At 34.3% G+C, this 72,089-nt stretch overlaps 1 pseudogene across 1 annotated transcript; it reads left to right on the forward strand.

The window, feature by feature from the left end:
* The first annotated feature begins 22,016 nt into the window (after window positions 1–22,016).
* Window positions 22,017–23,335, forward strand: LOC309844838 (keratin, type I cytoskeletal 18 pseudogene; annotated as a pseudogene). Its single transcript has one exon. The product of its transcript is annotated as a keratin, type I cytoskeletal 18 pseudogene (transcript).
* Window positions 23,336–72,089: the final 48,754 nt, after the last annotated feature.

Below are 72,089 nucleotides of genomic sequence, written 5' to 3' on the forward strand. Positions count from 1 at the left end.
TGTGTAAGTTCCACTGCTGGCAAAATTTACATGTTCTTTTGTGGCAGAACATTCTAAAAAATATCAGGTCTAATATACAATGTCATTTTAAGGGAAAATGCAGTCAATTTGGGAAAAAAATGCCTGACGTATAGGACTAGAGTACGAGTGTGCTAGAACGCATATGTGAAAGTGGATAACAGAGAACATGCCTCACAGTCAAAAGGAATTAGATAAATGGGAACACTGTGAATACAGCCACTGTCTCTTCTGAGCAAATCTAAAATTCACAAATCCTATCACTGAAATTTTCCCCTGATGTTTAGCATAGAGGTGACATGCCCAAGTAGTTTTAGATATAAATTCTTATAATAATATTCACTACTAATACTGATGATTATGCTATTTTTAACTCTTTATACAGGATTGTAAAACAATTTCTATGTATCCTTTCTAATATAAAACTTTTGTTATGAAAATTATTATCTGTTAATCTTCATACTTAATTGCAATCTATGTTTTTTTTAAATAATCATAAAATAACAAGTATTTTTAATTATTGTTATAAAATTTGCAACCCATTAATCACAGTAAATGCTACAACTTGGCAAGGCAGAGTTCATATCTTCTATGTGACCATTTATAGCAGTTTTATAAGCTAGGCATGCTGTGCATATTATACAATGAGATACACAATAGATTTTTCAAAAAAAACCCTTAAAAATTAAAAAAAATTAAAAAATTAAAAATGCCAAGCTTGAATTACAGTTTGAAGAAAATTCAATTTATACAGGTAGCATGACCAATTAACAAAGTAAATTTAAATATGAATAATTTATTCCTTAAAAGTGAGTTAAAGTATACTTGTAACCATGTTACAGCATTTGATTGATTTCTATCTTTAAAAGATTTTCTAATAGAAAAAAATATCTCATAATGAACCAATTTTAAATAAGTCCACTAGAAATAAACAATGACTGTGGAAAAAAGGAGATTTTTATGGTCTTCAAAATCAAGCCCATTAAGACAAATTAGGGATTGTCTACTCATTTAAATGCTATGAAAAAAAATTTTCAATTCTATTTATTTATTTGTTTGTTTGTTTGTTTATTTATTTATTTATTTATTTTTAAGATTTTATTTACTTATTTAACAAAGAGATAGCACAAGTAGGCAGAACAGCAGGCAGCCAGAGAGAGAGAAACAGGCTTTTCACTGAGCAGGGAGCCTGATGTGCGGCTCAACCCCAGGACTCTGGGATCCTGACCTGAGTGGAAGGCAGCCGCCTAACTGACTGAGCCACCCAGGAGCCCCTGAATATTTGACCTGAAAATTCAACCTAAACTCAGAAACACAAATGATATTCTAATATATCTGTTAACTTAACCTGAAATATTTTGATAAACTAGTTTAGTTTAGAGAATTCATACAGCTTTCTCAATTTGCTGATTTAATAAGTACATACATAACTTTCATGAAAAGACACAGCAGGCTCTTCTTCTCTTTTGGATTGCTTTTGTTTTTAATTACTTACATACACTCCTAATTCTTATAGCAACAAAATATCTACTGGATATTTTTTCAGTTGTAATTTTGCCTTTGCTAATGAGCAAAAACTTTCATTCTAGAATTATTCATAATTGTATTACAACATGTATATGTAGTATAGTCAAATACATTAGTACAATGTATTATAGTCTATAATGTAGTCAACATACATTAATAGAGGAGATAAAGCTATTTCAATGTGCTGGGGGAAATGATTGAACTAAAGGAGAAGAAATAAAGTGAAGTGGGAAATGAGGAATCATAAATTTGCACCAACATGAATAGAAAGACCATGCAGTGGTAAAGATGGAAGATAATTTGTAAAGTAATCATTCAAAAGAAGAGCTGCTTATCAAAAGACTTTATGAGACATAAAAATGGATCATAGAAAAAGGAAGAAAGAAAAGATGCAGGGAGGTAAACAGTGTTTTTTGGACCTTCTAGGGTCCACTTTGACCTGCTTCTTCTTTTTTTTTAATTTTTAATTTTTTATAAACATATATTTTTATCCCCAGGGGTACAGGTCTGTGAATCACCAGGTTTACACACTTCACAGCACTCACCAAAGCACACACCCTCCCCAATGTCCATAATCCCACCCCCTTCTCCCAAACCCCCTCCACCCAGCAACCCTCAGTTTGTTTTGTGAGATTAAGAGTCACTTATGGTTTGTCTCCCTCCCAATCCAATCTTGTTTTTAATCTTAACCCAATGTCAATATATGCTACCTGAGTGTAAATCATATTTTTTTCCTCTTTCAATTTTTATCTGAACTTTTTTGGTTCTTTTTACTTTCTCTTCTTTATTGGGCAAATCTAAAACAAATATCCCAATGTGAAGTAAGTGATTTCCTGTAGCTTCCAGTGTTCTTTATAGAGATTCATGGAAATTTAGCAGTGGATATTCTTGGGTACTAACACTTGGGTACTTTTACTCAACTATGGCTCTCTATAAATTCTGCTTAATCTATTTAAAATGGGTCCTCAGTCTTTGTGAGAACATATCTCATGAACATGATAGGGCAAATAGAATATACTCCTTATTATTATCTCTTCCTGATCATGGCATTTTTTTTTTAATTTTTTATTTTTTATAAACATATATTTTTATCCCCAGTGGTACAGGTCTGTGAATCACCAGGTTTACACACTTCACAGCACTCACCAAAGCACATACCCTCCCCAATGTCCATAATCCCACCCCCTTCTCCCAAACCCCCTCCCCCCAGCAACCCTCAGTTTGTTTTGTGTGATCATGGCGTTTTTTTAAAAGATACAACTCCTTATCTAGCATCTTCCATATAAATCTCCATTTCTTTTATATATTATGGTTTGGCCTACTAGAGGGAATTTGGTTTTTCTATATCAAAAACAAGAAATTAGCTCAATTATTTCTCGAAAATTATTTCTGAACTGAGATATCACTCATGTTTTTTAAAGATTTATTTATTTGAGACACAGAGAGAGAAAGAGAGTGAGTGTGAGAGAGTACGGTGGGGTGGCAGGGTAGAGGGAAAGGAAGAGAGAATTCTTAGCTGACCCTGTGCTGAGCACACAGCCCATTCGTTGCAGAGCTCAATCTCACAACCCAGAGATCATGACCTGAGCTGAAACCGAGAGTCAGACACTAACCAACTGTGCTGACCAGAGGCTCCCTTTTCTTTTCTTTCTTTTTTTTTTTTAAAGATTTGCTTATTTTTGAGATAGAAAAGGAAGAGATAATGCTCAATTTTTAAACAATAAATTGCTTCAAATTAAGCTTAAATTTTATCAATATAGTTTTCAAGATTAATTCTTCATAAGCTTCAGTTGGTTTGGTTTTTATCTTTTTATTGGTTTGTAAATTATCTAATATAAACAATTTAATTTAAATCAGTGTTCAATATCAGAACTAAAATAGCTGAATATAGTTCAATCAAAATAGTTTATTTCTGACTGGCATTTTGAATTAACTTTATTAGTTTTCTCAAAAAGAATATCCTAAGAGAATGAAACACTACATTAATCAAAAATACATGTAACTCACAATATAACAACCTAGTCATCAAAATTGGGTATGCTCATGGGAATTACTCTTCTGAATAGGTGAGAAAAAATAACTATTAATCTAACTCATTCACAGAAAATTCTATAAGACTGTTGTATACCTGGTTTTGTGTATGTGTTACCCACCAGAACTTTGCCTAGACAAAAAATGATTAGTATTCTATAGTTCTTCTAACAAATTGTCAAAGACTTAGTCAATGAAAACAGGAAACATTTATGATCTCATTGTTCTGTAGGTCACATATTCAAAACAGACCACATTGGGCTAAAATCACTACAGTGACAAGATCACAGTCCATCTTGGCAGTTCTAGGGAAGAATCTATTTCCTTGCCTTTTCAGTTTAGAGACTGCCTACATTCCTTGGTTTTTCACCACTTCCTCTATCTTCAAAGATAGCAGCATCACAATTTTTGACTGTACTGTATGATGTCTGTCTGTCTCTGACTGAAACTGGGAAAGGCTTTTAAGGATTCATAATTAGATGGTACGCTCCTTGATAATGTTGGATTATGTTCCTATTTCAAGGTTCTTAACCTAAGTCACTTTTGTCATGTAAGGTAACATATTCATGAATTTTGGGGGATTCAGACACAAATGTTTTTAGGTGGCCATTATTCTCTCTATTCCAGTAAAACACATTAATATCCCAGTATGTTTATTTGGCAGGATTTGAAGTGATTTGACACAATTTTGTTTCTGAAACAAAGATTTATTAAAATAGCATAATTTCCATTATTCAACAAAGGAATATGCTATTTTGTCCACAATGCATACACATTACTTTAGCAGTACAAAAGCCATGGACCATGTGGCAATGTGGTGTAATCTTATAGTGCTGTCAGGTTTTTAAAAATGAAATAGAATAGGAAAAATGTTTGCTGTTAAAGGTTCTTTGCTGAGAATGAAAAGATCAGTCATTGCTAGGTATTAGGGGTAGGGAGAGATAAATAGCCAGAGCATGGAGGATTTTTAGGACACTGAAACTATTCTGTTATGATACTTTAGTGGTGGATACATGTTATTCTACATTTGTCAAAACCCATAAAATGTGTAAGACCAAAAGTGAACTCTAATGTATACTATGTATGTTCATGGACTGTAACAAATTTATAGTGGAGAAGACTGAACCTAAGTGAGAGCAAGAGGTATATGGGAAATCTTTATTCTATTATTTTTGCTTTTCTTCAAATTTTTATTAAAATTCTAGTTAATATATAGTGCAATATTGGTTTCAGGAGTAGAATTTAGTGATTCATTACCTGTATATATCATCCAGTACTCAACACAACCCATCACCCTTTCAGCCCATCCCTCAACAACTTCCCCTAAATCAACCCTCAGTGTCTTCTCTATAGTTAAGAGCCTTTTATGTTCTGCTTCCCCCTCTTTTTTTCCTTCCTCGTTCATCCCTTTTGTTAAATTTGACATGAGTGGAAATCATATGGTATTTGTCTTTCTCTAACAGACTTATTTCTCTTAGCATAACACACTAAGCTCCATCCACATTATTATAAAAGGCAAGATTTCATTCTTTTTGATGGAAGAGTAATATTCATATATATATATATGAATTGTAGTAAACATACATTAATAGAGGAGATAAAGCTATTTCAATGTGCTGGGGGAAATGATTGAACTAAGGGAGAAGAAATAAAGTGAAGTGGGAAAATGAGGAATCATAAATATGCACCAACATGAATAGAAAGACCATGCAGTGGTAAAGATGGAAGATAATTTGTAAAGTAATCATTCAAAAGAAGAGCTTCATATATATACACACACACATATATATATATATATGCCATCTTCTTTATCCATTCATAAGTCAATGGACACTTGGGCTCCTTCCATAACTTGGCCATTGTTGATAATGCTGCTATAAACATCAGAATGCATGTGTTCCTTCAAATCAGTATTTGTCAAATCAGTATCCTTTGAGTAAATGCCTAGTAGTGTAATTGCTGAATCATAGGGTAGTTCTAGTTATAACTTTTTGAGGAACCACCATACTATTTTTTACAGTGGCTGCCCAGTTTGCACTCCTACCAACAGTGTAAGAGGGTTCCCCTTTCTCTACATCTTCACCAACATCTGTTGTTTCTGTACTATTAATTTTAGACATTCTGGCAGGTGTGATGTGGTATCAACATCATTGTTTTGATTTGTACTTCCTTGATGATGAGAGATATTGAACATCTTTTCATGGTCCTGTTGGCCATCTGGATGCCTTCTTTTGGAAATATCCATTCATGTCTTCTGCTCATTTCTTAACTGGATTATTTATTTTTTGGGTATTGAGTTTAAGTTCTTTTTGGATTTTGGATACTAACTCTTCATCAGATATGTCCTTTGAAAATATCTTTTCTCATTCTGTAGCTGCCTTTTAGAGTTCTTGATTGTTTCCTTTGCTGTGCAAAAGATTTTTATCTTGATGAAGTCCAAAATGGTTGATTTTTGCTTTTGTTTCCCTTGCCTCCAGAGACAGATATAGTAAAAAGTTGCTAGAGCCAATGTAAAGAGCTGGCTGCCTGTGTTCTCCTCTATGATTTTAAAGGTTTCCTGTCTCACATTTAGGTCTTTCATCCATTTTCAATTTATTTTTGTGGGTTCTGTAAGAACGTGGTCCAGTTTCATTCCTCTGCATGTTGCTGTCCAGTTTTCTCAAAATTATGTTTTGAAGATACTGTTTTTTTACCATTGGATATTCATTACTGCTTTGTCAAAGTTTAGTTGGCCATAGAGTTGTGGATCCATTTCTCGGTGTTCTATTCTGCTCCATTGATCTATGTGTCTGTTTTTGTGCCAGCGCCATACTGTCTTGATCACTACAGCTTCACAGTATAGCTTGAAGACTGGTTTTGTGATGCCTCCAGCTTTGCTTTGCTTTTTCAAGATTGCTTTGGCTATTTATGGTCTCCTTGGTCCCATATAAAATTTTGGATTGTTTGTTCTAGCTCTGTGAAAAATAGCTCTGTGAAAATCTAGCTGTTGGTATTTTGATAAGAATTGCATTAAATGTGTAGATTGCTTTGGGAAGTATAGATATTTTAATATTTGTTCTTCTAATCCATAAGCATGGAGTGTTTTTCCTGTGTGTGTGTTTGTGTGTGTGTTCTCTTCCATTTCTTTCATAAGTGTTCTATAGTTTTCAGAGTACAGATCTTTCACCTCATTCTTAGGTATCTATGGTTTTTGGTGCAATTGTAAGTGGATCAACTCCTAAATTTCTCTTTCCGCTGCTTCATTATGGGTGTATAGAAATGCAACAGATTTCTATTCATTGATTTTATATCCTGCAACTTTATTGAATTCAAGTGTCAGTTCTAGCAACTTTTTGATGGAGTCTTTCAGGTTTTCTACATAGAGTATCCTGTTATCTGCAAATAGTCAAAGTTTTGCTTCTCCCTTGCTGACTTGGATCCTTTTATTTCTTTTTACAGTTTGATTGCTGAGGCTAAGACTTCTAGTACTATGTTAAATAACAATGGTCAGAGTGGATATCCCTTTCTTCTTCCTTATCATAGAGGAAAAGCTCTTAGGTTTTCCCCACTGAGGATGATAGTAGTTGTGGCTCTTTCATATAAGACCTTTATGATGTTGAGATATGTGCCCTTTATCCCTACTTCATTGAGGGTTTTTATCAAGAACAGATGCTGGATTTTGTCAATTTTTTTTTTCTTACATCCACTGAGAGGATCATATGGTTCTCATCCTTTCTTTTACTAATGTGATTTATTATGTTGATTGATTTGCAAATATTGAACCACCCTGCAGCCCAGGAATAAATCCCACTTGATTGTGGTGAATGATTCTTTTAATGTACTGTTTTATCAAATTTGCTAGTATATTGTTGAGAAATTTTGCATCCATGTTCATCAAGGATACTGGCTTATAATTCTCCTTTTTCAGCAGGGCCTTTGTCTGGTTTTTGAATTAAGGTAATATTGGCCTCAGAGAATGAATTAGGAAGTTTTCCTTCCATTTCTATTCTTTGCAACAGTTTGAGAAGAACAGTACTAACTCCTCTTTAGATGTCACTAGAATTCTCCTAGGAAGCCATCTGTCATTAGACTTTTGTTTGTTGCCAGGTTTTTGATTACTGGTTCAGTTTCCTTGCTGGTTATGAGTCTGTTCAGATTTTCTATTTCTTCCTATTTCAGTTTTGGTAGCTTGCATGTTTCTAGGGATTTTTCCATTTATTCCAGATTGCCCTGTTTGTTGGCATACACATTTTAATAATATTCTCTTATAGTTATTTGTATTTCTGTGATATTTGCTGTGATAGTTCCATTTTCATTCATTATTTTATTTATTTCTGTCCTTTCTGTTTTCATTTTGATAAGTCTGGCTTCGGGTTTATCAATTTTATTAAAATCTTTCAAAGAATCATGTCATAGTTTTTTTTTTTTTTTAATCTGTTCTACTGGGTTGGTTTATTTGTTTGTTTCTATTTATTTCTGTTCTACTCTTTATTATTTCCCCTCTTCTGCTGGCTTAAGGCTTTGCTTTTCCTCTTCTAGATCCTTTAGGTTTAATTTAGGTTGTATATTTGAGACTTGCTTCTTGGAACAGGCCTGTATTGCTATATATTTTCCTCTTAATTCAGCCTTTGATGCATACCCAAAATTGTGGACTATCACATTTTCATTTTCATGTGCTTCTGTTCTTAATTTTTAAAATAATTTTTTTTTTAATTTATTCTTTAATTTCTTAGTTAAGCCATTCATTCTTTAGTAAGATGTTCTTTAAGCTCCATGTATTTGTTGCCTTTCCAAATTTTTCTTCAGGTTGACTTCAAGTTTCATAGTGTTGTGGTCTGAAAATACGCATGGTTTGATCTTGATCTTTTTATATTTATTGAGGGCTGTTTTATGACCCAGTATGTGATCTATTCTGGAAAGTGTTCCACCTGCATTGAAAAAGAATATGTATTCTGCTGCTTTGGGGATGAACTGTTCTGAATATACCTGTTAAGTCTATCTGTTCCAGTCTGTCATTCAAAGCCATTTTTTTTCCTTGTTGATTTTCTGCTTAGATGATCTGTCCATTGCTGTATGTGGGGTGTTAAAGACTCCTATTATTATTGCATGTAATGTAAAATGGTTTCTTCCATGCTCTTTTCAAGCCCAGATAGTATCATTATGATTGTTCTTTTAAAATTTTGGTTCAGACATAGGACTTATGTCTATATTGATTAGCTATCTGGCTGTGACTTCTTCTTTTTTCTTTTGGGATGAATTCCTTTGTCTTGGCATTTTATTAAGGACTCTCTTAATAAAGAATAAAGGGAAGCCTGTGCCTGGTCATATTTCCACTAGAGCTGAAGATTTGCAGTACTCTCTAATCAATAGACCTGGTGCATGGAGGGGGTGATGTTTTTCTGGGAGGGGTCCACTGTTGTTCTGGCTCTCAAACACACTTGCCCTACTAAAAAAGACACCTGCAGAGCCCAGAGGGGGAGGGCTTGGTGTAAGCATTTCAACTTCTCCACTCTGCTGATGGGTGGGGGTGAAATGGCATAGGCCTGCTCTTCCCCAGAGAAGGGAATTTGTGTTCCTTCCTGCCCAGGAAACCCTCACAGAAGAGCAATGCATCTCTCATCTTGTGCCCCAGGTTTTCATAAGATACCTGCCTTCACCCTGTTCATGACTGAGCTGCCTGCTCCTGTGCTTTATCTGAGGTGCACAGCTGAGTTTCAATACTCCAAATTTTAGGGACCTATCATGGGACAAACTTGTACTTATCCTTGCGGGGGGATGTCACTGTGCTGAGGCTGTTGTCTATTTGTTTCAGAAGGGCAGTCACATGAGTGCACAGGTGACAACACTGAAAAATTTGGCACCAGGTTAGACACCCTCAATAGGCATCTGTGCTCATATGCTAATGAATGGGGCAACTTAATGATGCCCACCAGCTCTTTTTCCTCTGAGAGGTGGTTCTACCTCTCTCAAATGCACTCCAACAAGGGGAACTCTCTCTTTCAGTGTGACCCAAGGGATCCTCAGAGCACGCTGCTGCTTCTGAGTCTCCGCCCTCCTTCTTCACAGGAGAAACACTACACTCATCAGGCTCCACCTGGTGATGGCACTGATGTCTAAAACTTCAGATTTTAGCTCTGCTGCTTATTAAAACTTTTATAATCGTCCCTCTTGTTTTCACAGTCAGTGGTCTTGGGGAATTGTTTTTCTTTGAAATCCCTTGTGTGCTGTTTTATCTCTCTCTCATTCTCTCTCTCTCTCTCTCTCTCTAACTGTACCACCACAATTCTTTCTCCCCCACATCACATCTTTGCACCTCCTATCATTCACAGTGGACCACTTTCCTTTCTCTAGTTATTCAGTTTGTTCTTTCACTCTTCAGATCAATTTCATAGTTTCCTTGGCTATTGGATGATGCCATTGAGGCCATGTTTTTATCTGAAAGTGGTGCCCAAAGGTAACTAATATGAGGATGTAGATGTAAACTTGAATCTGTTTCCCAATTTCATATACAGTGATTTTTTTTTTAAATTAGACTTTAAAAATGTGGGTAATGAAATCCCTGCTAGCTACTTCTGAGAAACACTCCTGGGAGGGAGCCCCTGCCCCCTCCAATCTGTCTGCTTTGAAGAAAATGGGTGGGGGGAAGTGGACAGGACCTGGGTAGGAGTAACTAGGTCCATCCATTCTGAGAAAAGTGCATAGGCTTCCCTACTCTTTCCATTCAATTTTGCTATGAACCTAAAACTACTCTACAAAGTAAAATCTATTTAAAAAGTAACCATAAATTGTATACATCTATATGTTATCTTTTGTTAAAGAAAATCCAATTAAGTATTCCTGACTAACCAAGAATATCTTCTATTCTCCATTCTATTCTGTTTAACTTGTTTCCATTCTATGCTGTGTCTCTCACTCACCAACTCACCCCTGAAACAAAACAAATAAAACTCCCTTGCACCAGCCTGTTAAGTTTTACTTTCTCCTTCACATGTTTATTATGCAGATTAAGCATCTCTTCTTAGGAGAACATTTGTTCTTTCTTCTAAACCTATATGAGAAGGGAATAGAAATGGTTGAGTTTTTCAGGTAGATTGGTAATTACATTCTCTTTGGACCACCAGTGAAGACTGGTAGAGAGAAGGAATCTGTGGCTATTTTTATGTTAATGTATTTATATATTTTTATCTCAATATATAATGAGCTAGATTCAGTTGTTAACTAAGAAAATGGTGACATTCCTTTCTTGAAGTAGCAAAAATAATAGTCCCAACTAGCCAATTCTTTCTTCTCCAGGTCTCATATTGAAATTTCTTCCATCTTTCTGTATCAGGGTAAGACTTTTGAAGAAAATATAACAAGATTAATTTAAAGTCTTCTGAGTCTTTTAGCAAATAAGCTTTTTTTTCTCTTTATTTTTTTTTCTTTCTTTGGACAGTGAAGCTATAATGCTGTGTCTCTTATTCTAAACTGAATAGTTATAATCCAATTCTGCCCTTTTTAGTGACTATTTTTTCCCCCTTACTGGAACAGCAGCTTCTTTTGTTGTTTTCTATATTCTATGGATTGAAAAACTGCTTTAAAGCATTTATTTTGAAGGAAAAGCCCTTACTACTCAGAGTCTAATGGAGAAAAATGGTCCTTCCAATCCAAAGAAACAGACACTGTGGTATTTTTGTTAATGAAACATCATTAAATATTGCCCAAGTAGCAGTTCTTAATGAAAAGTTCAAATTCCTTCATCTTCCATACCCTATTCAATATTGTAAAAGAGGAGACCATGAGATTGCAGCAAGTATTTTGGAAGAATAATAAAAAATGTTAGAGTGTATTGAAGATCTTTAAAATGAAGAACAGGGGGGATGTTTGCAACAAGGAAGAGAAGTAGAATATAGGAAAACATCCTAGACTGTAGACATGATAAAGGGTTTCACATCAAATAAATAGCTGGCCCCACCCTAAAGTTTCTGATACACTCTAATTAGCCAAATAAGTGACAAAATTATGCATTTATTTGGGAGAAAATCAGTGAGGAGCTCTTGAGTAACTGCATGAAGCAGTCATTTTGTCAGCATTTCTAGGGTGAGAGTAAATTGGTTACAGATCCTCCTCTAAGATATACTGTATCTTTATCTCTATATCTCTCTATATTAGATTTATGTGAATGTAGATAGATATCTATATATCTTACACTACTAGTTATCTCTCTATATATGGTACTAGATATCTATATACTATATACTATACGCTAGAGGAGGATGAGTACACATAATAGTTTTGGCCCTGAAATATTATAGGAGTCTAGAGAAGGGAAGAATTCTACTTGGGAGATCAAGAAAAGCAACCTTTAGCTTTAAACAAATAGGACTGAGACATTTTGAAGTAGAGAGAGAACAATTTAGGGGGATGAAAAAACTGGAGAAAAGGCAGTAATACATGAAACAGTTTACCTGCAAATATGGATAAGGGGTGTGTATGAGGGTGCCTCAGGCTGCAGTAACAGAAAACTATACTCAACCTGACTGAACCATAATAGAATTTACTGTTTCACATAACAAAGAATCCAGGGGTAAGCAGACTCCAGCCAGAGGAATTTAGTGTTTCAGCTATATTTCCAAATAGTTTCTCAGGTTTGCTCTTTTCAAGAAACTGGTCTTTCCTGAAGTGGATGTCCTTCGTGGCTACAAAATGGTGGCAATCAGCCCCTGGGGCATTACGCCTGTTCGCTACTTATCTCAATAAGTTGGTGAGAAACTCCACATCCAATCATGAAATACAAACTCTTCCGTGTAGTTGTCTTGGCTCAACTTATATCCCTTGACTTCCCAGGGCTAGTAACTGTTGATCAGGTATTTATTCCCACACTTATATGCTTAGACACTAAGGTGAACATGTTCTGGAGACAGCAAAGTTAGGCACTAATTTAAAAAATTTTAAAAAAAAAGAAAGAAATTTTGTAAGAAAGGTGTCCATATTTATAGGACATAAACAGTGCCCTCATCTAAAATAGTCTGAAGCCATGTTATGACCAATCTGAAATACCAAGATAAAGAGTTTGTGTGCATTTTTAAGTATTATGTTGCAGATTATTGGGAATGGAGTGGCATCTCAAAATGTCATTTACTTTTAAAATACTAACACGGCTATAAGGTATAAGATGAATTAGAATTGGTACAAGGAGGTGAGCTTGGGGCAGATAAAGCAAAAAAATGAACCAAGAATGAAGGAAACAGTTTTAGTTGAGTCGCTATGAAAATGGAGAAGGTAAGGCAGATGCAAGACATTTTATGGAAAACAAACAAACAACAAGAGGATTTTCAAACTGATTCAATTTGGAAGCAAGGAAAAGTAAAAGAATATATTTTACTGGCAGGATGGTGAGGCAGTTATCCGAGACAGATGCCATAGAAAGGGAGGGCCTGTGGCAGAGAGGACATGATGAGTTGGTTTTGGCTCACTGAACTGGAATGAAAGGGGACTCTTTTGGCATTCCCTTGGGGTGAGTCAACAGACTCTTGGAAAATGAGGAACAATGACAACAAAAATTAAAGGGGAAAAGACCATCAGAACATGGTGATTTTGAGTGAAACTCTGAACGAAAGTCTGAAATTTGGAGAAGGAAAATAAGAAAGAGTTTTCTTACTGGGAAATAGCTCATTACAGATTTATTAAATGTTCTTTAATACTCTTCTTATCAGGGACATAAGTTGTATATGCCACACAAACACATACGAGCTTTTTTAAATAAAGATAAATACAAAAAATAAGACAGAAAATTGTGTGTATATTCTGATTACCAAATGAAAATGAAGATTGAGGGTTTTTTACTCAGCTTAAATTTATGGTTTTTATCCCTGCTTTTATGGAATATCTTTATTCTAATTACAATAACATAACTACCTATTTCTTTTATGCTCAACATGAATGTAATAATTTCAAATAGCAATATCAATTTTACCACCAAAAAAAAAAGAGGCTAATAAATGCAGTTCAAGCAGTACTCATCATTAGGATTTATTTAAAAACATGTGTATAGTTTTTAATTTATATATATAGGATTTATTTAAAAACATGTGTATAGTTTACAGATCGTTGCTTCTCCTCGTGATTATGGCACCAACTTAATACACAATTAGGGTCATCTATTTCTTTCTTTCTTTTTCTTTTTTTTTTTTTTTTCTTAACTCTTTTGTCAGAGAGAGAGAGAGAACAAGCAGGGGGAGAAGCAGGAAGAGGGAAAAGCCGGTTCCCCGTGGAGCTACCCAGGTTTCCCAGAGTCACTATTTCTATTTGAATTCTGTTCATTTTAGAGGAGGCTTTTTTCTTTATTTATTAATTTCTCATATAAAAATATAAAATTTAAGTAAATATAAAAATAATTGTGAAGCCTACATTCAGAGATATCTAGCTTACATTCAGAGATATCTAGCTTCTGTACATGTCCACTTTGGTGTGTTACTTTCATCCTCTGATATACAAACACTTTTATTAGTTTTTGGCTTATCTTTTAATTTCTTCTTTTGAAAATATAAGCAAATGAATATCTTCACATAGAGAAACACATACATATATATACATATATTTTATAACTTCTTATGCATACTTAGTATACTGTTAAAATATTCTGCAGGGGTGCCTGGGTGGCTCAGTTGGCTGAGTCTCTGCCTTTTGATTTTGGCTCAGATCACGATCTCAAGGTGGTGGGATTGAGTCCTGTGTTGGGCTCCAGACTCAGTGGGGAGTCTGCTTGAGATTCTCTCCCTCTCCCCCAACCTGTTCCCCCCAAATCAATCAATCTTTAAAGAAATATTCTGCAGACTGTTAACACTATGTATTCATATGAACATATATATTCATAATACTGATGTGGGAAACAAAGGCCAAAGGAATGTAGCTTAAATTAAAATCTTACAGCTTGTAGCCCATTGATGGATACCTAAATGCAGAGCATGACCTTTCTTGAGGAACTCATGGCTGCCTTAGTGACTTAAGGCCCTTAAGGTCCTGAAATTCAACCTTGCTTCCAGATTCCTTGGAGACTTACACAATCCCTAACCCCACTAATTAAAAAGTATACAATCAGTCACTGCTCACAATCCCAGTATAGCTCTTTCTGCCACAGGTCCTGTCCTGTGAATAGAGAAGGAGTGAATGTAAAGGCTGGAGAGATAGGAGGCCCCTGACCTCCCTGACTAGGCTTCAGAACTGTTCTGGCAAGTGGAGATGCTGATATAGAGCAGAACAAGAGATAAGGGAATAAACCAAGACAGCACAATAATCTCAAGGCCACAAACTTTCTACTAAGTTCTCAATAAAAGACTGCCACTACAGCCTTCAGTTGGCAACCCTTTAGGGATGCTTCTCTAGAGAGCTTTTTCTTTCCTCTCTGCTCTCACCTTCACTTAGTAAACTTTCACTTCACTTTACCCTTTTGTGTCCATGAGATTCATTCTTCCACTGTGTGAGACAAGAGCCCTGCAACCCTGCAACAATATTATACTATTTACTATGGTATGATTTCTTCCTCATTCATTTTTCAGTGACATTGCTAAAGATAGACCATAATTTATTAAGCCACACCTTTCTTTTCTTTTCTTTTCTTTTCTTTTTTTAAGATTTTTTTAATTTATTTGACAGACAGAGATCACAAGTAGGCAGAGAGGCAGGCAGAAAGAGAGGGAGAAGTAGGCTCCCTGTGAGCAGAGAGCCCAATGCGGGGCTCAGTCCCAGGACCCTGGGATTATAACCTGAGCCGAAGGCAGAGGCTTTAACCCACTGAGCCACCCAGGCACCCAAGCCACTCCGTTCTTAAGGGGCTGTTGAGTTACTTCCAGTCTTCTGCCATTAAAAGTAGTGTACCATATAATATTTTTACATATGGTTATTCCTTACTTTGAGCTGGGATAGGTTCCTAAACTAGTTATTCTGAGTCAAAGAAAATTCATACAAAATATTGCTAGATAGCACCAAATGTGCAGTTTCTATTGGACTGTATGCCAATAGGGTAAGTTGTCAATCTTTTGGAGTTTTGCCATATAGATACATAAAAATAGTTTAGTTTAGTTTAGTTTAGTTTAGGGGCACCTGGGTGGTTCAGTGGGTTAAAGCCTCTGCCTTCAGCTCAGGTCATGATTCCAGGGTTTTGGGATGGAGCCCCACATCGGGCTCTCTGCTCAGTGGGGAGCCTGCTTCCCTTCCTCTTTCTTTGCCTGCTACTCTGCCTACTTGTTATCCCTGTCTGTCATATAAATAAATAAAATCTTTAAAAATAATAGTTTAGTTTAAATTTAAATTTATCTTGAGTGAACTTGACCATCTTTGCATGTTTAAAGATTTTTTTGTTTGTTTGCAGTTCAGGTTGTCCATTTTTTTTTTTTTTTTAATTTGACAGAGAGAAATCACAAGTAGATGGAGAGGCAGGCAGAGAGAGAGAGAGGGAAGCAGGCTCTCTGCAGAGAGCCTGATGCGGGACTCGATCCTAGGACTCCGAGATCACGACCCGAGCCGAAGGCAGCGGCTTAACCCACTGAGCCACCCAGGCGCCCCCAGGTTGTCCATTTTTATCACCGTTTGATGGGCTTTTTCTTCTCAAGGTTTTTATATATTATGCATAATAACCCTTTTTTGTGATGTATTTTGCAGGTTTTTTTCTTTGGCTTGATAGCACTAATCCTTTCATCATTGTACTCTCTTTCTCCCTCTCTTGTACCCCCACCCCATCGTCCTCAATGTAAGAACTCGTCTTCCAAAGTACTTGGCTCTGAGCAAAATGAACAAACAAAAAACAACAAATAAACTGATGACCCTCTTTTATTGGAATTTTGTGATCTTTACAAGTCAGAGGATATGATGAGCAGAATATGTGTTACATCTGGTCCAGTTTATGTCTGTTTCTTGAAAAAAATATTTCATACACCGACCTCACTCAATTCATTTTGAAAGTTTTTTATTTTATTTACAAAATGAGTACTTCATTTATATTTTATCAGGTTATTATTATTTTTTTTAATGTAGAGGCCCATGATTTCACTACTTTGACATACTCAACTAAATTTTCATATTGCTTATGGTAGTTTTTTCATTGATTCTATTCATGTTTTCAAAATATTTACAAATAATATCCATCAATAGAGATAATTTTACCTTTTTCATTTTATTTTTTTTTCCATCTGATTGCATTGTCTACTGCCTCAAAATCAATATTATGTATTAGTAAAGAAAAAGACATCCTTGATGTAGTCCTGAGATGATTCTGATATTTCTCCATTATGGAATCATTACTTGAGCAATTTAATTTCATAGGGTCATATTGAATAAATTCACCTATGAATGGTGTCAGCTTACAGGTAGTTAAATCTAACCAGATAGTTACTTTGGGGGACATGTACATGTAACAGAGGTAAAGAGCTTGGCTATATTCTCTATCATCACTTGCAACCTCCCTCCCCCACACCATGTTTTCTCCTTTCATGAGCTCTTACACCAACTACTTCTGGATGAACATTCAGGACCAGGGACACTGAAACAGTCTGTCTATGTGGCTTTCTCTCACTACCTATGTTTCAAATACCAGGAATATGGTGTAATAGTGTAACCAGTGTAACAGTGTTGTTTCAGAGAAAAGAAGTAGTCCCTAGGGACCAGAGATGTCATGGAGTTGAGAGCAGAGCACTTGCCCATCTGTTAAGAAAGTTTTGTTTCCCATTTGTGTGTATACATGCCTCAGAATCCTTACACAGAGATTAGGTGACCGAAGTAAAAAATGGAATTATTATTCCAAGATTTCCTTGCTCAAAACATATCTTAACACTCACAAATCCTCCTGAAACCAGAGAATTGTATGCAGATACATGTAATAATCAATCATGAGTTGAACTTAACAGCTATTAAATCACTAATTTAATATAGATCCCCAAATTCCTTATGCTACTCAATGTCATTCTTCGGATGCACTTAACATCACCTAATCTACTGGAGGGAACATCATTCCATGTTTTTGGCTGTGGCAGCATCTCTAGATTCACAAAATATATGATGATCAAATAGTATATTGTCATTAGTACCATCTCTGTTTATGTTTAGCTTGGAGGGTTAGTTTAAATTGGCTCATACATATGTCCTTCGTTCATTCACCCTTTGGTGATTAAAATGGAAAACCAGAAAGCTGATTCTTGTTTCTGTTCTATTTATCTATGTCATATGTCGTATGTATATATATACATATACATATGTGTGTATGTGTGTGTGTGTGTATATATATATATATGAGAGAGAAAAAGAGAGAGATAGAGAGAGAGAGAGAGAGAGAGTGTGTGTGTGTGTGTGTGTGCAAGTGGAGAAGGGTAGAAGGAGAGAAAAAATCTTAAGCAGGTTCTACATCCAGCCCAGAGCCCAAGGAGGGGCTTGATCTCACAACCCTGAGATCATGACCTGAGCTGAAATAAAGAGTCAGATGCTGATCTGACTGAGCCACCCAGTTGACCCAGCATATAACTTTTTAAGTTAACCTCTATGCTCCTAACTTCTGGGAATTCCTCTAGTAGTTCTCTTTCTCCAAGAATGTTACAGAGTAACAATTCCGTTATACTTAAATAAGGTTGTTCACTTGTAATATTTTTAGGCAGAATGCTAAAAATACTACAAAAATACTTTATTCATTTTTATTTTATCAGGCATAGTCATTTTTCCATGTATTTATCACTTTCTATGGGAACAATATTAATACAATTAGTGTGAATATGGGGAACTACCAAGGCATTTAGAGGAAATAAGCAGAGAAACAAACAAACAAACACTGCTCTAACCACTAGAAAAGAAAAATACAGTAGTGTTATTATTTGAAAGGTATACCAACATACATGAAGTAAGAGTGTCAAAGTATATATATTAACATAGTCATATATGTAAATGTATATGTATAAAATATATCAATTGTATAGTTATAAACATATATTTATTTATATGTATAAAATATATCAGTTGTATATATGTTTATAAAATATATATTATATATTTATGTTTTATATTTATAAATATATATTTATAAAATACATCAACTGTATAATTATATACTATATTAAACTATAAACAAAACATAATTTTGTGTGTGTCCATATATATTGTATATGCAATATATATATAATATATATAGCAGAGCCTTTACTTCTTAGGCCAACACAAGCAGAAATTCCTGTATTTAAAACTGTTTCTCATTTCTTGTCTTTGACAATATTACTAACTTCACCAACCTGAGTCAGCTATTTTCCATAATTACAAAGCCTATGTCTTGATATCTAAAACTTTCCCTTAGAGTTTCCTCTCAAATCTATATATTCCTTTCAAATATATTCTTTTCAAATAAATATATTTTCTTCAAATAGATCCTTTAACATAGCTAATACATATAATATTTATTACCTATAAACAATATATTTATAAAATACATGAACTGTATTTACAATATGTAACTGTAAACTACATAAAATTGTAAGTATAATGTGTGTGTGTGTGTGTGTGTTTAGCAAGACCTTTATTTCTTAGACTAACACAAGCAACAATTCTGTATTTAACAATGTTTCAAACTACCCTAAATCAGTGATTTTTCATAATTACAAATCCTATGTCTTGATATCTAAACGTTTCTGTCAGAGTTTCCTTTCAAGTACATCAGTTCATTTACCATCTAGATGGAAGTCTAAAGGCCTTCTAAGAAAATGGATCCAGGTGTTTACATTTCTTTTTTCTTTTCTTCCTCCATTTTTTTAACTGCATAGAACTGTAACATATTATGATGCTGAATATCAACATGAGTTAAGGTGGTATGGTTTGCTTCCCATTTTTTCTGTAATCCATAGTTGAAATTGTGAAAGCATTGGAGAATATAAAAAATGTGTTTTTAAAGTAAAAGAAATGGGGTGCCTGGGTGGCTTAGTGGGTTAAACCGCTGCCTTCGGCTCAGGTCATGGTCTCAGGGTCCTGGGACTGAGCCCCGCGTCAGGCAGTCTGCTCAGCAGGGAGCCTGCTTCCTCCTCTCTCTCTGCCTGCCTCTCTGCCTGCCTGTGATTTCTCTGTGTCAAATAAATAAATAAATAACCTTTTAAAAAAATAAAGTAAAAGAAATAATCATTAAAGGAACAACATGTCAATATAAAAATGCCTGTCATCCTCTATTTTTTTGAACCAAAATAGAACATTTAGGTGGGAAAATGAGACACTAAGGCATTGCTATCATGATTAACTGTTAACTTTTCATTATAATTCATAATTCTCTTCATAAGAACTGAAGCCTGGAAATGGGAAACAGAAACAATCATCTCTTTTGGGTTGCTATCATTGTCAATCTAACTCTTTCTCTGCTCCAGTGAACCTAAATTACTGAAAGTAATATAACGGGATGGGTAATTCAATGGTGTGAACAAATGTATCCCAATGCAAATGACCTCACATTATAAGGTGGCTTTTTCTTGCCCCTCAAAGTACCCTTCAATTACTACTTGGCCTGTGTTTGATTGCCGCCACTGTAATCTTCTACTTGTTGCAATCTGAAGTTAGTTCTAACCTAAACAATACAAAATTTAATTCCTTTCTATCATGCTATTTTGGAAATTTACTCAAACTGTTTGACTCACCAGTAATATTCAATTGAGCAGATAAAAATATGAAGATACAGTTGTTTGTTTTATAGAAAGTGTACCTTTTCTATTCAACACTAGGCATTCTTGGCAATACCTTGTGAAACTCAAAGCTGAGGTGAACAGAACTTGCCTTTCAAAAACTGGAGACAATCTGTCTCCTATAATCTCCACCTCTCTCTCTTAACTTTACTCTCCTACTCTTTCTTTTTCTTCTCCCTTCTCCACTCATTATCTTTCTTTTTCATCTTCTCTTGCCTTCTTTTTTCTTCTTTTATTTTATTTTTTTTTTTGCAATTTATTTTCAAATTCCTCTAGTAATTAATTTTGAAATACAAGGTTGGATTGTATGACTTAAGGTTCACTGAGGGATGAATCAACAGTTACTGGGAGGAGCTCCTGGGTGGCTCAGTGGGTTCAGCATCTGCCTTGGGCTCAGGTCATGATCCTGAGGTCCTGGGATGGAGCCCCATATCTGGCTCCTTGTTCAGTGGGGAGCCTGCTTCTCCCTCTACCTCTGTCCCTTACCACTGCTCATGCTCTCTCTCTCTCTCAGACAAATAAATAAAATCTTAAAGAAGAAAAAGTTACTGGGAAGTTTGGTATGTGAAAGAGAAAGGAAAGGGAAGCAAGTAAATTCTTGTTATAAAGCTGAAGGGCTAGGACATAGACAAATGTGAAATTAAACGATGAGGGGGTTTGCCAAGAACTTTAAGAGTTTTGGCTTAAATCAGTGAAAATTTAATGGATTTGGAGTATACTATACATGTATATGTAAAGACAAAAACTGCATCTGTTACATTGTTAAAGAAAGGGAAGCATATGTTTTATACAAAGGATGTAGCAGTGCTACCAACAGGTAGTATATTGATACTCAAATTAACCTGCTCATACAATGCAAGTGCTGGTACTTCCTGTATTTCTATAATAAAGAGAAATAAAAGATCACTAAAGAGAGATCAGTAATGTTAATATAAACAAATGAATAAATGGAAAAATAAATCTGAAAATTCTTTCTCAATAATAAGAAATTTCATATATTTGCAAATGGCACAAAGTAAGACAAGAGCAGTTTGATATGAGGATGGATAGTTAGGAGGAACTGGGCTTAAACAATATGGAATGTGGTTATTATGAATTAACTTTTGATAACAGACCACTGAATTAAATGAATATCTCAAATAGAATATATATAAACTATAAATGTTTCATATTTTTTATTTTAATTCTATAATCCTATTTATTAAACTACTTTACCTCAGATATTATATAACTGGGATATGAATTAAAGTTTTAGGGAATTTTTAAAATATGAAAACAATATTTGGAGACTTTATGACTTAAGTAATGTTATACAAATTTTAAACTACTGAAGATTTCAAGGAAGTAGAGAAACAACAAAATATAGTGGAAATTAAGCACTTAGAGAAAAAATATTTTAAAAAATTAAAGATTGTTCATGATAGTAATCTAATCTTTTTTTTTCTTTTATATAGAGAGAAATAGCATGCATGAGAGCTGGGGAGGGGAAGATGGGGTAGAAGGAGAGGGGGGAGAGAGAGAATCCCAAGCAAGCTCCATGCCAGAGTACAGCCCCAAACCATGTTGATCCTACAACCATGAGATCATGTCCTGAGGCAAAATCAAGATTTGGATGCTTAATGAACTGAGCCACACAGATGTCCCAAATCATCGTGTTTTGTTTTGTTTTGTTTTAACCAAAAAAATAAACTCTATGGGGAACAAATTGTTAGTTACCAGAGGGCAAGTGGGTGGCAGATTGGGTGAGATGGTGGTAGGGATTAAGAGCACACTTATCTCAGTCGCGGACCCGGCACGCGTCCTGGCCTCTCATCTTACTCTCCGAACAGCATGAGCTTTACCACCCACTCCACCTTCTCTTCCAACTATCGGTCCCTGGGCTCCATGCAGTCGCCCAGCCACCGGGTCCCGCCTGTCAGCAGCGCGGCCAGCGTCTATGCAGGCGCTGGAGGCTCAGGCTCCCGGATCTCCGTATCCCACTCCACCAGCTTCCGGGGCGGCTGGGGGTCCGGGGTCCTGGCCACGGGGTTGGCTGCCAGGGTGGCCAGGGGTCTGGCCGGCATAGGGGGCATGCAGGGCGAGAAGGAGACCATGCAAGACCTGAATGACTGCCTGGCCTCCTACCTGGAGAGGGTGAGGAGCCTGGAGGCAGATAATCAGAGACTGGAGGTGAGAATCTGGGAACACCTGGAGAAGAAGGGACCCCAGGTCAGAGACTGGGGGCATTACTTCAAGACCATCGAGGAGCTGAGGTCTCAGATTTTTGCAAGTTCTGTGGACAATGCCGCATCGTTCTGCAGATTGACAATGCCCGTCTTGCTGCTGATGACTTCAGAGTCAAGTATGAGACGGAACTGGCCATGCGCCAGTCCGTGGAGAGTGACATCCACGGGCTCTGCAAGGTCATCGATGACACCAATGTCACTAGGCTGCAGCTGGAGACAGAGATTGAGGCTCTCAAGAAGGAGTTGCTCTTTATGAAGAAGAACCATGAGGAGGAAATAAAGGGTCTACAGAACCAAATTGCCAACTCCGGGTTGACCGTGGAGTTGGATGCCCCCAAGTCTCAGGACCTCAGCAAGATCATGGCAGACATCCGGGCCCAGTATGATAGGAGAGGCTGTGATGACCCTCACGGAGCTGAGACGTACCGCCCAGTCCTTGGAGATCAACCTGGATTCGATGAGAAACCTGAAGGCCAGCTTAGAGAACAGCCTCAGGGAGGTCGAAACCCGCTACGCCATGCAGATGGAGCAGCTCAACGGGGTCCTGCTGCACCTGGAGTCTGAACTGTCCCAGACCCGGGCAGAGGGGCAGCGCCAGGCCCAGGAGTAGGAAGCCCTGTTGAATGTCAAGGTCAAGCTGGAGGCTGAGATCGCTACCTACCGTCGCCTACTGGAAGATGGGGAGGACTTCAATCTCAGTGTCGCCCTGGACAGCAGCAGCTCCATGCAAACCATCCAGAAAACCACTACCCGCAAGATTGTGGACGGCAAGGTCGTGTCTGAGACCAATGACACCAAAGTTCTGAGGCGTTGAGGGAGCAGAAGCAGGGTACACTTTGGGGAGCAGGAGGCCAATAAAAAGTTCGAAGGTCAAAAAAAAAAAAAAAAAAAGAGCACACTTATCTTGATGAACACTGATGAATGTATAAAACTGTTGAATGCTTATATTTTACATCTGAAACTAATAGAACAGTGTATGTTCATGACACTGGATTTGAAATAAAACAAATAAATAAATAAACACTAAAATAAAATACATTTAGTTATGTTGTTAAATATTTACCATTACTCTTTAGATTTTCCTATGAAATAATCATGTAAGCCAAGTTTTTAAATGTGCTAAGGCAAACTAAAATACTATTTTGTGTAATTTTTTGTTTGTTTTCCTTTAAATGTCATATTTTCTTTCTTTCTTTTTTTTTAAAGATTTTATTTATTTATTTGACAGAGAGAAATCACAAGTAGGCAGAGAGGCAGGCAGAGAGAGAGGAAGGGAAGCAGGCCCCCCGCTGAGCAGAGAGCCTGATGCGGAACTCGATCCCAGGACCCTGAGATCATGACCTGAGCCGAAGGCAGCGGCCCAACCCACTGAGCCACCCAGGTGCCCTAAATGTCATATTTTCTGTTGTTTTTGGAAACATTTTTGGAAACTTAGACAACTAAATCCATGTCTAGTAAAGCTTAACACACTTTAAATCCAAAATGATGGATGATAAAACTAGAATAATATGTGCCCAGAGTAAATCCTAGTCATATATTATATACTGATGGAATGCTAACAACAGTAAGTACTATTTGCTATATTGATCACTGTTGCACAGCAATGATTCAAAATGTTTAGAAATGTTTTTGATATAAATAAATATCTTAGCCTACATTTTCCTATTTTCAGTCTCATGCTAGCTAATCTGTCATATTAAAATTTGTTGCTTTTATTTTTTAAGAGGTTATTTCAAAACTCCATGTAAAATATTACATTTTGTTTATTGATTCATCAACCACAGAAATTACCCATTTACTCTTCAATATGAAAACCATGTTTTAATTAATCCTTTCTTAGTCAACATCTGCTAGTATACATTTTAGGTTTTCTATTATTTTCTTATTATCCATTGTCATTATTTTCATCAATTTTGTAATATCTTATGATATCCTATTTTTAAGAGCATAATTCTATTAGTAGAAACAAACAAAAAATCTTCTAAGCTCTGACCATAAAATGACTGATAGCCTTAGAGCTATTAATTTATGATAATGTGTGAGGATTACATTTTATTTGCTTAAAAGTTTCTTCTGGATTGAATTTAATTCTTCTTAAAATACATGTATTGAAATCTGAACCCAGTTCCTCAGAATGTGATTGTATTTAAAGATATTCTTTTAAAGAGGTTAATTATTTTAAAACAAAGCCATGAAGGTGGGCCCTAATCCAATCTGATTGATGTGCCTATCATAAGAAATTTGGACACCCAAGGAGACATGAGGGATGTGCATGCACACAGGAAAAACCAGTGAAGACACAGCAAATAAATAAAAACAAAAGCAAAACAAAACAAAACATCAACTGTAAGCCAAGGAGATAGGCATTAGAAGATACTCATACAACATCTAAATATTGGACTGCAGCATCAAGAACTGTGAGAAAATAGATTTCAGTTGTTTAATTCACCCAGGCTGTGGCATTTTGTTATGAGCCCCAGCAAAATAATACATGTTCTACATTCATGCCACTAAATAGAGCATTTTACTAGAGTCACAAAAAATCACTAAGACATGATCTCTAGTAATTGTTTTTCATAGATTTTCTTATAGAGTTTTCAAATCTTTTCTTTTCTTTCTTTCTTTTCTTTTTTTTTTTTTTTTTGGCATTACTTGCCATTGTCACACCCTTAAATTTTAAATCTCTTAGACATACATAAGATAGTTTTGTTGTTGTTGTTGTTGTTGTTGTTGTTTTCTTTTCCATTTCTCAAGATGCTTTTCCTACATCTATCACACCTTCCTGTACTGTGTAGGTTACTCTTCAGGTCTGTTCCAGAGCTCTCATCTGGAATACTATATCTGGACCACACTGCATTATAGACATCATTCCCAAGACCCATGTCTTCTTATTTCTTGATTTCCAAATTTATTTCCCTGAAGTACATCTTCAAAGAATTTCCAAATATGGAACATGGTAGGTAAATTTTTCCATCTTTGTACAATTGTAAACTTTTTCCTCGACATTTACTTATGCCTTGGGATAAGTAATTCTAGGTTAAAATATATATTTTTGATGTTTGAAGTTGTTTTTTTTTTTAATTTTCTTACATCCTGTTAAATTGCCATGCTGCAGACACTACTGATATCACTTGAATAAAAGAAAGTTTAATTATTTCCAGAAAATGTCAACACAAGAAGCATTGTATTTGGATATGTACAAATCTTATTCAACTTCTTCAGAGAAAAAGACTAGTGTTTTTCTGGGTCCATAATCTAGAAAACAATTCATGTGTTTTAGGTACTGACTGGGGATAGAGGGAAGAGGTATAGTATAAGGTATAGTATAAGTATGAGTATCTTCTAATGCCTATCTCCTTGGCTTACAGTTGATGTTTTGTTTTGTTTTGCTTTTGTTTTTATTTATTTGCGGTGTCTTCACTGGTTTTTCCTGTGTGCATGCACATCCCTCATGTCTCCTTATACTGAAATAATATAGATGCAATGTGAGGAAAACATGATGGAAGTGCCATATAAGAATCTGTTATCCCATGTATATATATAAACCTTCATCTAATCCTGTTCTCCACTGCTCACCTCCACCAACCATGGATCCTGGGGCTTAGCAGTCAGAGCTTTTCCAGTGTCCTGCTTGGTGGATTAGTTTCCAATAATTCTACAAGTTCCCCAGATGGTTAATTTAGTTCATATGTTCTCCTTTCCTTCCAAATTAGCTTTATTATGAAATCTGAAATCTCACTTACAGAGTTCCCAAAACTATTTGGGTGGGTCATGTGGAATATATATGCATATATATGAATATATATTTGAAATATAAATATATATACTTGGAATTTAAATATAAATATGTGTGTGAGGTGTGTGTGTGTATATAGCAACCTACACAGAGCATATTTATATATAGAAAGAGATTTATATATATATATATGCACATTATAAATTTATCTATAACATATATTTAAATATATATGTATATGGCATGTATATGCAAATAGTAACTCATCATTATTGTTGGCATGAGTCTATCCTTAAACTAGATCCATTTAATTCTAATTCAAAATTGTTTCTATGGCATAGTGTCACTGGGATCTCATGGAATTTTAGAACTGAAAAGAACCCAGAGGACAGGGATGGTTGAAAAACCAGCAATCTAGAGACTGAAAGCATAGCTCACCGAAGTCTCACACATTAGACAAATAATGTCATTGTAAAATATATCTGAGTTTTAACCAAAGAATCATAACTTGTATAGTGAAAAATGTGAGCGATAGAGGGAATTATAAGAGAACCAGAAATATCATGATGTAAACAAGTTATGGAGGTGATAACATATTTTCCCCTCTTTTTATGTTGTTTTGAATTTTATTTATGACAACAAAAGATAACCTTTTTTTCAAACCAGAATTTCTATAGCTGCCTTTAGAATGGTAATTAATTGTTTCTGTGGCTCATAAAAGCTATACAGGTTAAAATTTAACACAACTAAGGATAAAAGGCTATATTCTGAAATTATATCTTGATCACATTTACTTCATTTGTAATAATTAAAACAAAGAATACCCCAACTGAATTCCTTAACCTAATGTGAAATTTTCCCAATAAAACATTAGCTAGTATGAAATGATAGATTAAAAAATCATGCCAGCTGCTTACATATCCAGAATCAAGTATTCATTTGAATTCATCTATTTTCATGTCTTAAGTGTTCCACAAGTTTTCAACATTGTTTATATTAAGTAAGAGGTTTTTTTTTTCCATTAAGAATATTAAAATATCTTATAGTGGGAAATACCTTGAATCATTAGCAATATTGCTGCTTTGGAAGATTTGCAGGCTTGATTGCACTGTAGTAGTTTAGCAAGCTAAGTGCTATAACTATTAGTGTAGTGTGTATAACTATTAGTATTATTATCTCTTAAATTTTTTGTTGGACCAGATTATTTTTATTGTTCTCCTCCCTAAATCTATATTTTATAATTTTCTTTAGACAATTTCTTACTGTTGACAAGTCCAAACTAGAACAAAAATAATATAAAATCCATTATGAGAGGTTTTCAGTCTCTTTGAACTCAGGAAACAATAAATGCTATGTTATTAAATCCTATTAAAATGGGCTCCTAGCCCAAAATCTTACTCTACAACTGAAAATATGTAATGTTGCTTAATGATCAGGGTGTTTGAGCTTCGATTTTGACTGTAAAAAATAATGATCTTTCATTATAATAAAATATTCCACTATTGCACCGTCTGTATTTTATGAATTACTCTACACACACTTTGTGTCAATTAGAGGCTGTGTCAATTAGAGGCTGTAGAATAAAAGGTAACACTTCAGCCTTCAGGCTGAGTCATTTATTTGGAGTTCACTGATGTGTTCTTAATTCAATTTGAAGTCTCTCCCCACCCATAGTTTGTGGAGAAAGAGATACAAACATTTTTCTTCATTGACAATGACTGGAGAATGCATCAACATGACAAATATTTTCCAGGAGGAAAAAATAAAAAAGGTATACTGTGTGAATAACAGTCTCTCTCTCAAAGAAAAAATAAAAAAGATAATCATAACAATATTTATAATATTTCTTTTATCTCAAAGGAACCTCCAAGCACTTTAGAAATGTTAACAATGATCTGGTTCTGTGGGATTCACATCTCCTGTCACTGAAGAGGATTCATATTTAACAGTGCATGGGGATGACAGACCCTGCAGAAAGCTCAGTTGGATTTATTATCACATCCGTAAGGCTGAAGGGGAAGTACTGCTAATTTCAAACTGCCCATGTTAGAACGTGTATCCATCACAGAATCAAAGGCATGCGCTCCCTGCATATGTAAAATGTGATGGATAGCATAACATTCACCTGCTCTCAGATAAAAGTATTGATGAGGCATCTGCCCGACACCATATGGTAAGGTAGACAACATTATGACTGTTAATAAGACATTAGTAATCATTTAAAACCATATAATGTATTCATGTGAATTAATATTATTTTTGTTTCTTCCACCTATTTAAAAAAAATCAGTGTTCAGAATCCTATATTAATACACCTATAGAATAGTACAAGCATAACCATTTTTCCAATACAGAAATATTTATGTGTCACTGCTGAATTCCCTCATGTAGATTATATGGCTGACTTGAAAAATGATGATATATTGCAAATTCTACAACAGTGAGTGACATTGCTTGCACAATAATTAACAGGTGTTAAAATTTTCTAAATGCACATGTGTAGTCATGTACATGTATATACTTAACATACATCAGAGAGTTTTATCATGTACTATTATTTGGTTTATACTGTGTACTATTGTTCACTTTAAAACTACTATTTAAAAACAGGAAGAGGAAGGAGTCAAGATGGCGTAGAAGTAGCAAGCTGAGACTACTTCAGGTAGCAGGAGATAGATAGCTTATCTAAAGATTGCAAACACCTACAGATCCAACGGGAAATCGAAGAGAAGAACAGCAATTCTAGAAACAGAAAATCATCCACTTTCTGAAAGGTAGGACTGGCAGAGTAGTGAATCCAAAGCAATGGGAAGATAGACCCCAGGGGGAGGGGCCAGCTCCCGGCAAGCAGATGAGCAATGGAGCACAAAATCAGGACTTTTAAAAGACTGTTCCACTGAGGGACATCGCTCCAGAGGCTAAACTGGGGTGAAGCCCACACGGGGTCAGCGTGGCCTCAGCTCCCACAGGGTCACAAAAGGATTGGGGCTGTCTGAATGTTGCAGAGCGTACAGATATTAGAACGGGAAGCCGGCTACAGAGACAGAGCCGAGGAGTGAGCTCACAGCTCAGGGTTACCTTGAACCGGTTGCAGGCTCAGTGAGCTCGGAGTGTGGCCAGCGGCCAGGGAGACAGGAGTAATTGGGCGCTCTTCTCTGAGGGTGCACTGAGAAGTGGTACCCCGGGCTCTCAGCTCCTCCAGGCCAGAGACCGGGAGGCCTCCATTTTCATTCCTGTCCTCCGGAACTCTATGGAAAGCGCTCAGGGAACAAAAGCTCCCGAAAGCAAACCCGAGTGGATTACTCAGCCCGGCCCCTGGTAAGGGCGGTGCAATTCTGCCTGGGGCAAAGACCCTTGAGAATCACTACAACAGGCCCCTCCCCCAGAAGATCAGCAAGAGATCCAGCCAGGACCAAGTTCACCTGCCAAGGAGTGCAGTTTCAATACCAAAGAGATCAGCGGAATTCCAGAGGAGGAGAAAGCAAAGCACGGAACTCGTGGATTTCTCCCCATGATTCTTTAGTCTTGCAGTTAATTTAATTTTTGTTTCTTTTACAATTTTTTTTCTCTTCTTCTGCTATTTTTTTAACTTTTATGCTTTTCTTTTTTAACTTTTTAAACTAGTTTATGTAATATAAATTTTTTATACTTTTTCTTTATTCATTTTCTCTTTTTCATTGTTTCTTTTCTTTGCTTTTTTTTTTTTCTTTATGAACCTCTTTTTATCCCTTTTCTCCCCCCTCATGATTTGGGATCTCTTCTGATTTGGTTAAAGCATATTTTTCTGCAGTTGTTGCCACACGTTTAGTATTTTACTTGCTCCTTCATATACTCTTATCTGGACAAAATGACAAGGTGGAAAAATTCACCACAAAAAAAAAAAAAGAACAAGAGGCAGTACCGAAGGCTAGGGCCCTGATCAATACAGACATTGGTAATATGTCAGATCTAGAGTTCAGAATGACGATTCTCAAGGTTCTAGCTGGGCTCAAAAAAGGCATAGAAGATATTAGAGAAACCCTCTCGGGAGATATAAAAGCCCTTTCTGGAGAAATAAAAGAATAAAATCTAATCAACTTGAAATAAAAAAAGCTATTAATGAGGTGCAATCAAAAATGGAGGCTCTCACTGCTAGGATAAATGAGGCAGAAGAAAGAATTAGCGATGTAGAAGACCAAATGACAGAGAACAAAGAAGCTGAGCAAAATAAAGACAAACAGCTACTGGACCACAAGGGGAGAATTCGAGAGAAAAGTGACAACATAAGACGAAACAACACTAGAATAATTGGGATGCCAGAAGAAGAAGAAAGAGAGAGGGGAGCAGAAGGTATACTGGAGGGAATTGTTGGAGAGAATTTCCCCAGTATGGCAAAGGGAACAAGCATCAAAATCCAGGAGGCACAGAGAAACCCCTCAAAATCAACAAGAATAGGTCAAAACCCCATGACCTAATAGTAAAATTTACAAGTCTTAGTGTCAAAGAGAAAATACAGAAAGCAGCCCGGGAAAAGAATCTGTAACATACAATGGTAGAAATATTAGATTGGCAGCAGACTTATCCACAGAGACCTGGCAGGCCAGAAAGAGCTGGCATGATATATTCAGAACACTTAAGGAGAAAAACATGCAGCCAAGAATACTATATCCAGCTAGGCTATCATAGAAAAATAGAAGGAGAGATTAAAAGCTTCCAAGGACAAACAAAAACTGAAAGAATTTGCAAACACCAAAACAACTCTACAGGAAATATTAAATGGGGTTCTCTAAGCAAAGGGAGAGCCTAAAAATAGTAGATCAGAAAGGAAAAGAGACAATATACAGTAACAGTCACCTTACAGGCAATACAATGACACTAAATTCATATCTCTCAATAGTTACCCTGAATGTAAATGGGCTAAATGCCCCAATCAAAAGACACAGGGTACAGAATGGATAAAAAAACAAAACCCATCTATATGTTGCTTACAAGAAACTCATTTTAAACCCGAAGACACCTCCAGATTTAAAGTGAGGGTGTGGAAAAGAATTTACCATGCTAATGGATATCAGAAGAAAGCAGGGGTGGCAATCCTTATATCAGATCAATTAGATTTTAAGCCAAAGACTAATAAGAGATGAGGAAGGACACTATATCATACTCAAAGGGTCTGTCCAACAAGAAGATCTAACAATTTTAAATATCTATGCCCCCAACGTGGGAGCAGCCAACTATAAACCAATTAATAACAAAATCAAAGAAACACACCAACAATAATACAATAATAGTAGGGGACTTTAACACTACCCTCACTGAAATGGGCAGATCATCCAAGCAAAAGATCAACAAGAAAATAAAGGCCTTAAATGACACACTGGACCAGATGGACATCACAGATATATTCAGAACATTTCATCCCAAAGCAACAGAATACACATTCTTCTCTAGTGCACATGGAACATTATCCAGAATAGATCACATCCTCAGTCCTATATCAGGTCTCAACCGGTATCAAAAGATTGGGAACATTCCCTGCATATTTTCAGACCACAATGCTCTGAAGTTAGAACTCAATCACAAGAGGAAATTTGGAAAGAACGCAATTACATGGAGACTAAACAGCATCCTTCTAAAGAATGAATGTGTCAACCAGGAAATTAAAGAAGAATTTAAAAAATTCATGGAAATAAATGATAATGAAACCACAAGGGTTCAAAATCTGTGGGACACAACAAAGGCAGTCCTGAGAGGAAAATATATAGTGGTACAAGCCTTTCTCAGGAAACAAGAAAGGTCTCAGGTACACAACGTAACCCTACACTTAAAGGAGCTGGAGAAAGTACAAAAAAGAAACCCTAAACCCAGCAGGAGAAGAGAAATCATAAAGGTCAGAGCAGAAATCAATGAAATAGAAACCAAAAAAACAATAGAACAAATCAAGGAAACTAGGAGCGGGTTCTTTGAAAGAATTAATAAGATTGGTAAACCCCGGGCCAGACTTATCAAAAAGAAAAGAGAAAGGACCCAAATAAATAAAATCATGAAATAATTAATATATAAATTAATATAAATAATATGTAAAATGAAATAATAAATAAAATGAGGAGAGATCACAACTAACACCAAAGAAATACAGACAATTATAAGAACATACTATGAGCAACTCTACGCAAACAAATGTGACAATCTGGAAGAAATGGATGCATTCCTAGAGACATATAAACTACCACCACTGAACCAGGAAGAAACAGAAGACCTGAACAGACCCATAACCAGTAAGGATGTTGAAACAGTCTTAAAAATCTCCAAACAAACAAAAGCCCAGGGCCAGATGGTTTCCCAGGGGAATTCTACAAAACATTTAAAGAAGAACTAATTCCTATTCTCCTGAAACTGTTCCAGAAAATAGAAATGGAAGGAAAAATTCCAAACTCATTTTATGAGGCCAGCATCACCTTGATCCCAAAACCAGACAAGGATCCCATCAAAAAAGAGAACTACAGACCAATATCATTGAACATAGATGTGAAAATTCTCACCAAAATACTAGCCAATAGGATTCAACAGTACATTAAAAATTATTCACCACGACCAAGTGGGATTTATTCCAGGGCTGCAAGTTGGTTCAACATGCACAAATCAATCAATGTGATACAACACATCAATAAAAGAAAGAATAAGAACCATATGATACTCTCAATAGATGCTGAAAAAGCATTTGACAAAGTACAGCATCCCTTCCTGATCAAAACTCTTCAAAGTGTAGGGATAGAGGGCACATACCTCAATATTATCAAAGCCATTTATGTAAAACCCACTGCAAATATCATTCTCAACGGAGAAAAACTGAAAGCTTTTCCGCTAAGGTCAGGAACACAGCAGAGATGTCCATTATCACCACTGCTATTCAACCTGGTAATAAAAGTCCTAGCCTCAGCAATCATACAACTAAAGGAAATTAAAGGCATCCAAATCAGCAAAGAAGAAGTCAAACTATTACTCTTTCCAGATGATATGATACTATATGTGGAAAACCCAAAAGACTCCTCTCCAAAATTGCTATAACTTGTATGGAATTCAGTAAAGTGTCAGGATATAAAATCAATGCACAGAAAGTCAGTTACATTTCTCTACACCAACATCAGAACAGAAGAAAGAGAAATTAAAGAGTCAATCCCATTTACAATTGCACCCAAAACTATAACATACCTAGGAATAAACCTAACCAAAGAGGCAAAGAATCTAAACTCAGAAAATTATAAAGTATTCATGAAAGAAACTGAGAAAGACACAAAGAAATGGAAAAATGTTCCATGCTCCTGGATTGGAAGAATAAATATTGTGAAAATGTCTTTGCTACCTAAAGCAATCTACACATTTAATGCAATTCCTATCAAAATACCATCCATTTTTTTCAAAGAAATGGAACAAATAATCCTAAAATTTATATGGAAACAGAAAAGACCTCGAATCGCCAAAGGAATATTGAAAAAGAAAGCCAGAATTGGTTGCATCACAATTCTGGACTTCAAGCTCTATTACAAAGCTGTCATCATCAAGACAGCATGGTACTGGCACAAAAACAGACACATAGATCAATGCAACACAATAGAGAGCCCAGAAACAGACCCTCAACTCTATGGTCAACCAATCTTCAACAAAGCAGGAAAGAATGTTCAATGGAAAAAAGCCTCTTCAATAAATGGTGTTGGGAAAATTGGACAGCCACATGCAGAAAAATGAAATTGGACCATTTCCTTACACCATACATGAAAATAGACTCAAAATGGATGAAGGACCTCAATGTGAGAAAGGAATTCATCAAAGTCTTTGAGGACAACACAGGCAGCAACCTCTTTGACTTCAGCCACAGCAACATCTTCCTAGGAACATCGCCAAAGGCAAGGGAAGCAAAGGCAAAAATGAACTATTGGGATTTCATAAAAATCAAAACCTTTTGCACAGCAAAGGAAACAGTTAACAAAACCAAAAGACAACTGACAGAATGGGAGAAGATATTTGCAAACGACATATCAGATAAAGGACTGGTGTCCAGAAACTATAAAGAACTTAGCAAACTCAACACCCAAAGAACAAATAATCCAATCAAGAAATGGGCAGAAGACATGAACAGACACTTCTGCAAAGAAGACATCCAGATGGCCAAAAGACACATGAAAAAGTGCTCCATATCACTTGGCATCAGGGAAATACAAATCAAAACCACGATGAGATATCACACCAGTCAGAATGACTAAAATTAACAAATCAAGAAATGACAGATGCTGGCGAGGATGCAGAGAAAGGGGAACCGTCCTACACTGTTGGTGGGAATGCCAGGTGGTGCAACCACTCTGGTAAACAGCATGGAGGTTCCTCAAAAAGTTGAAAATAGAACTACCCTATGACCCAGCAATTGCACTATTTGGTATTTACCCTAAAGATACAAACGTAGTGATCTGAAGGAACACGTGCACCCAAATGTTTATAGCAACAATGTCTACAATAGCCAAACTATGGAAAGAACCTAGATGTCCATCAACAGGTGAATGGATAAAGAAGAGTGGTAGATATATACAATGGAATACTATACATCCATCAAAAGAAATGAAATCTTGCCATTTGCAATGACGTGGATGGAACTAGAAGGTATCATGCTTAGCGAAAAAAGTCAAGCAGAGAAAGACAACTATCATATGATCTCACTGACATGAGGAAGTGGAGATGCAACATGGGAGGTTAAGGGGGTAGGTGAATAATAAATGAAACAAGATGGGATTGGGAGGGAGACAAACCATAAGTGACTCTTAATCTCACAAAACAAACTGAGGGTTGCTGGGGGGAGGGGGATTTGGAGGGAGGGTGGGGTTATGGATATTGGATAGGGTATGTGCTATGGTGAGTGCTGTGAAGTGTGTAAACCTGGCAATTTGCAGACCTGTACCCCTGGGGATAAAAACATATTATATGTTTATAATAAATAAAAAATTAAATAAAAAATAAAAACAGAAAGAAAAGAATAAATCGAGATATATTGCAAGGTTTTTTTCTTATTCCAACATTATCTCTGTTATTTTGTGGCAAAATTTATTCATTTATGTCTTTATTCACTCAGCAAATATTTATTCAGTATTTATTAGCCCCTATACTAGGCACTAGGTATTTAAAGAGACATTTGAAACATTCTTTATCTTCAGCAAGATAATACTCTGATGGGAGAGATAAATAAAAAACAAAACAAAATAAAACCAAAAAGAAAAACAACCCACATAAATAGAGTGCCCTAAGACCAAATATGTAGCGCATAGTTTTGTTAAAGAAGAGGCAGGGACAATTTTATAAGGAAGGCAGCATTTGAATTGGGCCTTGGAAACCGAGTAGTAGAAGTCAGCCAAAATAAATATTCTTGTCAAGGTCCTAATTATAAAATTAAAGCACATTTCTAGCACTGACTGCAAAAAAGAGATAGTCCCAGTAATATCAAGTTTGAGTGAATGAAACATAACCTGAGTTTCAAAATGTAAGCAAAGCAATCTATTGATGCACAACATACCTTATTTTATTTTATTTCATTTTTTTTGCACTTTGCAAATATTGCCTTTTTTTTTTTTTTTTAAACAAATTGAAGGTCTGTGGTAGCTCTGCATCAAGTATATCTTTTGGTGGTATTTTCCCAACAGTATTTCATACTCCATGTCTCTGTCACATTTTGGTAATTCTTGCAACATTTCAACCTTTCACTATTACTATATGTGTTATGGTGATCTCTGATTAGTGATCTTTGATGTTACTCTTGTAATTGACTTGAGACACCACAAACTGTGCCCATAAAGGATGATGAACTTAATAAATGTTGCATACATTTGACTGTTCCACCATCTGGCTATTCCCCCGTCTCTTTCTCTCTCCTCAGGTCTCCCTACTCCCTGAGATACAATATTGTAATTGGGTCAGTTAATAACCCTACGATGGCCTCTACGTGTTCAAGTGAAAGGAAGTGTGCACATCTTTCAGTTTAAATCAAAAGCTAAAAAAGATAAAGCTTAGTAAGAAAGGCATGTCAAAAGCTGATAGGCCAAACACCAGGCCTTTTGTGCTAGTTAACCAAGTTTTAAAGACAAAAGAAAAGTTCTTGAAGGAAATTCTGTGAACATACAAATGATAAGAAAGTGAGATAGTTTTTTGCTCATATAGAGAAAAGTTTTAGTGGTTTGGATAGAAGATCAAATCAGGGGTGCCTGGGTGGCTCAGTGGGTTAAGCCGCTGCCTTCGGCTCAGTTCATGATCTCAGGGTCCTGGGATCGAGTCCCGCATCGGGATCTCTGCTCAGCAGGGAGCCTGCTTCCCTCTCTCTCTCTCTCTGCCTGCCTCTCTGTCTACTGTGATCTCTCTCTGTCAAATAAATAAATAAAATCTTTAAAAAAAAAAAAAAAAGAAGATCAAATCAGCCACAACATTCCCTTAAACCAGAGCCTAATCTGTAATCCAGTTCAAGGCTCTGGAACCCCCTTCAAATCCATGAAGGCTGAAAGAGGTGAGGAAGCTACAGAAGAAAAGTTGAAAGCCATCCCAGGTTGGTTCATGAGGTTTACATAAAGACATAGACTCTGAATTATAAAGAAAAATTATAAAGAAAAATCTGATGTGTACCAGAGGGGAGATGGAGTGGGCAATGGGTTAAATAGGTGATGGAGATTAAAGAGGGCACTTATGATGAGTACCAGGTTATTGTATGGAAGAATTGAATACTATATTGTCCACCTAAAACTGATATTACACTGTATATTAACTAACTAGAATTAATTAATTAAAAATATATATTATATATACACACACATATAAGATTTTATTTGACAGAGAGAGACACAGCAAGAGAAGGAACAGAGGCAAGGGGTGTGGGAGAGGGAGAAGCAGGCTTCCAGCCAAGCAGCGAGCCTGATGTGGGGCTTAATCTCAGGCCTCTGGCAGACACTTTATGGCTGAGCCACCCAGGTGCCCAACTAACTGGAATTTAAATAAAGACTTAAGAGAAGTAAGGAAAGAAGCAAACTCCATAACATAAGAGTGCAAGGTGAAGCAGCAAGTGGTGACAAAGCTGTAACAAATTATCTGAAAGATTTATCTTAGATAATAAATGAAGGTGACTACACTGAACAACAGATTTTCCGTGGTTATTAAACAGTTTTCTCTTTGAAGAAGATGCCATTTAGGACCTTGATAGAGAGTAGAAATCAATGCCTGGGTTCAAAGCTTCAAAAGGCTGACTTTCTTGTTAGGGTCTTATGTAGCTGGTGATGTTAGGTGGAAGCCAATGCTCATTTACTATTCTGAAAATTCTAGGGCTCTTCAGCATTAAGTTGAATCTACTTTGCCTGCACTCTTCAAATGCAGCAACAAAGCCTGGATGACAGCATACCTTTTAACAGTATGGTTTACTGAGTATTTTAACCCCATTGTTGAGACCTACTGCTAAAATAAATAAATAAACAAATAAATAAATAAGTTCCTTTCAAAATACTACTGGTCATTGATAATGCACCTAGTCACCCAAGAGCTCTGATGGAGATATACAATGAGATAAATGTGGTTTGCATTCCAACACAACATATATTCTGCAGCCCATGGATCATGAAGTAACTTTGACTTTCAAGTCTTATTACTTAAGAAATACATTTCATAAGTCTATAGGTGCCATAGACAGTGATTCATCTAATGCATCTGGTCAGAGTAAAATGAAAATCTCAAAAGGATTCACCATTCTAGATGCCATTGAGAAGAGGTCAAAATGCCAACATGATAGGAATTTGGAAGAAGTTGATTCCAACCCTTATGGATGACATTGAAGATTTCAAGACTTCAGTGGGGGAAGTAACTGCAGATGTGGTGGAAATAGCAAGAGAACTGGATTGAGAAGTAGAGCTTGAAGATGGAACTGAATTCTGCAACCTTATGACACAACTTTAATGGATAAAGAGATGCGTCTTAGGGATGAGCAAAGATAGTGATTTCTTGAGATGGAATATACTCCTGGTTAAAATGCTATGGAGATTGTTGTAATGATAAAGGCTTTGGTGTATTAAGGAAACTTAGTCAATAAAAGAGCAGCAGGGTTTGGGAAGAAATGGGTAAAATGTTTTCAGACAGCATCACATGCTTTGGAGAAATCATTCATGAAAAGTAGAGTCAATTGATGTGGCAGACTTCATTGTTGCCTTATTTTCAGAAATTGCACCCCAGCCTTCAACAACCATCACCCTGATCAGTCAGTGGCCATCAAGGCAAAAGCTCCAACAGCAAAAAGATTACAATTGCTGATAGCTCAGATAAAAGTTGGCATTTTTTAGCTATAAAGTATTTTTAAATGAGGGTATATATATATATAACATATGACATATATATATTATTAGTTGCACACTTAATAGACTATAATGTAAAAATAACTTTTATATGGTTTAGGAAACAAAAAAAATCATTTGATTCTCTTTATTGTGATAGTCATTTCATTATTGTGGTCTGGAACCAAACCTGTAATATCTCCAACATATGTCTGTACACTGTCCCCTTTCTTAGACTTACACATACCTAACCTCAGATTGAATAGGCTAGCATTAGACAGTGTTTTATTTTCTCTTTTCTTGTGGGTGCTGATACATGCCTTTAATACCTCTGCTGTTTTGTTAGGAAAGAGTATAATTTACTTGGACCTCACAACTCTCTCTGCCTAAAAAAGAAACAAGAATCAGATCTCTCAGGGCCCCACACAGGAACTTTATTCCATGCTAATACTATCACACAAGAAACCTCTTGGTTTCAGGGCTGCTTGGCAGTTAATTAGGAAGTCAGAGAGAAAAACTAAGTTTGGTATGCCTACTTTGTTTTCCTAGATGTTCGGCGTACTTCCCAAAGGTTTCTTTATCCCTCATGTCAATAGATTATTGTCAGGTCACAAACTGACCAGGAATAATAGGCAGGACTGAAATCCCAAAGGAAACAGAAACAAAATATAGATAGATGTTATGGGTTGAATTCTATCTCCTCAAAAATTGTTGAAATAGGAGAATGTGACCTTGTTTGGAAATGGAATAGTCATGAGGTAATCAATTTAAAATGAGGTCCTTAAGATGGATCCTAATCCAATATGACTGCTATCTTTAAAAAAGGGGGAAATTCACACACATAGACTGCACAGAGGGAGAATGATCTGAAGAGATAAGGAGAAAACACCATGGAAATGTGACTGGAGATTGGAATGATGTATCTATAGTCAATGATGGCCAGCTGAACATCAGAAGGTAGGAGGGGGACAAGGTAGTCTTCCTTCTAGCCTGCAGAAGAAAATTACCTTGACAACATTTTGTGATTTCAGACTTTTAGCCTCCAGAACTGTGACATAATCAATTTCTGTTGTTTAAGCCACTCAGTTTGTGGCACTTCATTGTGGTAGTCTAGTTACTAGCAAACTAGTACAGTAGATGGTACCAGTTCCACCTCCCTTTCTTCAACATAGTTTACTATCCTACATTATGGAAATGAATCTCTGCCTTCCTTCCCACTAGACATAAGATTAAGAAGTGGAAGGTACTGGGGTGCCTGGGTGCCTGGGTGGCTCAGTGGGTTAAAGCCTCTGCCTTCAGCTCAGGTCATGATCCCAGGGTCCTGGGATTGAGCCCAGCAACAGGCTCTCTGCTCAGCAGGGAGCCTGGTTCCTCCTCTCTCTCTTCCTATCTGCCTACTTGTGATCTCTGTCAAATAAATAAATAAAATAAAATAAAAAATAAGTGGAAGGTATTGCATCTATACATTTATGTTTCCTTGTAGCTCTAACCTATTGTTTTGCACACTACAGCAATGGAATTAATTTTTGCTAAATATATTTTAAAATAGAAAAATAATGCACTGTAGCTATTGAATAAAATATTCTTAGTTTCAGAAGGAAAGAAAAAACAAAGATAAATTGATGTAAACAGTCATGGAAAAACAAAATTATTTACTTAATTTTGCTTAATATATATCTCCATATATACACATATTTTCCCAAAATCATTAGTATTTATGACTATGAACTTTCAGTGAAAGCAGATATATTTTATAGAAATACCCTAATGCCTATATATTTATAATTTTACAAGAGCTTATTTATTTCATGAATATTAATTATAGTTTTAATCTCACTCTATATTAATGTGACTGAAAATACAATGTTGATTATTACATTGTTTTGTATTACATCATAATACTTTTTTAGCATCAATAAATCTAGCCTGACTTAGAATACATTAATACAAGCAGAACAACAAATTAATTTAAAGGTTAGTAGTGAAATATATCAAAACCACAACGCTACAGACTAATAGGCCCTTCTGTACTATGAATTGTCTGTATTATTATTACTGAGACTTCTATTAGCTCTCTTCTAAGCATACTCATTTGACTGGAAAATTGGTTCAATACTAATGCATCACCTATTGTGCTGTACTTTAGAGAAAGGAATATTATACTGATGCAGGACAATTGTCAATAATAAAGATGGTGATATATGGTTTCTTATAAGAAATCTGAGGTGATTTGCAAAACTAATTTTTTTCACACAAAAGTAAATACCTTACTGACGGTATCTATGTGAACAACTGCTTTAGTCATATTTACTTTAAATACAAAAACAAAAACTGTTTAAATATATAATTATACATCTTGAAAGAGAGTTTAGAGAAGGTCAATTTATTTATTTTTTTAAAGATTTTATTTATTTACTTAACAGAGAGAGAGATCACAAGTAGGCAGAGAGGTAGGCAGAGAGATATGGGGAAGCAGGCTCCTTGCTGGGCAAAAAGTCCATTGTCAGGCTCCATCCCAGGACCCTGAGATCACAACCTGAGCCAAAGACAGAGGCTTAACCCACTGAGCCACCCAGGCACCCTGAGAAGGTCAACTTAAAAACAAATCTTAAGCTTTGCAATTAATCTATAATGCTATCTGACTAAACTTCTAATTTTTAGCTATCTCTTTCTGAAATTACATAGGCACAGCCAAAAAAAAAAAAAAAAAAAAAGGAACCCTTATAATATATGGCAGTGGGAAGCAGTAGAGGATGAATACTAGATGGAGGTAATTTTTTGCTCTATTATCCTGGTTTCTTTTATTAGTACAAGGTCAAATATTCAGCTATTTTTCCTGAGTTTGAAGTTCAAGTGAACATTTGCGGAAGCCATGGCCTGAATTCATATCAGAAAATCTTGAGACCACAAATCAAATCAACACCTATAATTAGGTATATCATGTAGGTAAATTAAATTTTTAATAAGTCTGGTTGTGTAAACTTACAACTAAAGTGAAAATTATTTAAACTCTGCTTTTTACATTAAAAAAATTAGAGGAAAATAATTTGATTTCTGATTGGCAATGATGAAAGGAAGAAATCAAACTAAGGATGACTACTGATTACTCTTGGAAATTATTAACATGCTTTCCCTGTAAACTTAATGTATACTCCATTTTTATTGAAGGTCTACTCTGAGCTGTTATAATAGATGATTGGACATATAAAATAGACAATTGAGACAAGTTCTATTCAAATGCAATTATTAGAACACAAGGAAAATCAATGCATAAATGAGATCTGTGTAGTTCAGACTATAAATGTTTTGAGAGAATATTCATCCACTAAATTCCTTATAGGGCTTTCATCTTTTGTAGAAGGAACTGAGTTCAGACCTATACAGTACATACAAATTAACCACAATCACTGTTCTCAAGGATCTTACAGGGTAAAAGTTAGAAGACTTACCTGTATACATAATTACACTAGGAAGTGGTTTACTGTATATTTCATAAGAAATGTAGAAGGAGAAGAGTGAAAAGGGAATTCAAATGAGTGAGAGGTCACTACTGGCTGGGATGATGATACAAAATACCTTAAAAGATACAGTAAATCTGGAACTTGCGAAATGAGGGATGGGTGAGATGGATAATGTCATTAAAATCTTTCTCCCTAAAGGAATTCAAAAGATCTGAAATCATAATCTGAATTCAAATTATCTAAATTATTTTATGTGCAATCAGGACACAAATGTAGCAAATAATGGACAGAATTTTGAACTGGGTAGTTTTATCAGAGCCTATATACTTAACTCATGATGCTTTTCAAAAAGCTCAAATTCCCTAATTATCCTTCTTTATAGCATCATGTTTGCCTTTGATTTGAGGGTAGAAAAATTTATAACACAAATTATAATTTCATATGACAAATCAAGAGCATGCTATTATATATCCTCCTAGTCTGAGAACTTCAGTAAAAACTTCAGCAAAAACTGGCATGGACTGTATCATATTACTTTTCATTTTAGTTTAATGAAAATACTCTATCTTGACCTGTAAGCAATAATTTCCTTTAAAAGTAGATGCAAGATTCCATACCTCCAAAACAGAATATCCTTCTGTATTTTTCTCATTACCTTTTGCTTTATTACACTCTTTATAGTCTACATTACTTTATTTCCTAGGCTTTGATTTTAGTTATTATATAAATCACATGTTTGATCACTATGTTTGAATTATTTATTTCTTGATGTTTAATATACTTATATATAAAATATAAAAATACATATAAAATAAATATATATTTATATATTATATAAATATAATAATATAATATATAAATATATATTTATATAAATTTATATATAAATCTTAACAAATATTTAAATTTAATAAATATATAAATTTATATAGAATATATATTATAAATATATATTATATATTTATAATTATATATATTATATATTTATATATTATATATTTATATATATAAATATATCTTTATATCTCTTATCTCTTTATATCTCTTCCAAGTTTATGTTGTGTGACTTTGAAGAAATCGCTTCAACTGTTGTGGCTCACAGTTTCCACAAAGGATTGATCTGCTCTGGATAATTTCCACAATCCCATTTACCTCTGAATGTTATATTCTAAATCACCTCCTTCCCAAAGACGTGAGATCTAGACTCTTTTGACCACTAAGGAGATTGTATTCCTATGAGAGAAATAATGTATATTTGAACAAGAATCTTTATACTTTAACATTTTACTATTCAATGGACCCTATTTACTGAAGATAAACTTAAATTACCTTAATCTCTATATAAGAGAGTCCCCGTCTGCCCTACTGATAAAGCCAAAATTATATTTTTGCATTACCAGTATCAATAGATATATTAGGGTGGGTAATATCAACCTTATATTAAATTTGGATATTAAGAAATTTGCTTAAGGAGATGAAGAACACTCTGTACTGGGGTCTATCCTCTAGGCATGGAGCCAGGGAGAGAGCAGGGAGCTCAGAGTGCTGGCTTTTAGAGATGAGTCAATGCAGTCAGTTATTATGTATACAATCTAAAGAATAACCCATTCTTTTCTAGATTAGTAAACAGAATTTTTGTGAATTTTATTTAATTTGTAAGTCTGTTCCTTGTTTACTTTACCCCATGGACTTTTAGTGACCAGGTAATGTTAAATAAATTGATGGTCAAATAAATAAACAACTACTATAAATAATCTTTGACAAAATATAATTGAAATTATTATTTGTTATTCTGTTTTATCTCAGTTAATCTTATTAAGTTTGTATCTATTATGTTTGTGAACACTTCGAATTATCCACTTTGTACATGTTCTACAGTGAAATACTTTACCTGTCAGCATCCCAAAGCCATATGCTAAAATGTTAAATAAAGGGGCACCTGACTTCAGTTCATATCATCATCTTGGGTTCCTGGGATCAACCCCATGTCAGGCTCTGCGTTCAGTGCGGAGTCTGCTTATTCCTCTCCCTCTGTCCCTTCCTCCACTCCTGCTCTCTCTCTCGAATAAATAAATAAAATCTTTAAAATTTTTTTAAAGAGTTAAATTAAAAAAATGAAATAAAGATAATAGGGTAGATAAATCTAGATTTTGGTAATTATAAAAGGTTCCTATGTGTAAACCTATAAATATGTGCAACACACACACAGAGAAACACACCTGTTCTCATGAACTTAAGCCAAAATTATATTTTTGCACTACCGATATCAATCTAAGTATTAGGGTGATAATATCACACCTTATATTAAATTTGGATATTAAGAAGTTTGCTTCCTTTCAACAGTTATATATCAGCTGAAATATTTGCCATTAGTTTATTTCTTATTAGGCTAATAAACATTTTAATCATTTTAAGGCAAACTGAAAGGTCAAGAGATTAAGGTTTTGAGGCCCAAGTGAGTTAACTGGGGTTCTCTGAGGCAGGACAAGTTATATTTTATATGAAACTATAAAATGCCTATCAGTAACTTAGAGTAGACAGATACATTAAAAGACAAAAAAAAAAAGGTTGGGGTCAGACAAAAGGAGAAGAACAAAGTTGAGAGAAAAAATGAAGAGGAAGTTCGAGACAAATATGAATGACAATGAATATGTGAGGTTAGGTAAATTCTTGCTTGCTCTTCACTGCCCTGGATCACATCTCTCCAACTTAAAATTGGTTCTCCATTACTGTTTAAGCCAAAGCACCTCTTCACCCATCTTCATTACTGTTATCTATTTAACTCCTTGTCATCTTTCTTCACTCAATAAAGGGTGCACCCTCTTTCACAGTTTTCATCTCAAGTTCTATAAAGCTAGGTGACTTTGACACACAGGGGGTAAAGCTCCACATATGGCCTCACATTCTGGTTCTACCAACCTGGCATTCCTATATCTTTAATGCCTTCCTTCTTAGTTTATTTGATAAGAAAATGACTGTGGGAATGTGTTTTATAATTATTCTATATCACTGTCTAACATCGTTTTTCTGTACCCTGTTAAAATGGCATCCTCCACTGCACTTACCTTTTATAAGTGTATTGGAAACTTGTGTTTGGACCCTCTAAATAAGGGTACAATGACAGATTTGTTTTAGCTGCACTTCTAAAAGACGAAAAAAAATCTATTTCTTGACATCCAAAATAGCAACATTATAACTACATTTCAACTATGTTTAATTGTTATGGCTGTCATTTCCTGTGCCAGCATCACATTGTTGTAATTATTGAGAAGAAAATTCCAAATTCCAATTCTCCCAAATTATTTTCTAATTTATTATTAGGATTATTTTTACATATTCATTCATCTTCATTAATTTTAGAATATTTTCAGTCATGTTTTAAAATAATCATAATAGGGCGCCTGGGTGGCTCAGTGGGTTAAGCCGCTGCCTTCGGCTCAGGTCATGATCTCGGGGTCCTGGGATCAAGTCCTTCATCGGGCTCTCTGCTCAGCAGGAGGCCTGCTTCCCTTCCTCTCTCTCTGCCCCTCTGCCTACTTGTGATCTTTCTCTGACAAATAAATAAATAAAATCTTAAAAAAAAAATTATCATAAAATTTCAAGTAAAACTGCATTTTGTATATAGACAATTTGGGGGCAATTGGCATCCTTTTGATAATGAGTCTTCCATTTTAATAATAATGTTTCTCTGTGTACTCAATACTTCATTTATGATATACATTTTATTTTTTTAAGTTTTTATTTTAATTCCAGTTAGTTAATATACAGTGTTATGTTTCAGGTGTACAAAATAGTGATAACACAATTCCATGTATCACCCCGCAGTCATCATGACAAGTACACTCCTTAATCCCCACCACCTATTTAACCCATTCTCCCATGTCCATCACCTCCGGTAACAATCAGTTTGTTCTCTGTAATTAAGAGTCTCTTTCTTGGTTTGTCTCTTTCTCTCTTTTTTCTCTTTGCTCATTTGTTTTTTAAATTCCACATATGAATGAAGTCATACGGTTTATTTATTTTTCTCTGACTAATCTATTTTTCTCTGACTAATCTAATCCATTACACTGGCTAGATCCACATTGTTGCAAATGGTAAGATTTCATTCTCTTTTATGGATAAATGTCCATTGATTTGAGATTTTATACACACACACACACACACACACACACACATATACATATACATATTTGTATATTCACAACTTCTTTATCCATTCATCAGTCAATAGACACTTGGGTTACTTCCATATCTTAGCTACTGTTAATAGTGTTGCTATTAACATAGGGGTGTGTGTAGTCCTTTGAATTAGCGTTTTTGTTTTTATTCTTAATTTTTTGAGTAAATACTCAGTAGTGCCTTTGCTGTATGGTGAGATAGTTCTATTTCTAACTTTTGGGGGAACTGCCATACTTTTTTTCCAGAATGGCTGCAACAGTTCGCATTCTCACAACAGTGCAGGAGGGATCCTTTTTCTCCACATCCCCACCAACACCTGTTATTTCTTGTGTTGTTGATTTTAGCCATTCTAATAGGTGTGAGATGATATCTCATTACAGATTTGATTTGTATTTTCTTGTTGGTAAGTGTAATGAGCATTTTTCATGTGTCTGTTGGTCATCTATATGTTTTTGGAGAAATGTCTGTTCATGTCTTCTCACCATTTTCTAATGTGAGTATTTGTTTTGGTGTTGAGCTGTATAAGATTTTTACATATTTTGATACTAACTCTCTATTGGATATGTGCTATGCAAATAGCTTCTCCTATTCTGTAGTCTGTCTTTTAGTTTTGCTGATAGTGACCTTCACTTTGCAGAAGCTTTTCACTTTGATGTAATCCGAACAGTTTATCTTTGCTTTTATTTTCCTTGCCTCAGGAGATGTCTAGAATTTTTTATGGCCAGTGTCAAAAGGGTTACTGCCTATGTTTTCTTCTAGGATTTTTATGGTTTCAACATGGTCTCACATTTAGGTATTTAATCCATTTTGAATTTATTTTTGTGTATGGTGTAAGAAAGTGGTCCAGTTTCTTTCACATGTTACTGTCCGTTTTTCCAGTGCCATTTGTTGAAGAGACAGTTGACTTCCCATTGAATAGTCTTTCCTGCTTTGTCAAGGATTAATTGATCATATACTTATGAGTTTATTTCTGGGTTTTCTATTCTTTTCCATGGATAAACCTGTCTATTTTTGTTCCAATACCACACAATTTTCAATACCATAGTTTTGTAATATAACTTCAAATCCAGAATTGTGATGTCTCGAACTTTGTTGTTGTTGTTGCTTTTCCTCCTTAAAATGCTTTGGCCATTTGAGATCATTTGTGGTTCTGTAAATTTTAGAATTGTTTCTTCTAGTTCTGTAAAAAATCTTATTTTGTTTTTGGTAACTTACATGTTTCTTTTGAAATTTTGATAGGGATTGCATTAAATGTGTAGATTTCTTTGGGCAGTATAATCATTTTAAAAATATTTGTTCTTCCAATCCATGAATGTGGAGTGTCTTTCCATTTCTTTCATCAGTGTTTTATAGTTTTCACAGCACAGGTTTTTTACCTCTTTATTTAGATTTATTCCTAGGTATATTACTTTTTTTTTGCAATTTTTTTTAATTTTTAATTTTTTATAAACATATATTTTTATCCCCAGGGGTACAGGTCTGTGAATCACCAGGTTTACACACTTCACAGCACTCACCCAAGCACATACCCTCCCCAATGTCCATAATCCCATCCCCTTCTCCCAACCTCCCTCCTCCCAGCAACCCTCAGTTTGTTTTGTGAGATTAAGAGTCACTTATGGTTTGTCTCCCTCCCAATTCCATCTTGTTTCATTGATTCTTCTTCTACCCACTTAAGCCCCCATGTTGCATCACCACTTCCACATATCAGGGAGATCATATGATAGTTGTCTTTCTCCGCTTGACTTATTTCGCTAAGCATGATACGCTCTAGTTCCATCCATGTTGTCGCAAATGGCAAGATTTCATTTCTTTTGATGGCTGCATAGTAGGTGTATTACTTTTTATGCTATTTTAAGTGGGATTATTCTCCTAATTTCTCTTTCTGCTGCTTCATTATTTGTGCATATAAACACAGCAAGTTTCTGTACACTGATTTTGTATTTTCTGACTTTATTGAATTCATTTATTTGTTTTGGCAGTTTTTTGGTGGAGTGTTTTTGGTTTTCTACATATATTGTCATGTCATCTACAAATAATGAAAGTTTTACTTCTTCCTCACCAATTTGGATGCTTTTATTTCTTTTTGTTGTCTGACTTCTGTGGCTAGGACTTCCAGTACTATGTTGAGTAAAAGTGGTGAGAGTGTATATCCTTGTCTTGTTCTTGATGTTGTCTTGCTCTCAGTTTTCTCCCATTGAGGGTGATGTTAGCTGTGAATTTTTCATATACGGTTTTTATTACATGTTCCTTCTAAAACTATTTTTTTTAAGATTTTATTTATTTATTTGACAGAGAGAGATCACAAGTAGGCAGAGAGGCAAGCAGAGAGAGAGAGAGAGGGAAGCAGGCTCCCTGCGGAGCAGAGAGTCCGATGCGGGGCTCAATCCCAGGACCCTGAGATCATGACCTGAGCCGAAGGCAGCGGCTTAACCCACTGAGCCACCCAGGCGCCCCTCTTTTTGTTGAGGGTTTTTATCATGAATGGATATACTTCGTCATTTTTTTTTTCTGCATCTATTGGAATGATCATATAGTTCTTATCCTTTTTCTTTGTGATGTAATGTATAATGTTGATTGATCTGCAACTATTGAATCACTCTCGCAACCCAGGAATAAATTCAACTTGATCATGGTGAATGATTTTTTTTTTTTTTTAATGTACTGTTGAATTTGGTTTGCTAGTATTGTCTTGGGGATTTTTGCATCTGTGTTCAACAGGAATATTGGCCTATAGTTCTCTCTTTTTAATGGTGTATTTATTTGGTTTGGGAATCAGGATAATTCATGGAATGAATTTAGAAATTTCCAATCATTTTCAATTTGGGGGAATATTTTGAGAAGAATAGGCATTAATTCTTTAAATATGTGGTATAGTTCACCTATCAAGTCAGCTATCCTGTACTTTTGTACTTTTGCTTGTTGGGAATTTTTGATAATTGATTCGATTTCTTTGCTGTTTATAGGTCTGTTCAAATTTTCTATTCTTATTTCAGTTTTGGTAACTCATATATTTCTAGGAATTTCTCCTTTTCTTCTAGGTTGTCCAATCTGTTGGCATACAATTTTTCATAATATTCTCTTATAATTGCATTTCTGTGGTATTGGTTGTTATTTCTCTTCTCTCATTTGTGATTTTATTTATTTGAGTCCTTTTTTTTTCTTTCCTTTAATAAGACTGGATACACGTTTATCGATTTTATTGATTTTTTTCAAGGAATGACCTCCTGGTTTCAGTGATCTGTTCTATTGTTTATGTAATTTCTGTATCATTTATTTCTGCTCTAATCTTCATTATTTCCTTCCTTCTGCTGGCTTTAGGTTTTGTTTGTTGTTCTTCTTCTAACTTCTTTATATTTAAGGTTAGGTTGAGATATTCTTGCAAAAATGTTATAAACTTCACTCTTAGAACTGCTTCTGCTGCATCCCAAAGGTTTTGGACCATTGTGGTTTCATTTTAATTTGTTTCCATGTACTTTTTTAATTTCCTCTTTTATTTCCTGGTTGATCCATTCATTGTTTAATACAAAGTTATTTCACCTCCACTTATTTGTTGTGTTTCCAAATCTTTTCTTGTGGTTGACTTCTAGTTTCATAAGATAGTCAGAAAAGATGCATGGTATGACTTCAATATTCTTGAATTTGTTGAGGCTTGTTTTATGGGCTAATATGTGATCCACTCTAGAAAATAATCCACACGCACTTGAAAAAAGTGTGTACTTCTCTGTTTTAGGGTAGAATGTTCTGAATATATATGTTACAATATGTCATTCAAAGTCATGTCTTTCTTGTTGATTTTATGTACAGATGTAAGGGGGGTATCAATTTCCCCTACTATTACTGTATTCCTATGAAATATTTCCTTCATGTTTATTATTAATTGTTTCATGTATTTGGGTGCTGCTATGTTGGGTGCAAAAATATTTACAATCATTTTATCCTCTTTTTGGATTGTCACCTTTTTTATTATATAGTGTCCACTTTGTCTCTTGTTACAGTCTTTGTTTTAAAGTCTATTTTTAAAAAAGATTTTATTTATTTATTTGACAGAGAGAGACATAACAAGAGAGGAAACACAAGCAGGGGAAGTGTGAGAGGGAGAAGCAGGCTTTTTGCCAGGCAGGGAGTCCGACATGGAGATCAATCCCAGGATCCTCGGATCATGACCTGAGTCAAAGGCTGGTGCTAAAAGACCAAGCCACCCAGGCGCCCCTTAAAGTCTATTTTGTCTGACCTAAGTATTGCCACTCTGGCTTTCCTTTGATATCCATTTACATAACAGATATTTTTTTATTCCCTCACTTTCAATCTATAGGTGTGCTTAGGTCTAAAATGAATCTCTTATAGGCAGCATATAATGGAACTTGCTCCCCCCACCTTTTTTTTAAACCATTCTGTCACCCTATGTCTTTTGATTGGAGTGTTTAGTCCCTTGATATTCAAAGTAATTATTTATAGAGATGTATTTATTGCCATTTTATTACTTGTTTTGTTGTTTCTGAAAGTTTTTTTCTGATCCTTTTTTGCCTTTCTCTTTCATGTTTTGCTGATTTCCTTAGTGATATATTTGGATATTTTTCTCTTTAGCATATTTATTAGTATACATTATTTTTAATATATGGATACCATTATGTTTGTATAGAATTTCTTCTGCATATAGCAGTTTTTATTAAGTTGCTGGTCTTTTATGTTTGAACCCATTCTTTTTCTTACTCTCTGCGTGTTTTAGGTATATATTATTATATTTTATATAGTTTTTGTGAATTCCTTGATTTATATTTTATAGAAATATTCATTTTTACTCCTTTTGTGTTTCCTACCTTGTGCTGTCACTTTGGCCTCTCTTTCCAACTCTTTGAGTGGAAAAAAATCACTATTATTTTGCATATTTAATTATAATATGTCTTGGTGTGTGTATGACATGCATTTTATAACATATTGGTTCTGGGCTTTCCTTCTTAATTTCTAGACTTTTATTTTCTATTGGAAATGACATGTTTTCTCCATTATATTCTCAAGGACATGCTTTTTAATTTACAGGGTAGAAAAAAATGTGTGTATTTATGTTTAACTACCTTACTAAATTTTCATAATACATCTGGTAGTACAAGTTGTCAACTGTATCACCAGCAAAGAATAATTATTTGCCTTTTTAGAAGTAATACCTATGTTTTTACTAGATGTCATATTGACTAGGATTGTCAAATAATGTGATTGTCAGGAGTCTTAGTGGAAATTTTCTTTTGTTTCTGGTAATAATTGAAATGTTTTTAGATATGTCCTCTTAAGAAAAATGTTGACTGATAGTTTTAGGGAGATTTTATTGTATTTTTTTAATGGGTGTTATTAATGCCTACTTTACCAGCTTTTGTTGTTAGTTCTAAGATGAAAGAATTCTAAATTTTATCAAATACTTTTTTAGGTCCTGAGACGTTTCAGTTTTACTTTGGCTTACTATTGTCCATGGATTATACTAACATATTTCCTAATCTTGAATAATAAATATTTCACTCTCTTAAATTTCTATAGCTTTTAAATATTTTTGTTAGCTTAGTTTCTAAAGTTGTACTTAATTTCACATAAATATTAATAGATTATATTTATGTAGTATCTTTTTCATTATTATAGGTTTTCACTTTATAATATGGGAATGTTGACATAACTTCAGAATTAGTTATTTTAAAGATTTATAATCACTTAGCACAGGGATTTCTCTAAATATAAGTAGACAAAATTAATTTGTTCAACAGTGATGGTGTTAAATTTCAAATCTATAATGGTATTCTATCTAGGTGTCTGTTTTTTATTCATTTCACTCAAGCCATAATGTCCTTTTTGTTATTTCTTAAATATGTCAAGTCATTCTGTTTTACTGTCTGAAATTGCTCTCACCTCTACCTATAAATTTTATCTCTGGCTCTATTTGAGTAGCTCACTTTCTCTCTTCAGATCTCTGACTTAATATTATCATTTTAGAGAGCTTTTCCTTAACCATTATTCTATTTAGAGCAACATTTTTCTTTGTTCAAAGTCCTTTCCTTTCTTTCTTTTTTTTTTTTCCATACATTTCCCCATCAATTTTGAAATCAGTTTTAGAGTATATTTCTTTGAAAGAAATACATGCTATTGATACTTAATTATATTAGCATTATGAGTAATCTAATATTAGAAAGAATGGAAAGAATGTAATACTATTAAAAGTTTTACATTCTTTCCCAAGCATATATGCATATTAATATAGCCTTTTTCTTAAGAATCTTATATTTTGCTTCTCTTTTATTTAATAATCAAACTTCAAAAAATATTATTGGTTTTTTAATGTTTTTAGTCTTTAGGATTTACATAAATATTAAATTTTATTATTTTGTATAAATGTCTTCTCTTATTTTCTCTCTTTTCTTATGTTTATTTTGATGATCAGTTGACCTTTTAGTTCCTTTAAGTTGTTTTTCCTCTTATGAGCACTTAATACATATAGTTTTCTATAATAAATGATTGGATTATACCCCTTATTTTGTATAATGCTGCTATCTTTTTATTTTCAGAATAGTCTATAACATGTCATTGAATTTCTTATTTAACAAGAGTTTTATTTAGGAGAGTATATTGTGTTTGCACTTCCATATAGATTTTATTTGTGCTTATGTCAGAAAATGTGGTTGGCATTTTGTCTATGTGTAATTTATTTAGGTTTTCTTTAACTTATAAAAATATAATTTAAAAAATGTAAAAAGCAAATACATATATATGAACACTTCTCAAAGCTTTTCATTAACCCATTAGTTGAACCAGGTATATGCTAAACTAATCTCAAGGATATTTAAAAAGATAATTTAATAAAGTAATGTTGGGAAAACCATAGTGGCTTAAATATAAAACTGATTATTGACTAAGGGACCCCAAAGGCCACAGTCACTGGGGTGATTTGCATCTTTGCCAGACAAAATATACAAATTAAACTCCGCTCTGAGGAAAAAAATCAAGGCCAAACCAGTAATTTATTGTGTTTATTTCCAAGTTTTGCATAATTAACCTTCTTGTGGGAGAAGTTAAGAAACAGCCACAGGCCCACGAAAAGTCTAAGATTAAATCATAAGATTATAGAATGATTCTCCTCCCTTACATTTATCACTGCACAAACAGGGCTCCAATGTAACTCTGAATTACAGCTGAAAGCACTGCAAAAAAGAGACTCCATCTAGAAAGGAGTTTTTAGGGAAGCCCAAAGATAATGGGGGCCATAAGAGGAAGGGCAATAACAGAATTTCTAGCCTCTCTGCACCTACAGGTATATACAGTACTTAACACAGACAGACTTCTAGTCAGATTAACAAAATACCTTGCATTAAACACATTTTTACCTCAGTTCCTATACCTAATAAATGATATCTAACTTTTAACAACAATAATAACAAACAAATACAAGGTATACTAAAAAGTAAGAAGAAACACCGTCTGAAAAAAAGTAGGCATCAGCACAAGACTCCGTTATGAAGCAGATGTTGGAGTTATCAGACAATGAATTTAAAAATAACTGATTAACATTTTAATGGCCATGGTGGTAATGTACACACCATGCAATAACAGATAGTCAATGAATGTACAGATATGGATACTCTCTGGAAGATTCAAAGGAAATAGTAAGAAACAAAAACACAGTCACAAAATGAAAAATGCCTTTGATGGGCACAGCTCTAGACTGAACACAGTCAAAGAAAAAATAAGTGAGCTTGATGATTTTGATAAAACACACAGATCCCAGAAAAAACTATTCATTAAATTGGGCTGTACTGCTTAAAAAGCTTTGAATTATCATGGCTGAACGTAGGTACAATAGTTTATAGAAACAAAAAATAAATTCACCTTTTATAGACTTTTTTTGTTTGTTTGTTTTGTTTTGTTTTTAAGGTTTTATTAATTAATTTGACAGACAGAGATCACAAGTAGGCAGAGAAGCAGGCAGAAAGAGAGGAGGAAGCAGGCTCCCTGCTGAGCAGAGAGCCCAATGCGGGGCTTGATCCCAGGACCCTGGGACTACAACCTGAGCAGAAGGCAGAGGCTTTAACCTACTCAGCCACCCAGGCACCCCAGTTTGTTCTGTTTTCTGTTTTCAACTTCAGAACAATATTTTTTCTTTTGCAAAACAACAATTACTTTTAGTCCTTTTCTTAACCAAATAGGTGCTGAGTGTTAGTATTTTTACTTATTTCTATTTGTTTATTTAATTCATGAAGTTTGTGAATGAAATCTTTTGAAATATTTTCAGTATTCAATATAATTTCACAACAAAGGCAGTCCTGAGAGGAAAATATATAGCGGTACAAGCCTTTCTCAAGAAACAAGAAAGGTCAGGGACACAACCTAACCCTACACCTAAAGGAGCTGGAGAAAGAACAAGAAAGAAACCCTAAGCCCAGCAGGAGAAGAGAAATCATAAAGATCAGAGCAGAAATCAATGAAATAGAAACCAAAAAAACAATAGAACAAATCAACAAAACTAGGAGCTGGTTCTTTGAAAGAATTAATAAAATTGATAAACCCCTGGCCCGACTTATCAAAAAGAAAAGAGAAAGGACCTAAATAAATAAAATCATGAATGAAAGAGGAGAGATCACAACTAACACCAAAGAAATACAAACTATTATAAGAACATACTATGAGCAACTCTACGGCAATAAATTTGACAATCTGGAAGAAATGGATGCATTCCTAGAAACATATAAACTACCACAACTGAACCAGGAAGAAATAGAAAGCCTGAACAGACCCATAACCAGTAAGGAGATTGAAACAGTCATCAAAAATCTCCAAACAAACAAAAGCCCAGGGCCAGACGGCTTCCCAGGGGAATTCTACCAAACATTTAAAGAACTAATTCCTATTCTCCTGAAACTGTTCCAAAAAATTGAAATGGAAGGAAAACTTCCAAACTCGTTTTATGAGGCCAGCATCACCTTGATCCCCAAACCAGACAAGGATCCCATCAAAAAAGAGAGCTATAGACCAATATCCTTGATGAACACAGATGCGAAAATACTCAACAAAATACTAGCCAATAGGATTCAACAGTACATTAAAAAGATTATTCAGCACGACCAAGTGGGATTTATTCCAGGGCTGCAAGGTTGGTTCAACATCCGCAAATCAGTCAATGTGATACAACACATCAATAAAAGAAAGAACAAGAACCATATGATACTCTCAATAGATGCTGAAAAAACATTTGACAAAGTACAGCATCCCTTCCTGATCAAAACTCTTCAAAGTGTAGGGATAGAGGGCACATACCTCAATATCATCAAAGCCATCTATGAAAAACCCACCGCAAATATCATTCTCAATGGAGAAAAACTGAAAGCTTTTCTGCTAAGGTCAGGAACACGGCAGGGATGTCCATTATCACCACTGCTATTCAACATAGTACTAGAGGTCCTAGCCTCAGCAATCAGACAACAAAAGGAAATTAAAGGCATCCAAATCAGCAAAGAAGAAGTTAAATTATCACTCTTCGCAGATGATATGATACTATATGTGGAAAACCCAAAAGACTCCACTCCAAAACTGCTAGAACTTATACAGGAATTCAGTAAAGTGTCAGGATATAAAATCAATGCACAGAAATCAGTTGCATTTCTCTACACCAACATTAAATATAATTTCAAAGGGTGAATTAGCTACCCACATTATCATATATACTAATTTTATGCAATGTTGCTTTTGAAAATAAGCACCATCAAGTATATAACCCTTAGAAAGACGATGACATTGTGCAGAGCACAGGTGGAACTGATTCCTAGGCTTTAGCAGTAATGTAGGATTAAGCTCAGGCAATAATTTTATTTGTTTTAGTGCATGTTTTCATCCCAAAACTGGTTGTCAATAGTTATGGAAAAATAATTTTCTAAATTGCTATGTAAATTTGCAATAAAAATAAAAAATGATATATGGAGAGGGGGAAGTATTATGGAAATTTCCCATTTATCTTGATATTTAGAATCTGAAATATATCAAGGGTAATGTGCACAAATTCAAAGACAAAAGAGCAGGAGCAATTTTTAAAATGAAATCTAAATTATAGTTTTAACTCTTTTCAGAGGTTTAATAGAGATGTTTTCCTCTAACTGCTTCCTCCTATAGTCGGTTTATCTGATACTTCTTCCAGTAGCTACACTTCAGGAAAATGGAACAAAATTTTGTACTGTCACTACCCTAGTTGAGCATATGAGTAATTCTGGGTCAGTCCTTATACCAGTGGACACTACATTATCACTCTCCCATGTTTTCATTTATAGTTCATTATATATATATATATATATATATATATATATATATATAGTTATCATTCTCACATGTGTTCATTTATAGTTTTATAAAGATAATGCATTATAGCAATCTCCACTAATCAAAGAAATCCACATCATTATTTTCTTCCCACCAAATCTAAGAGAAATACCACTCATTTCTGACTTATTTTCACTCATTTTTTTTTCTATTTTTTCTCTTTCTTTCCTTTAGAAAGAGAGAGAGAGCTAGTGAGAAGATGAAATAAGGGGAAGAGTGAGAGGAGGAAAGCATCTTAAGGAAGCTCCGTGCCCAGTGTGGAGCCCAGTGCAGGCTCAATCTCAGGTCCTTGAGATCATAACCTGAGCTGAAATAAGGAGTCCAGCGCTTAATCAACTGTGCCACCCAAGCACCCCCACTGCATTTTTTTATTTCCTTAGATATTCTCTCCTGCAGGATGTCATTTAATTTCTTTTATGTTCCCATGCTTTTGAAAGTCAAATATTTTTAGTACCTTCAATATTGTACTGGGAGCCAGACTAAGTCCTGTAAAAAGCTTCTTTGTTCATGCCATGGCTAGGAATAAAAACTCTATGCAAAATATATGAGTAAAATAAAGCACATGCAGCAATTTAAAATGAGATATGAAATAATAGATGACTGACTATATGAATTTCAATGTGATTTTTCATTTATGCATAAATGTTATATGTTCCATTACATATATAAATATATGTTATTTATTATATGTAAATAAATTCTATTATAATATATAAATTATAAATAAATATTATATATTATTATATTTATATTTACAACATGACTTGGTATATGTATATATTGTGAAGTGATTACCACCATAAAATCAATTAATACATCCATTACCTCACATAGTTACCTTTGTGTGTGGGGGGGTGGTGAAGACGTTTATTATTCTCAGCAAATTTCAAGTATATAATGTTAACTGCATTTACCATGCTGTCCATTAGATCCCCATAAATTATTATTCTTTTATTGAAAGTCTGTTCACTTATTAATTAATTTTGTCATTTAATTTTTGGGGCTTCTAGTATATATGAACTGAGAATCTGACACTGTCCCTTCTGAACACCTAGGGGGATAGAAGGCACAGTTTTGAGACAAGTTGGAATAATGGTAAATGCACAGTGTTTTATGCTGAAAAGTCTGTCCAAGCTCAAGGAAGAGAGCAAATTAAAAGAAGAGATTGTGTTTCTATAAATTATATAAAGCTTTGTTATAAGTATTTTAATTATTTGTTATTACATAGCTTTATCTCTTTAAAGCTTCTAAAAATATACAGAAAGGCATCTCTTTTATAGAGATATTGATGGTTAAATTTAGTCTGTTTACTCATTTTAACTGATAAACTCCTATCTCATAAAACAGTGTCAAATGATTTATATAGACAATATTGAAAATCTAATATCTTAAGCATATGCTTTTAGTTTTGATATATTTTTTTCTCATTTTTAAAGCTAGGAACCTGAAATTTATAATTTCAGTTATCTAGTTGCTTTGCATCTAGCATAACTCACAAAGCTCCAAGTGAAAATTAATAATGTTCATGACAGTCTCAATGTCTTAATACTCAAGAATGTTCAAACTGTCATAGATGAAAGTTGAAAAACATATGTTTCTTCTAAAACTTATATTTATTTATTGTTTTCAAGGCTTACACGTCCACAAACATATGCATTTAATTCTACCCATTTCACTTTTGCTCACAGGAAATGTTTTAAAACTTTGGTTTTCTCAGACTTTCATGATGACTGCTCTTCTTCCCAGTCTCTTGTATGCTTGCCTACAAGACCTGCATAAAGACCAAAGACTACATCTATTCATACGCTGCCAAGAAATGAAGCATTATAGGCATCAGGCTGAGTGCAACTTTTGGAGCAAATGATTTGTGATTAGATTTGCCTCTCTTTTAGATGCTACCATTGGTGAATGCTTTGTTCAATTTGCGATTATAAAAGCCTGAAAATGATCACAAGGTGAATTTCAATAAATTGAATTTATGACGAGTGTGAAGGATAATTTGCTGACAGCTTTAAATTGTAAGCATTTTTTCAATTGTAAATATATCCCAACTGCTTTGTTTTTCTCATAAAAGATTCAGCACCTTGAAACAAAGATTTGCTATAAAACAAGCTCTCCAACAAACATCTGCTCCCTGTCTCTAAAGCCCCGAGACAGGTGAAATAGAACTCTGGATGTATACACTATGTTTTAAAGCTTTGGCAGTGGAGAGGAATTCATTCTTTACATTTGTATGAATAAAAAGATTAACATTCTTTTTTAAAAAGTAAAAACACCAGACCTGTTTTAAATATATCTGTCTACATTGGAGACATGGTCTGTGCCAATATAAATCTAAAGCCATCTAAACCTGAGTAAAATATTTGTATGTTTAATGTTTTGGGAGATTCACCAGGTAGTTATAAAAAAATGACTACATATTACAGAAATATTATAAAAATTAGCCTTCCTCTGGAGGGCTCCATAATCTACAAATATTCACATGTCAATATTGTAGAAATGTAGAATGTTAACAGATGTTATGCAAAAATTCTACTTAAACTAGCAAACATGAAAATGTACACATCACAGGCCTGTATGTGATGTACACTTCACAGTACACATCACAGGCTAGATAAATGCACTGAGATAGCACTATATATCATAAGATTAACCCAAACGGAAAAAAAAAAAAAAGAAATAGAAACTATTAGAAAGGAGCAATTTGGAACTCTTATGCACTGCTGATGAAAGTGTAAAATGTTACAACCACTTTGAAAAACCATTTGACACGTTCTAATAAAGATGAAGATCAATGAAGATACATGACTCTCCACCCCTAGTCATACACCTTAAAGCAACTCTTTCAAAGAGGAAAATGCAAGTCTTATGTATAAATTTAATTTTTAGGCCATATTAAAACATAATGATAGGTGATACCGAACTTTAATAATATATTTTTGTTCAAATATCTAAAATATTATTTTAACATGTGATCAATACAAAATTATTTATGAGATAATTACTATTCTCTATTTTTTGTGCTGTCTTCAAAAATCAAGTGTCTATTTTATACTTACAGCACACTCAAATTGTAACAACCGCATTTTAAGTACTTAATTGCTACATGTGGCCAATGTTTATTGTACTGGACATGCAGCCTTAGTAAAATTTGTCATATGTGCACAACGAAGCATGCACAAGAATGTTCATAGTGACACTATGATTATCTATATTGCTCAATGCTGAGTCAGTAAAACAGAACCCATGGCTGTGGTCCAATAGAAGAAGTGTCAAATACAAAGCTACTTACATTCATGTTGAAAGTGTTGAAAACCATCCAAATCAAGCAAGCAAGCAAGCAAGCAAGCAAGGAAACAGTGAGTCAATACAGAGATAAATAATAGCAGTAAGCAGCTCTATCTCTCAGGCTGATAGAAAAAAACAAAAAACAAAAAACTTAATATCCTTTAAGTCCAAACTCCTGAGTCACATACAGAATTTTAATGGTCCTGCCATATTTATTTCCCCATTTTCAATGAAAAAAAAAAATTTCCTACTCTCTTTTATGTGCCAACTGTATCAACCTATATGCAGTTCCCAGAATAAGCTCTTTTACTCTTTTATTTCACACCTTCCTGGCATTATGTCTATAGTGTAATTTGCCTGATATTTCCTTGACTAACAGTCTTTACAATCAACTTTTGCTTCTTTAATAAGAAGATTGTGCCTATCTTCTCAACCCCCTTTTGCCACACTGTGTCAATCATACTTCTATACAACCCTAGCACATTCTCTGATTTAAACACTTCTCAGTGGGGCACCTGGTGGCTCAGTTGGTTAAGCATCTGACTCTTGGTTTCTGCTCAGGTCATGATCTCAGTGTCATGAGGTTGAGCCCTGTGAGAAACCCTGTAATGAGCCCAGCATTGGACTCTGTGTTCTGCATGGTGGTTTTTGTCCCTCACCCTCTTGTCCTCCCCTAGCCATTCTCTCTCTATCACTAAGATAGATATATGATAGATAGATAGATAGATAGATAATAGATAAAATATTTTTAAAAATAAACACTTTTTCAAATCTTTTTATAATATTGGCCTTACTATTTCATAATGTATTTAAGAACAAGTATTTCAGTAATTTCTGTATCACCAGCTGTGGAACACAGTAGGTATGAAAATAATTAGGAATAAACTAAACAATTGAGATGTTTGTTCAAATGAAAAAATGTAATACAAACACACATTTGAATGAAAATAACTTGGTTTATAATATGCTTCCCCAAAATGTATTAATTGCAATGATATCGGATAATTTCTAGTGTTAGCCAGATCATAACTAGCCAGAACAGAGAAAAAGTATAATGAAAATTATAGTTAATAAATATAACCTGCACACTATAATTTAACTTAGACAATAGTAATTCTTTATTTGATGTATTTGTAACTGCATGACTCATAGTTTATGTATTACAAGTAACATAATATGGGAGAAAACATAAAGTGACTTTTACATAGTAGAGAAATAAAGAAAATACTACAATTTCCTTGCAGCTCTGACAACTACCCCAAAAAAGTAAATAGTAAAAGGCTGAATTTGTTTTTGAAACCTTAAAAATATTTCATTTCATTTTATTTTATTATTTTTGTAGTTTCAAGTTTTTATTTAAATTCCAGTTAGTTAGCATACAGTGTACTATTTGTTTCAGGTGCAGAATTTAGTGATTCATCACTTACATGTAACACCCAGGACTCATCACAAGTATCCTCCTTAATCCCCATCACCCATTTAACCCAACCCCTGCCCCCTCCCTCATAAACTTCTGTTTGTTCTCTAATAGTTGAGTCTGTTTCTATTTCTATGTTCATTTGTTTTGTTTCCTAAATTCCACATGAGTGAAACCATATGGTATTTGTCTTCCTCTGAAACTTTTTTTTTTTTTTTAAACTTTGTGTTTCTTACATTACTGTTAGTTCACAACCTTCTCAGGAACATTCCAAATGAAATCCAAAACTGCCCCCAGACAGGAGTTCAGGGAGAGAGCAAAGAAAGAGGCAGGCCCGTCCAGGTTAGTAGGTGGCAGTTTTAATAAGCAAAGGGAACTTGTACACAGTGTTTGTCTTGGGCAGTAGCAAAACAAATGGATCTCTACAGCTGCCTGCCAAATCTTAAAAGTTTATAAAGAGCCCTTGAACTGGTGCAGATGTTCTCAACACAACATCACTGTGTCAAGGCTATGTACTTAGAGCAGTTCCGGAATGGGGAAGGCAAGGAGAGGGGAAGAGAGAAGGAGCCTCTGTGCCAGGGTCCAGTTCATGGTAAATGGGCAGCCAGTTGCAAAATAATAACTTCTTCTGGGAATTATTTATCCTTTTTATTGAAATCAGGGTTGGGGAGGAAAATTTTCAAGTAACTCATGAGGTAGTATGACTAACATGAAACTTTGGAATCAAAACTGAAAACTGATTTTCTTTTCTAGAGTTAGATCTAAAAGAGATTCCAAATAGCTATAAAATGGCTGAGAGACTGAAACAATGTAGAAAAATAAATTGTATCTATTTTGGTACAATAACGCATTTGGGGATTCTTTAAAGTATTTTCTTAGCCTCTGTATTTAGAACAAGAGAAAAACACAAAATCAATTTTTATCAGAGGTGCCTTATTAAACATGGACCTGGTTAATAAGTATATTTGCTTTTGCTAGGTGTATCAAGATTTGTCGTTTTCTTAGGATTAAAATGAATGAGAATTTTCTAGCAGATATGTATTCTGAAGCACTGAGCAAGTGCAAACAATTGGAAACAATGCTTTTTCATTGCACTTGAGTGTGTGTGCATGCGTGCATGCGTGTGTCTATGAGTGTGCCTGTGGTGCAGTGGTTCATACGGGTGAGTCCAATTTCGAGCATTTCTTAAAATTCTGATTTGGAGACCACAGATGGGAACATGCATTTATATAGCAAAACCAGTTTCAACCATTGTCTCATCACTTCCATTAATATGAGTAGTTTGCTTTGGTAATTCTCTTTGCAAAGTAGGTACATTTAAAAAATTTGTTTTGTCTTTTCTATTTGCTTTCTTATTTGCCTCTAAAATATTAGGTATGTTTCAGCATTTTAATTCATTTTGTTTCACAGAGACTTATTAAGCACATAAAATGTCTATCAAAAATGGAGGCTTCTAAATGGAATATGCAATGTGGAGGGACATAAGTTTGGGTAACATCAAGTATCTGGAATTAGGCTCATAGAGCTAAGACACTTTTAAGTCTTTTTATGTCCTACATTCTCCATCTTTTCCTTGTTGCCTATCTTGGTGTTAATTTTTGAGTGGTTATTTTCTTCCCTGAAGTTATTCAGAGAAAATTACAGTTTTTCCTCCTTTTGGCTTGAGACTCATTCCCCAGTCTCCAGAGAAAGAAACCCTGAAAGAGATTTCTCCTAGTACCACATATGACCCAGGATGGGGCTGGAGATCTAGTCTAATGGGATACCTTGAAAACCTGTGTTTTCCATGGTTTTATTGTGTAAAATGTGATTTTCTGCACTTCAAATTTTATTAGTTTGATTTGGGTAGCCAGAATTCGTATATCGCTATTAATTCGGATCTTTTTAAGAGTTATCATATTTTAAAATTACTAAAATGATTCTATTTGATTATGTATGGATTAATTTTGAGAACTTTGAACTTTATAGATGTTCCCCAAATTATCTGCAAAATATATTTTTCCCAAATTTTATGTTGATGTATGTCAAAATATATGTATATAAATGGCCAAGTCCATCTCTAATCAAAATTCTCCTAATAACTCTAATTTACCTTATCACACAACTCACTGAATCACAGGAACAATGGAGAATATATGTAATCCGGGATGACATTCTGTGAGGTATGATTTTTTAAGGATCAAAATGTAGGAAGTGGAATTTAAAACATTATGTATTGGGGACAAGAATCAAAATAGAGAATACAAAATCTCAAATTATTTTTAATAATGGGGCATATATTTTAAATAATTTATAAATCAACTCAGAATTAGTTTTTCTAACATGTACTGTGTATGCTGTCAGTTTGGCCAAAATATTTATGTTAATTTTGATGCCTATAAAAATGATAAGATTACCTTGTAAAAATATGTATTTCTTCAAGCTTATTAAATTGAAATTGCCACTTCTCCTGAGAGAAAATCTATGTGAATAGACTTGGTTAAGATAAATAAACTATGGCTATAGAAGATGAAACAGACATCCACTAATGTCCTATAACTAAGAACACCATAGAACACCATGCATTGAATGCAATCAATGATGCTATTTATCAATTTAAAAAGAGAGAGATAGAGACAGAGAACAAAATCCTGTAAGATGTATTGAATAAATAATTAAAATATAAATTTGAGGAATATATTTATCTTATTAATATAAAAATTTTAAATAAATTTAACTAAAATATAGTTTACACTTTTGATTTTGATCATACTAAAAATGTCCCTCTGGTATCTGCTATATTTTGCTTTCCATTACAGCTCAGAAATATCCAAGATACCTTGGAAGACTTTATTTTTGTTAATTTACTATGTCAGACTTCCTATTCAGTTATATGGGTGAAGATGGGTCAGTAGCAAAAAAGTGCCACAGAAAATCTTTTTTATTTCCTAGAAAAGAATACATGTCCAAAAGGAGAAAATTCTTCTCTCTTAAATCTCATGTGATTTTGCTTCATTGCAGAGATAAGATTTTTTCTTCATTCATCTCTAACTCAGAAAACTAGCTGTACCATCTTTGTAGTGGAGTTTTGGATTTTTTTTTCTCTTGCTATTGTTTCAAAATGCTTGGTTATTCTTTAACTCACATAATGGGAAAAGAAATATATATATATATATATATATATCTCGTACTGAGTTGGCTCCGAAAGGAATTCCAGCAAAGTCCATAGTATTGGCATTCTTTTTATTTTTGTAAACAAAACTGTTTCCTTTATCTTCCACAACACCAAGAAATCAGCTCAGTGGAAATGTTACCCAAACCAGCTGAATCTAATGTAATTCGTGTCTATACTTGACATTTATACCAGGTTAAGATTTGTGAAAATGTATATAATTTAAAAGTATGATCTCCCTTTCAATGTTCACATTGTGTTCTGACTCTAGTGTTGTAAGTGTAAATAACAAAAGTCACATTAGTGATGATCAGTACATCCAGTGACTTATGTGTTGGGTGCTGTCCATTAATCTACTTTATTCTCAAAAGGAAAGATGCTTAAAGTAAAATAATATTTCAAATGCAATATATATGAATACATTTCTGGCATTACTTTATGTTCAACATTTCTATAAGGTACATATATTACTTTGACTTTTGTATTCAGAGAAAAGAGGAAAATACTGTATTACTCCTAATAAAAATTTAGCTTTCTTCTAGTTACATTTTAGTATATTTAGATAATAAGAATCCAATTATAATGTCCAAAATTCTACAAGAGTTTAGAAAATTTAAAAACATAGGAATCCAGTGATCTATGAAAATAATGTAAAGATTACATTCAGAATCTTAGCAAATATAATACAAAAAAGGAAGAGTTTTGATATTTCTGTAGGTTAAGGAGCAAATCACCTTAGCTCAAGATTATTTTGTTAATATTAATTCTTATTTTAAAAAAGAAACTGTTTTTGATATTAATTTCAAATACCATTTTTTGCTATCTAAAAGCATTTACAAAATTACTATTATTTTATTACTTTTTTTCAAATCACAAAGTTAAGTGAGTAGAATTAACTGCAAAATACTACCTAAATGCAAAGTTCAGTTGTGTGGTTCTTGAAAACAATCTGATTTATCAGGTAACCTAGGACAAATAGATTTATTGGCAAGATGGGAAGAAAGGTAAAAACAATAACTGAGTGAATATAAAAATATCAGATAAAATGTAGAATTATATATTGCAACATATAAACCTTCTGGACTGTGTCTCCAAGCAAAATATATCTTTGTTGTCAGTCTGTTGGTACCAAGCTGCAGAATTTGGAAAGTTATTCCAAAATTTAAAATTGAAGGAACAATTAAATAATAGAAAGGAAACATGCTGCCTAAAAGAAATAGGCTAATTTTAAAAGTATACTTCACCATTATTATATTTAAATGAGGTTCTTGATCACTTGATCTGACCCTGCATGGTGCATAGCAACTGCAGTTGAACAATATATTTGAATGAGGATTATTATAATTTACTAAGAGGTGCTGCAGGGGATTATGAAACTTGGAAGGCCAGCACTATACTTCCATAACAGACATTACTGCCAGATAATTAACCTTGCTGTTTGTTTAGCAACCACCGAATGCTTCATTACTGATTCAGTCAATTATCTCCTGGTAATGACCGCTACAGAAGGTAGAATTGCTTAATTAAAATTATTTAGACCAAGGAGGAACTTTGATTGGGCCATGCATATTAGAAAAGCTTGATTAATCTTGATGAAATACACAACCCATTTAAAGCTTTACTTTATTGTATCAAAATTCCAAACTCATTCTTTTTCCAATCAAAAATAAAATATTTTTTTCCTTTGACAATTTACATTTAAAAAATAAGACAGCAGCAAGGGGGTGGGTGAAAACTGGCCTTTTCAGTGCTATTTTTACTGGAGTGAGGTTTGAAGAATGAAGGTAGAAGCCTATTTATTTCATGAGATGCAACTGATATAAAAAGAATTCCTTATTGCTTGAAGAAATGGTATATACAAAATAGACAAAATGGCACTATGTGTGTGTGCACCAGTTAAAGGATGTCAATGCATTTCATCTTCACCTCTCTTCGTGTGTATGCACAAGTGAATTCCTTAGATCATTCTTCATGTTAACATGGCCATGGGATTTGAGAATTGGCCATTTGATGCACCTTGCGGATGAGGGAGAATGCACTGGGTTTAGAATAAATCTTTTCCATTTCAGCAGGAACAGATCCACAGGGTCTGTAGTGTCCAGTGTTTTCCTTTGTGTAAAGAGCTCACCCCCTCTTTTTTTTAAATGAAGACACGGTTCGTTGTTTTACCCCATTTCTAGCTGTATGGAAATCAAAAAACAGTATTTTGAGCTACACAGAATAAAAATTCATAAGTGAACTTTGTAAAGTGCAGTCACGTAACGCTGTATTTTTTTGTTTTATGTTTGTGAGCTTTCGTAGGAAAAGAGAATTGTTTGTCTACATATGGTGCCTCATTTCAAAGCTCTCCAAAACTTCAGGAAGATACTGATAATAACTACAAAAGCTTTCCAGTAAATACATTTATTGCATAATGAAGCAAAAGTTATTCTTAGTTGTATATATAATGCCACAAATACATTAAGTTCTTACAGGATAACTTGAACCTAACTATAACTTAGGGAATTACTACTCAAAATTAATGAAAAAGCATCCTATAACTTCTTTTTTTTATTTAATATGTCTAACTTTTTATTTTGTAGTAATTATAGATTTACAGGAAGTTGCAAAATAATACAGTGAGTCCCATGTATCCTTTACCCAGTTCCCCCCCAGTGGCAAGATCTTACATTACTATTGTGCAACTTCAAAACCAACATTGACAATGGCACAATACTGCTAACTTGACCACAGACCTTACTCAGTTTCACGAGATTTCACATGCATTCATTTGTGGGTGTGTGTAGGTCTATGTAGTTTTAGCACAGATAATGTATTCAACACCATAATCAAGATAGAACTGTTCCATCAGCACAAAGGAACATCCTGTATTATCCCTTTATAGTCACACATATCTCATTCCCCCTCCAGTCCCTATCCCTGGCAATCATTAATCCAGTCTTAATTTCTATAATTTTGTCATCTCAAGAATGCAATCAGATAGTATGTGACCTTTTGAGACTGGCCCTTTCATTCATCATAATACCCTTAAGGTGTATCCAAGTTGTTTCTTTTCATTGCCAAGTAGTATTTCATGGTATAGATGTTTAGTTTAATTACTCATTCAATTGCAGGATATTTGGGTTAGTTCCAGTTTTTAGCTCTTACAAATAAGCTGCTAAGCACATTTGTGTACAAATTTTTGTTCCATCATAGCTTCTCATTTTTCTGGGATAAATGTCCAGGAGTGCAAATGCTGGGTTGTATGATACTTGGATGTTTAACTTTATTAGAAATTCCCAAAGTCTTTTATAGAGTGGTTGTACCATTCATCATTCCAGTTTGTATGCTCAACAGCATCTAGTATTTTCACTATCTTTTTTCTTTACCATTCTGTTACATATGTAATCATAATTCATTGTGGTTTTAATTCGCATTCCCTGATGACTACTGAATTTCAAAATCTTTTCATGTGCTTACTTCCCATCCATATATCCTCTTTAGTGAAATGTCTATTCATGTCTTTTGCTCATTTTCAATTGGATGGCTTTTTTATTGTTGACTTTGTGTAGTCTAGATTAATCAGACATATGGATTGCAAATAATTTCTCTTCATGATTTCCTCCTCTTAATTTTTTTTACAGAGCAAAAGTTTTTCATTTTGATGATGTCTAGTATATTGTTTTCCTTTTAGGACTGTGCTTTTACAGTGAATGCCAAGGGCTTGCTGCCTAGCCCAAGATCCTGATGATTTTTCTATGATTTTTTTTCCTAAAAGCTTTATAGTTTTACATCTTACATATAAGTCCATGATATATTTTGAGTTAATTTCTATCTAAGGTATGCAGTTTAGGTCGAAGCTCATTTTTTTTGACTATGGGTATCAATTACTCCAGCATAATTTGTTGAAAATACTATCATTACTCCACTGAAACGCTTTTACACCTCTGTCCAAATCAGTTGAGCATAAACCACACTGTCTTGATTACTGTAGCTTTGTAGTTAAGTCTAGAAGTCAGGTGATGTGAGTCATCCAACTTCTTCAAAATCAATTTAGCTTAATTAATTTTATACCTGGATATGAACATGAACAGACATTTCTGCAAAAAAGACATGCAGATGGCCAACAGACACACGAAAAAGTGCTTCACATCACTCGGCATCAGGGAAATACAAATCAAAACCACAATGAGATACCACCTCACACCAGTCAGAATGGCTAAAATTAACAAGTCAGGAAATGACAGATGCTGGCAAGGATGCAGAGAGAGGGGAACCCTCCTACACTGTTAGTGGGAATGCAAGCTGGTGCAACCACTCTGGAAAACAGCGTGAAAGTTCCTCAAAAAGTTGAAAATAGAGCAACCCTATGACCCAGCAATTGCACTACTAGGTATTTACCCTAAAGATACAAATGTGTTATCTGAAGGGGCATGTGCATCTGAATGTTTATAGCGGCAATGTGCACAATAGCCAAACTGTGAAAAGAACCTAGATGAATGGATAAAGAAGATGTGGTATATATATATACCTACACATATATATATATATACCTACACATATATATATAATATATAATATATTATATAATATATAATATATTGCTTTTGTAAATGAACAGTAGGGAATAAGCAATTTCATGTTCATTTTCTATGTATACATTATATATATAATATATACATTATATATAATTATATATATATAATTTATATAAAATAAAAATTATATATATATATATAAAAATATATATATAATGGAATACTATACAGCCATCAAAAGAAATTAAATCTTGCCATTTGCAACAATGTAGATGGAACTAGAGGGTATTATGCTTAGTGAAAAAAGCAATCGGAGAAAGACAACTATAGTATGATTTCCCTGATATGAGGAAGTGGAGATGCAACGTGGGGGGTTTGGGGATAGGAAAAGAATAAATGAAAGAAGATGGGATCAGGAGGCAGACAAACCAAAGATTAAGAGACTCTTAATCTCACAAAACAAACTGAGGTTTGCCAGGTAGGGGGAACGGAGAAGGTGGTGGGGGTTATGGACGTTGGGGAGGGTATGTGCTATGGTGAGTGCTATGAAGTGTGTAAACCTGATGATTCACAGACCTGTACCCTGGGGCTAATAATACATTATATCTTAATAAAAAATAAAAATAAATAAAAAAAGAATTAAGGAGATGACTATAGATACATTTTTATGTATTTATGGAAATAAATAAACCAACATAATTACCTCAAAATGGCTCTTAGAATACACTAAATAATTGCATGAAAACAATGGCATACAGAAAATAGTACTTCATGATAATATATCACACATCAAAATTAGAATGATTAAACTTAAGTAATATTTATAAGAAAGCTTTCTGTTCCACATAATTATAATATAAAAGATAAGAGCAATAAAATGGAGGCTGAACATTCAAGCATAGATATGAGAAACCTGAGAAAATTAAAAGAAATTACATAAGAGATATAATAAGTACGAGCGGAAATTCCTGCAATAGGAAAACAAATGCTATAATAGAAAATACAAAGTCCTTCAAAAAACTAATAAGAAAAAAAAATCTAGTATATTTCATTAATGGAATCACAAAACACAAATAAAAAATACAAGAGGAAAGTGCCTGCCTCACTCAGTCAGTGAAAATGAAACTCTTAATCCTGGAGTTGCAAGTTCAAACCCCACATTGGTGTAGAGAATATTTAAAAAATAAAATCTTAAAAAAAAATATAAGAGTGAATGGTCAAACTGTAGCTGATAAGAGGTTTTACATAAGAAAAGAACACTTGAAAAATATATACAAGGCAATATATAAAAATTTTGGATTAAACAATATAAAAAGGGGCAATTTCATAGAAAGCTATACTTAAAAATTACCTTAACATACACATTTAATGATTCGTGGAAAGAAGTATGTAGATTGAATGGAAAATAAGAAAAATACTTTCTTATTGATGATTTAATTGTATATATAGAAAATGAACAACATGAAATTGCTTATTCCCTACTGTTCATTTAAAAAAGCAAAAATGACAAGTTTATATTGCTGAAATCAATATGAGAACATCTACGCACACAAGCTATTAAAAATAAGATTTAACTGTTGCTGAAAATAAATTTTGTTTCTCTACTCTGGTAACACAAGATTTAAAAAAATGCATTTTTAAAATGCTAAGAAGCAGAAAATATGACCTGTCAATAAGTAGAAAGGGGGAAATATTGTCTAGAACTATTAATAAAAGTATTATGATGTTATTTAAAGAAATATGCACAAATTTCCAAATAAATGAAAAATGTATGCCTTATACATGAAAATTAAATATTATAAAGATACTTCTTTACCTCAAATTAATCTCCAAACTTAATTTAATGCAATAAGAATTCAATTGGTTTCCTCAAGGAAAATGACAATTTTTCATAAAACAGAAAGGAAGAAACGTAGTTAGGAAATCTTATTGTACCAACAAGTCCTATAATGCTTTGCTATATGTGCAATCTGCATAATAATAGGCAAATTATTTAATGGTACAGAAGGGAGCTTCCAAAAATAAGCCTAACCTCACATGAAATCTTGTTGATGAATGAGGTAGCAACCCGAATCATTAAAGATAAATTATTTACCACAACTTTGAGATTTTTGTATTAATATGTTAAAATGTAGAAAATTTTAAAAATCCCTATTTTATATCCTGTACAAAGTGGGTTTAAGGTGAATAAAAACATATATATTCAAAACAAAATTTCAAAATATTTGGAAGAAAATTGTTGCAGTATATACATGGACATTTCTTAAAGTAAATACAAAACACAAAATCAGATTGAAAGATACAATTGCAACAAAATAAAAATGTTCTGTACCATAAAAATACATTATAAAATGTGATAAAACAAGACAGATAGGAAAAAGTACTTAGATCTATACCTCACAAAATTATTACCATCCATAATATATGAAACTCATCTGGATCATCTGGAAACTCACATATAGCGGCAATGTGAAAGATTAGCAGTAAACTATGGGGAAAAAAAAGACTAACGGTCATAAACCAATGGTCAATAAACATTTCAAAAATGTTTGGTTTTCCAGAGCAATGAAAATTAAAACATCAATGTAATACCATTTGATTCATCTACTGACAAAACATTTAAGTCTGCCAATACCAAGCAATTTAATACCAAGTTGGTGATATAGTGGGGAAAGAAAATATTCAAATACTTCCATGGTGCTGGTGTATACCACTCTGGGAATCCTTCAGCAATGTCAACCAGGGGCACCTGGATAGCTCAGTGGGTTAAAGGCTCTGCCTTCAGATCAAGTCATGATCCCAGGGTCCTGGAATGGAGCCCCACATCACCCTCTCTGCTCAACAGGGAGCCTCCTTCCCTTCCTCTCTCTCTCTGCCTGCCTCTGCCTACTTGTGATCTCTGTCTGTCAAATAAATAAATAAAATCTTAAAAAAATAAATTAATTAAAAAAGCAACTGATTTCTGTATATTGATTTTTGTATCCTGCCACATTACTGAATTGCTGTATGAGTTCTAGTAATTTGGGGTTGGAGACTTTTGGGTTTTCCACACAGCATCATGCCATCTGCAAAGAGAGGGAGTTTGACTTCTTCTTTGCCAATTTGAATAGCTTTTATTTCTTTTGGTTGTTTAACTGCTGTTACTAGGACTTCTAGGACTATGTTGAACAATAGTGGTGAGAGTGGGTCATGTTCCTGATCTCAAAGGGAAAGAAAGGTTCTCAGCATTTCCCCA

The sequence above is a fragment of the Mustela nivalis genome (assembly GCF_964662115.1).
Source record: "Mustela nivalis genome assembly, chromosome: 1".
Classification (NCBI taxonomy): Eukaryota; Metazoa; Chordata; class Mammalia; order Carnivora; family Mustelidae; genus Mustela; species Mustela nivalis.